The sequence below is a fragment of the Muscardinus avellanarius genome, assembly GCF_963383645.1.
Source record: "Muscardinus avellanarius genome assembly, chromosome: 6".
Taxonomy (NCBI): domain Eukaryota; kingdom Metazoa; phylum Chordata; class Mammalia; order Rodentia; family Gliridae; genus Muscardinus; species Muscardinus avellanarius.
Window position 1 is genome coordinate 42,573,561 of NC_137791.1, and position 60,948 is coordinate 42,634,508.

General features: G+C 42.8%; 2 protein-coding genes across 2 annotated transcripts in view; both read left to right on the top strand.

Annotated features, from left to right (window-relative positions):
- The window catches only part of CFI (complement factor I), a gene marked incomplete at both ends in the record, with an annotated part of 39,592 nt that extends 16,397 nt beyond the window's left edge, over nucleotides 1–23,195 (top strand). Inside the window, 9 exons of the mRNA XM_080696989.1 lie at nucleotides 1,716–1,897; nucleotides 4,428–4,541; nucleotides 4,952–5,062; nucleotides 12,583–12,618; nucleotides 14,733–14,836; nucleotides 14,997–15,100; nucleotides 18,330–18,607; nucleotides 20,815–20,919; nucleotides 22,978–23,195. Coding sequence (XP_080553115.1) covers nucleotides 1,716–1,897; nucleotides 4,428–4,541; nucleotides 4,952–5,062; nucleotides 12,583–12,618; nucleotides 14,733–14,836; nucleotides 14,997–15,100; nucleotides 18,330–18,607; nucleotides 20,815–20,919; nucleotides 22,978–23,195 — 1,252 coding nt within the window. The remainder of the gene's footprint in view (nucleotides 1–1,715; nucleotides 1,898–4,427; nucleotides 4,542–4,951; nucleotides 5,063–12,582; nucleotides 12,619–14,732; nucleotides 14,837–14,996; nucleotides 15,101–18,329; nucleotides 18,608–20,814; nucleotides 20,920–22,977) is intronic.
- Nucleotides 23,196–30,846: 7,651 nt separating this feature from the next.
- PLA2G12A (phospholipase A2 group XIIA) lies at nucleotides 30,847–52,248 on the top strand. The gene is made up of 4 exons (XM_080697445.1): nucleotides 30,847–31,089; nucleotides 45,581–45,657; nucleotides 47,466–47,631; nucleotides 52,102–52,248. The coding sequence occupies exons 1-4, from the start codon at nucleotides 30,891–30,893 to the stop codon at nucleotides 52,218–52,220; spliced, it is 561 nt and encodes a 186-aa protein (XP_080553571.1). The 5' UTR covers nucleotides 30,847–30,890; the 3' UTR covers nucleotides 52,221–52,248.
- The last annotated feature ends 8,700 nt before the right edge of the window (nucleotides 52,249–60,948 follow it).

Below are 60,948 nucleotides of genomic sequence, written 5' to 3' on the forward strand. Positions count from 1 at the left end.
ATACCCCAGAAGTTAGTCACCATCATTGTATACTAGGCAGTTATTATTGCTGTTGCTTAGTTCATGCTCATTCAGATGTACCATGTTTACCAACTTCTGAGTTTGTTTATACTTGCGCCTCACTCCTTCGTTCTGTTCTCGTCTTCCAAAACTGCGTCTGCTAATAGTTCATTACTGAGAGACTCTTATTGTAAATTGAGCGATAGGATATTTTGGATTTTCAACAGTTTGTGACTTACAATCTATGGTTCAACGCAATGATAAACTCTCTTGGGCTTTGATTTCACAGTAATTTGCTCTTATAATATTTTGCATAAGTTTATGGACAGACATCTCTGATTTTCACCAACAGGAGTTTCCATACTTTCATACTCCTTTAAGAGCGCGTCAAAGGCCTTTATTTTTATATTTTACATAGTATTTTTAGATAATTTTAGGTTGTGAGATTTTCCAGATTATTTTCCTTTCAAATTGCTTCATACAGCTCTTGTTCCCACGAAACAACTTCATGACTACTATCTATCTTCATTAGGGATATAAAGTAATTGATAATACCTTCCTTGTTCTCTTTCTGTCTTTCATTCTAATTAGTCTGGTGTTCATATTGTCATTATTGGTTTTATTTTATTACATTTGTGTGATTCATATATGCTCATATTTTTTAATCTACTTTCTTCATTGAATCTGCTGAAACACTAGTTAGTTTCTTGTAAATCATTATCTCTAAGATGTTGGGTAACTTTTCTAAGAAAACTTCTCTGCACAAAATCTGAACAAATTAAGACATCCAACACTGGTATACAGAAGACAAAATATCACTGTAATATTGTCAAGGCTGAATTAATGGTGCAGCTTAGTATAAAAGCAAAACTGACCTGCTAGGATTAAACCAACTTAATTTCCCAAGTCTTAAGCAACAGTGGGACCAACCAAATGAGCCTAACAGCATTGGGCAGGCAGAGAGATTTCCAAAAGGAACAGAAGAAAAACTGAGCAGACCTTGCCTGGTTCTATTTTTTAAATCCTCTGGTCAAAGTAATCCACTCCCTCTTCTGTGGAGAAAATCAAGCGAAGGGTAGAGGCAGGAGTAACACCTCTAGGTTGGAAGGAACATCACATCGAGAGTGGTTCCCTCCTCAATAAGAAATGGGAGAGGGAGCTAGTGTTTGCTGAGTAGCTTGGCATGTTTTGAACCAGGGCTGGTTAGTTTAAATTGATCACATTAGTTAATATTTACAAAACCCATGGAGGTTGTTATACTCCCTTTTATTTGGGGGGTGGATACTGGGAATTATAGACATGTGTCACTATACCCCCTGTTCTATTCCCTTTTACAGACAAAGATATTGAAGCTCAGAGAATTTAAATATCTTCCCCATTGTGTAAATCATATACAAGAAAATGAGAGGAAATTCTTCTAAGCCTTTATCTCCAATAATACTATATAAAAATGTACTAATATTGCCGGGCATGGTGGTGCACACCTGTAATCCCAGTTCTTGGGAGGCCGAGACAGGAGGATCGCATAGGTTCAAAGCCAGCCTCAGCTTCTTAGTGAGGCTTTCAGTAACTTAGTGAGACCCTATTTCCAAATAAAGTATAAAATAGGTCTGGGAGTGTAGCCCAGAGGTAGAAAAGCCCCTGGGTTCCACCCCCAGGACCAGAAAAAAATGTACTAACATTATACCATCATGTTTTATTTATTCTATTTTCAGAGGTGCTTTTGCTACTCAGGGAAGGTTTAATTTTCCTGAAGATCTCCAAATAAACTCTACAGAATGTCTCCATGTGCATTGTCGGGGATTTGAAACCAGCTTGGCTGAATGTACTTTTACCAAGAGAAGAACTAAAATGTACCAGGGCTTAGCCAGTGTGGTGTGCTACAGACAGGGTACAGGTTGGTGGAGAACTGCCTGATCTTTTCCCTTCCTTCGCGATTGTTTATTTTATACCATGCTGTGTTAGTCAGCTTTTCATCACTGTAACCAAAACACCTGACAAGAACAACTTAGAGGAGGAACGTTTTATTTTGGCTCCTGATTTCAGACCACAAAAGGCTGGCTCCATGGCTCTGGGCCTGAGGTGGGGCAGAACATTGAAGCAGAGGACGGATGCTCAGCTCCTGGCATCTGGGAAGCAGAAAAGGAGAGGGGGGGAGCTTAGGGGCTGGGTGAGGCGCACCCCAGCACACCCTCCAGGCACACCCCCAGGCACCCATGTCCTCCAGCTGGCCCCACCTCCCAGTCATCCCTGAGCCCACTCCTGAGCTCAGAGCCCTTGTGGTCCAGTCTTTGCCTAAAGCCTCACCTCTGGACTTTGCTGCACTGGAACCACGTTTTCAATGCATGAGCTTTGGGAGGGCACGCTGGACCCAAACCATAACAATATCAATTCTATCTACATTTCCATATGGGAAACAAAGTTATCTGTCTCCCTTTGCTTCCTTGAAGACCTAAAGTTACTATAGCAAACACAAGTGAGAAAAGCATGAGAAGAAACCGCAGCTTCTCCTTCGAGGTTCCCAGCCTGAGAATACTCTCTTAAGACACTTAAGTGACCACATCAGGACCTCAGTTTCCAGGTTAAATCTGCCACTTGGCTCCTCCACCCTGACAGTGGAAGATATGGACCATATGTATGGTATTAATGACCAAAGTTATACACCTTTTTGATACTGAAAAACGTACCAATAAAATAGAAATGGCAGCCAGGCTTGGTGGCACACTCTTGTAATCCCATTACTTGGGAGCCTGAGACAGAAGGATCACAGGTTTGCAGCCAGCTTTAGCTACTTAATGAGGCCCTCTATAACTTAGTGAGACCCTGTTTCAAAATAAAAAATAAAAAAATTGCCGGATGTAGTGGTGCACGTTTGTAATCCCAGAGCTTGGGAGGCTGAGACAGGAGGATCGCACAGGTTTGAACTTACCCTCAGCTACTTAATAAGGCTCTTTGGCAACTTAGTGAGACCCTGTTTCCAAATAAAGTATAAAAAAGGTCTGGGAGTATAGCCCAGAGGTAGAAAAGCCCCTGGGTTCCTAAAAAAAAAAAAATAGGGCTGGGAGGCTGGGGGTATAGTCCAGAGGTAGAGTGGCTCTGGGTTCAGTAACACACACACACACACACACACACACACACACACACACACACACACACACAATGTAAATGGCAGCCTGGCATGGTGGTGCACACTTGTAATCTCAGTATTTGGCAGGCTGAGACAGAGGGTCATAAATTTGAGACCAGCCTCAGCAATTTACCCAGACCCTCAGCAACTTAGTGAGATCTTGTTTCAAAATAAAAAGAGCTGGGGACCGGCATGGTGGTGCACGCTTGTAATCCCAGCATTTGGGAGGCTGAGATAGGAAGATCACAGTTCTCAGCCAGCTTCAGCTACTTAGTGAGGCCCTTTGCAACTCAGTGAAACTCTGTTTCAAAATAAAGAATAAAAAATAGAGCTGGGGGTGTAGCTCAGAGGTAGAATCCCCCTGGGTTCCACCCCTAGTACAGAAAAAAAAAAAAAAAAAAAAAGGTGTGGGGTGGGAGTGCTGGGGGAGAATGCCCTTGGGTTCAATCTCCAATACCGAAAAGAAAACAGCACTGGGCTTGTGTCCTGGGAGTGAGTGGGTTTTTGTAGTAGCAGGAGAGGGCTGGGTGAGCACCAGGGTCTGCCCATATCTGCTAATGCTCCTGCTTCCTGAATCCCCTGTCTCCTCAGTAATTACAGACTCCTACAATTGACACTGGTTTGCAGAAATAACAAAATGGGTCTGGCATGCTAGCGCACACCTAAGCTTCCAGTAATTGAAAAGCTGAGATGGGATGACCACAGGTTCAAGGCCAGCTCCAACAACTTAGTAAGACCCTGCTTCAAAAATAAAAAATGTATTTTTTTAAATTTTGTTTTTGCAGGTCTGGGGATGGAATCCAGGGGAATTCAACCTCTGAGCTACGCCCCCTGCCCTATTTTTTACTCTTTATTTTGAAACAGGGTCTCACTGAGTTGCAGAGGGCCTCACTAAGTAGCTGAGTCTGTCCATGAACCGCAATCCTCCGGTCTCAGCCTCCCAAATGCTGGGATTACAAGCGTGCACCACCATGCCTGGCAAAAATAAAAAATTTAAAGAGCTGGGATGTAGCACAGAGGTAGAGTGCCCCTGGGTTTAATCCCCAGTACAAAGAAAAGGAAGTATGGACAGACAGACGGAAGGAAGGAAGGGAGGAAGGAAGGAAGGAGCCACCTTATGCCAACATTGCCATTTATTTTCTTCGTTAGTCATATATCCTATGCTAATATTACCAATACATTTTACATCATTTTATAAGTCTGATTTTATCTTGAATGAATCCATTTTCCCAAAATATGATACATGTGTGATGCCACAAGTCCATAATTAAATTTCACAAAGATAGTTCCTGCTTTACAGATGCTCCAACAAATAAGTCATTTCAGTGTGTGAATGGAAAAAACATTTCTCAGAAGAAAGCCTGCGATGGTGTCGATGACTGCGGTGACCAAAGCGACGAGCTGTGCTGTAAAGGTACACAGATCTCGGCGTTAAGTCCCAAACCCGCCCTGAGACAGGAGGATCGCAGGTTCGAAGCCAGCCTCAGCTACTTAGTGAGCCTCTCAGCGACTTAGTGACACCCTGTTTCCAAATAAAATATAAAATAGATCTGGGAGTCTAGCCTGGAGGTAGAAAAGCTCCTGGGTTCCACCCTCAGTACCAAAAAAAAAAAAAAAAAAAAATTGGCTAGAAAAGCGAACCTGATTTTATTGTTAAATTGAAGGCTGCACCTCATTCAAAAATTTTAAATGATGCACTTTATTGTTAACCTATGTATTTTGTGGTCCCTAAGTTTCGTGGAGCCTGTTTTTTTAATCACCAGCAACTCTGCGCCTCATTCGGTTTTAAGAAGTGAAGAGACTTCTCTGCTTGTGTCGGTACAGGGTGCCGCAGGAAGGGTTTCCTTTGCAAGTCGGGTGTTTGCATTCCAAGACAGCACAGATGCAATGGGGAAGTGGACTGCATCACAGGAGAAGACGAAGTGAAGTGCGAAGGTGAGTCCGAGTTCTGCGGTGACCTCTTCTTATTCTGAGAGTCCAGGGATTCTGAAACATTTTAGGTAAACTATAAACTTAAATTACTGTGGGTGAGAGTGGCAGGCAGAACGAGCCGTCCAGCGTTCGGCTGCCAGTGTTTTGGCCTGAGAATCAAAAGATGTTGCTGCTGTCAACAGAGCTGCTGAAAGAGAAGGGCAATACAGCTGCCCATTTATGCAACTCATCCAGAGGTGTGCTGGTGAATGTTTAACAAGCGGCTTTAGAGAAGGAGAGAAAAACCCTGACTTGTAGCTTTTGCCAGCTTCTGTCGTGTAGGTACCCACTCTGGGTAATTTCAAGCTGTTAACCTGCTGTCGTGGAAGGCGAGCTGGGGAGTCACCGGCAGAAAGAGCCTTAGAGAACCGGCACCACGCAGCACCAGTACACTGCTTTTCACTGTTTATTGTAGCTTTTCTGTACTCTTTTTGGGGTACTGGGGATTGATCTATTCTCCCTCTGAGCCACACTCTTAGCCCTTTTTACTTTTTATTTTGAAATGGTCTTGCTAGGTTGCTGAGGCCGGCCTTGAACCTGCAATCATCCTGTCTCAGCCTCCCAAGTACATGCCATCACACCTTCTTTTATTAATATGTTAAAATAGTTATAAATTTTATATAATAGTACTAAGTTTGGTGTTGAATATTTGTTCAAATAACATCTAAAAAACTAATCTCACACATCTGTAGTCTCATAATTTGGGAGCCTGAGGTAGGAAGATTGCAGGTTCAAGGCCAGCCTTACCAATTTAGGGAGACCCTTGGCAACTTAAAAGATTCTATTTCAAAACAAAAATTAAAAAGGGATAGGGGTGTAGCTCAGAGGTAGAATGCCCCTGGGTTCAGCCACCAGTACCTAAAAAAAACTAATTTCTTTTTAAATTTAAAATGATTTTCTTATTTGGGTAAAATTAGTGTGTTTAAATGCAAGATGAAAATTCTGTTATGCAGTATTAAAATTCAAACTAAAATAACATACTCCTTTTTTTTGGGGGGAGGGCTACTGGGGATTTAACCCAGGGCATTCTATCTCTGAACTCTACCCCTAGCCCTATATTTTTCTTAATTTTGAAACAGGGTCTAACTAAGTTGCAGAGGGCCTCACTAAGTAGCTGAGGCCAGCCACAAACCTGCAATTCTCCTGTCTCAGCCTCCCAAGTATTGGGATTACAAGCTTGCGCCACCATGCCTGACTTGGTCTTTTTAAGTCTATTTGTAACTATGATTTTTTTTTTTCAGTATTGGGGATGGAACCCAGGGGCATTCTACCTCCAAGCTATACCTCCATCCCTATTTTTATTCTTTATTTTGAAACAGGGCCTCACTGAGTAGTAGCTGAGGCTGTCATCAAACTGTGATCCTCCTGTCTCAGCTTCCCAAATGCTGGGATTACAAGCGTGCACCACCACGCCCAGCTATCTGTAACTATGAATTTTAATTTGTTACACTGCTTCTGAAATGATAATTGCATATATTTTATCCAAATGAAAATTATCTCTTTGGTATAGTAAGATTCTTATTTTGTTTTTAGGAGTTGGACATCCTGCAGTTCAAGGTAAAACTATTTTTATAATAGAAAATTTATGTTACAGATGAAATGTAAAGCACTCTAGCTTTTGTAAAATATGCATAGTAATACAGTATGGGATTAGAATTATCCTTTGCTGAGATAAATTTTGTTTCATTTTGCTTTTTTTTCAGGCCTTGCACCTGGGACTCAAGGTAATAAATTTGACTAAAACCTTGAGGTATTGAAAATTTGAAACCAAAGTAAGAATTTATTGCCTTCCCATTTTATTTATTTATTTATTTATTTATTTATTTATTTATTTGAAGTACTTGGGATTGAACTCAGGGGAATTCTATCTCCAAGCTATACCCCAGCTTCTTTTTTAAAAATTTTTATTTATTTATTTATTTATTTATTTATTTATTTATTTATTATGGGTCTTAGGGTGGAACCCAGGGGCATTCGACCTCTGAGCTACACCCCTTGCCCTATTTTTTAAAATTCTTGCCGGGCGTGGTGGCGCACGCTTGTAATCCCCGCGCTTGGGAGGCAGAGACAGGAGGATCGCGCAGGTTCGAAGCCAGTTGCGCGCGCTGGCTTAGGAGACCCTGTTTCCAAATAAAAATGTAAAAATAGGTCTGGGAGTGTAGCCCGGAGGTAGAAGGGCTTCCAGGAACCCCAGTACCACCAAAAAAAAAAAAATTTAAAATTCTTTATTTTGAAACCGGGTCTCACTGAGTTGCAGAGGGTCTCAGTAAGTAGCTGAGGCTGTCCACGAACCATGATCCTCCAGTCTCAGCCTCCCAAATGCTGGGATTACAAGTGTGTGCCACCATGCCCAGCCTTTAGTCTTTATTTTGAAACAGAGTCTCACTAAGTTTCAGAGGGCCTAAGTAGCTGAGGCTGATTGAGAAGCTGTGATTCTCCTGTCTCAGCCTCCCAAGTACTGGGATTACAAACATGTGCCACCATGCCCGACTGTCTTCCCATATATTAAGGTAACTTTTCTTTTTTGTATTGGAATTGAATTCAGGTGCATTTTTTTGAAGATTTAAAGAAGTTTATTAGAAAGATAGAAATACAGAAAATAGAAATATAGCCCCATGCCAAAATGGCTTGGGGGGTGACTCGAAATGAATACACCCGAACTCAGGTGCATTCTACCTCTGAAACTATACCCCAGAACCTTTTTTATATTTTATTTTGAAACAGTGTCTTGCTAGTTGCTGAGGATCTGGCTAAATTGCTGAGGCTGGCCTCAAACCTGTGTCCTCCTGCCTCACCCTCCCAAGTACTGGAATTACAGACATGAGCCAACATGCCTGGCTTTAAGGTAACCATTAGCTGAGCATGGTATTGACCACGTGTTAAACTGCCCCACTTGAGCGTTAGGTTAGGCAGGGCCATTGCTCAGTGTGATAAACTTTCCAACCTGTGCTCCTCCTCCACAGCCTGTTGACCAGAACACCACCCAAAGTGGACCCTTCTGCACACTTCACCTTGGACAAACACCTTTCTCCTCTTTCATTTTTTTTCCCTGAAAGCTAAGGCAGTCCCTCAAGAAACTGCCATCAAAGGAAATAGAATATGTTTTTACATTTTCCTGTTTACTTCCATAAACCAGATGCCCTAAATTCTCCAGCTTTTTGAGGCCACCCTCTTCTTAGTTATTCATATAAAATGACTCCAGGCCCCAGTCGTGATGCCAAAGGCTCACGGTCCTCCTCAGGATAGCTTAGGATTCCCAGAGTACAAGTAGTTCAAGCTCACCCCTTGTCCTAAATGTCTGTTCTCAAGTAATTCCTTCTATTACTTCATACTCATCATTTTGTCCCGTGGAAGCTACTGTTCCTTTTTTCCATCCTAATTTATTCTTTTCCTTCTCCCCTCCCTCGCTCCTTCTCTTCTCTCTACATCCCTGGAGTTGGACGTCAGGGCAGAGGGATGAGTTGGTGAGATTCCTCAGGTCATTGTGTGTGATCTTGACTGGTTCAGGCCAAGCTTGACTTATCTCTCCCCCTTATCCCTATACCTTCCATTCCCTCTCCACTAGTCAACCATTTAATGTGACTTAATGTGTACTGTACCAGTTTGAGATGTCACTGTGGGTTCTTGTTTTTAGCTAGTTTAGAAAAAAAAAATAGCCAGAACTGCACTGCTGCAAGCTTAAGCAAAGTTTTATTATTACAAAGGTAGGAAGAAGGGACAGAACAGTAAAAGCACCACATCAGAGGGATGCAGTGGAGTGCCTTGAAAGAAAGACACTGAAGTCTCTGAACACATAACTTTTTAAAATAAGAATTCATTATCCTCTTCCTCCCATCCTGCTTAGCCAGTAGTCTTCTTTTCCCACCCAAAGCAGGTACAGACCCCCCAGTTATCTCTGCTATGTGAGCCTTTTCTGTTAGCCTCTTTGATCATCCTCACAGAGATAGACAGGTCTAACATCACTGATCAAAATGTGCTACTTGGTTAGCAAGGTCAGGGGCCGCATGGTGGAAGCTTGCTTTGTCTTTGGTTTTATTTTTACTCTTAAGGTTAAACCATGTATTGTCCACCTGTGTCTTTGGTGAGTTCTCAGCTTCTCCTTATCTTTATGTGCTATAAGTTACTTATTATGTTGAAAACTTGTTTTATTTAAAATAGAAAAGAAGCCGGGCGTGGTGGCTCACGCTTGTAATCCCCGCATTGGGAGACGGAGACAGGAAGATCACGCAGGTGCGAAGCCAGCCTCGCTGGCTTAAGAGACCCTGATTCCAAATGAAATATAAAATAGGTCTGGGAGTGTAGCCCAGAGGTAGAAGGGTTCCATCCCCAGTACCACCAATAAATAAATAAATTAAATTAAATAAAAAAATAAAGACACAGGAACACAGTCTTTTATTTTTTTTATTTTTATTTTTTGGTGGTACTGGGGTTCCTGGAAGCCCTTCTACCTCCGGGCTACACTCCCAGACCTATTTTATATTTTTTTGAAACAGGGTCTCTTACGCCAGCACGGCTGGCTTCGAACCTGCGCGATCCTCCTGTCTCCGCCTCCCAAGCGCGGGGATTACAAGCGTGCGCCACCACGCCCGGCGAACACAGTCTTTTAAAGTATAGATGTTTGGGCTATAGCTGTATTATTAGTAATTAATATTGGGTTAATATAGCATGCTTTTTCATCTCTTAACTTTTTCTAAGTTGTAGGTGTTTGTGTTTTATTTTATTTTATTATTTTATTTATTTATTCTTGTGTGTGTGTGTGTGTGTGTGTGTGTGTGTGTGTGTGTGTTACCGGGGATGGAACCCAGGGGCTTTCTACCTCCGGGCTATATTCCCAGACCTGTTTTATATTTTATTTGGAAACAGGGTCTTTACTAAGTTGCTGAGAGCTTCACTAAGTAGCTGAGGCTGGCTTTGAACCTGTGCGATCCTCCTATCTCAGCTTCCCAAGCGCGGGGATTACAAGCGTGCACCACCACGCCCGGCTGTGTCTGTGTTTTAACATTCAGTGTTCAGCTGGGATAACAGCTAACTTTTAGCTGACCAAGGTCAACCCTGGCTGCAGCTCCTGGCTAACAGCTTAGAGACAGAGTAGATTTTATTGTTTTGCCTAAATATAAAAAATTGTTATTAGTAGCCTGGTGTGGCGGCACATGCTTGTAATCACAGCATTTGGGAGGCTGAGACAGGAGGATCACGATTCGAGGACAACCTCAGCTACTTAGCGAGGCTTTTTGCAACTCAGTGAGACCTTGTTTCAAAATAAAGAATAAAAATATAGGACTGGTGATGTAGATCAAAAAGTAAAATGCCCCTGGGTTCCATCCCCAGTACCACAAAAATATTTTAAAAATTGTTATTAGCAATTAATACAGGCTCAATCACATCATATATGTTGTTTGTATGAATTCTTTTTTTTTTTTTTTTTTTTGCAGTACTAGGGATGGAACCCAGGGGCATTCTACCTCTGAGCCACACCCCCCAACCCTAGTTTTTATTCTTTATTTTTGAAACAAGGTCACATTGAGTTGCAAAGGACCTCACTAAGTAGCTGAGGCTGTCTTCGAACCATGATCCTCCTGTCTTAGCCTCCCAAATGCTGGGATTACAAGGGTGTGCCACAGGGCCTGGCTCTTCCATTTATCTTTTAATTCTATCAATGGTGAGACTTGATGACTAGAAAGCCTTTCTTTTTATATAACCAAAGAGATCAATTGCTTTTCTTATGGCTGTGCTTTTTTTTTTTTTTTTTAGTGGTACTGGGGTTCCTGGAAGCCCTTCTATCTCTGGGCTACACTCCCAGACCTATTTTAGACTTTTTATTTGGAAACAGGGTTTCTTAAGCCAGCGCAGCTGACTTCGAACCTGAGCGATCCTCCTGTCTCTGCCTCCCAAGCGCGGGGATTACAAGCGTGCGCCACCACGCCCGGTTTATGGCTGTGCTTTTGAAGGTGTGTGCTGCTCTTAGCCAGCACACCTCAGCCACGCTGGGCTTTCCTTGCTGTCTTTCGTAATTTCCTCTAATTCATGAGGGCACCGTTGTGAATGCTCCCCAGCAGAATTGTCTCTGGCCCCAGAAAAAAAGACTTAAGTATATAGCATTACAGACACATGTGTGCCTGTCCCAAAGAAAGCTCAGGAAAACCAGGAATAAGAACCTGGGATTGCTGCAGCAACCTGACACTGCCTTCTGGGCTAAACCATGTCCAGCTTATCCGTATCCAAAGCAGAGTAGTACGGTAGTGGGAATCTGCCTTCTAATCCCCAGGCCAAAGAAATCTTGATCCTGTCCACTGAAATGTTCTAGAACATCAGAGTGAAGATAGAAATGCCCTGAGTGACCTCAAGGAAACATGTAATGAAGAAAATAAATATTTTACCCACATGTTGGCACATGCCTGTAATCCCAATACTTGGGAGGCTGAGACTGGAGATTTGCAAGTTCAAGGCTAGTGCCCAGTAACTTAGTGAGACCCTGTCTCAAAATAAAATATGAATTAGGTCTCAAGGGGTAGCTCAGGGTAGAATACCCCCTGGATTCAGTATCAATTTTTTTTTTTTTTTTTTTTTTTTTTTTGGTGGTACTGGGGTTCCTGGAAGCCCTTCTACCTCCGGGCTACACTCCCAGACCTATTTTTACATTTTTATTTGGAAACAGGGTCTCCTAAGCCAGCGCGCGGGGCTGGCTTCAAACCTGCGCGATCCTCCTGTCTCTGCCTCCCAAGCGCGGGGATTACAAGCGTGCGCCACCACGCCCGGCCAGTATCAATTTTTAAAAAATATATTTTTTCCTTTTAAAAAAAATTTCTGTATCCCAGATACCTAATTCTAGCCATACCCAAGTACTGAAAACACTGAGATATCTTTGTGTGCATGAGCCCCTAATAGGTGCCTTAAGTGCAGAACAAGAAGAATCTTCTTATACAGTCCTTTTTAAAGGGAGGACAAAGCTGGGCGTAGCAGCGCACGCTTGTAATCCCAGTACCTGGGAGGCTGAGACAGTGGGATCAAAGGTTCCTGGCTAGCCTCAGCTACTTAGTGAGGCCCTCCACAACTTAGTGAGACCCTGTTTCAAAATAAAGAATAAAATAAGGCTGAGGGTATAACTTAGAAGTAGAATGCCCTTGGGTTCCATCCCCAGTATGGGCAAAAAAAAAAAAAAAAAAAAAAAAAGGAAGATGAAAGCCAATCTTAATGGCGCACTTGTATTTGGGAGGCTGAGACAGAAGGATTGCTGGCTCAAGGACAGTCTCAGCAATCTAGGGAGGCTCTCTCAGTAACCCAGTGAGACCCTCTTTCCAAATAAATAAAATCAGTCTGGGTTAGAATGCCTCTGGGTTCAATTCCTAGTACCATAAAAATAAATAAATAAAATAAAAAGGAGAACAAACTAGAATAAAATTATTATCAAAGTTTAAAGGATTTTAATGATTTAATTTTCTCTATAAACACAACTTTAAACATTAATATTTTTCATTTTATCATAGAAGAAACAGAAATTTTGACCACAGATATGGATGCAGGTAAGTAAACTTTACAGTTTTTCCTGGTGGCTCGCTGGTTTAAACTTGCATTTTAATATCTGTTATTTATTAGCTATGGACTCTTAGGGAAAAACTGAACCTCAAAAAAATTGGGAATAAAATAACTCCCTGTTCTAGGAAAATTTTAAAGTGAAATTCATGTAAGCTGGGCACGAGGACCCCAGCTTCAGCAACTTAGCGAGGCCATCTGTGACTTAGTGAGACCCTGTTTCAAAATAAAAAATAACATAGGGCTGGGGTGTGACTCAGAGGTAGAATGCCCCTGGGTTCAATCCTCAAGACCCCCGAAAAACAAAATTCATGTAAGACTCATAATAATCTCCAAAGTTAATTAACATTTTAAAAAATCAACCAATGAGTGAAAGATTTCAATCTCAAAGCTACACATTCCAGGGAGGAGGGATTTTCAACAAATGCCCTTTATCTTCTGTTCAAAATAAGATTATTTTTCAGATACCACCCAGCTCGTTTCATAGTCCTCAGTGGATGAAGTCTCTCTTCTTTTAAAGGTCCAAGCAAAAACCTAGGACTTGAGCCGGGCGTGGTGGCGCACGCTTGTAATCCCCGCGCTTGGGAGGCTGAGACGGGAGGATCGCACGGGTTCGAAGCCAGCCTCAGCTACTTAGTGAGGCTCTCAGCAACTTATTGAGACCCTGTTTCCAAATAAAATATAAAATGGGTCTGGGAGTATAGCCCAGAAGTAGAAAGCCTCTGGGTTCCACCCCCAGTACCACCAAAAAAAAAAAAAAAAAAACTAGGACTTACCATCACACTCTTTCCCAACCAGGTTTTTAGGATAGGTAAGAAAAAAAATAAAGAAATAAATATATCTAGCCATATTTATTCACAATTCCTCTCCCAAATAATTAACCATAATCATTAAGTGTCCTTTCTCATTTGGGGCAAACAAGTTTACAGAAATTTTCATGACATGGTAAGGAAAGAGAAGGAAGAGAGCGTCTTCTACCTCCTTCCTTTGTCATGACTTCTCTTGCGTTCATGTGGTAAGCCTTGCTCTACCACGTTTTCTCAGCAACAGACTACGTCTACATGGTCACAGAGGAGGGGGAAGTCCAGTGTCAGATGTGGCCTGCGGATCCAGTTGTCCAGGGTTCCCTGCCATATTACCTCTCAGGATGAACACAGTGATTAAGTGAGAAAAACTGTATACAAAGTGCTCATTGTGGAGCCTGGCACATCCAAAGTACTGAAGAGTAATATACTTGTGTTAACATTACTACCATTGAAAAGAGTTCAGAGAAAGCCGCTAGGAAGTAAAAGCCAAGAAAGCGAAAAGATGTGATTCTCTGTGTTGTCAGCGTATTCTGATTATTTCAGAACATGACCCCTCCTGAGTGATCACTGTAGTAATACCTGGGCACGGGCTATCTCTCCTGTGTTAGCACATGTTTAACCCCTTGGCCAACTTTTTTTCTGCCTCACCTTTAAGCAGAATTTCAGAGAACCAAGCCAATTTTAATATTAAGCCAGAAGTTTTTGTTTTAATTTTGTATTGAGCATTGAACCCAAGGACATTCTAGCTCCAAGCTACCCTGAGCCCTTTTTATTTTTATTTTGAAATAGCATCTCACTAGCCAGGTGTGATAAGACCCTGTTTCAAAATAAAGAATAAAAAATAGGGCTGGGAGTATAGCTCAGAGGTAGAATATCCCTAGGTTCATTCCTAGTACAAATAATGGAAAAAAAAAGAAAGAAAGGAAGGGAGGGAGGGAGGGAGAGAGGGAGGAAGGAAGGAAGGAAGGAAGGAAGGAAGGAAGGAAGGAAGGAAGGAAGGAAGGAAGGGGCGAGCATCTCACTAAGTTGCCGAGAGTCTCGCTAAATTGTTGAGGCTGGCCTAGAACCTGCCATCCTCAGCCTCACATACTGAGATTACAGGTATGCAACACCACACCTGGCTAAGCCAGAATTTTTAAACAAGTACAGTTTAATATCTAAAGTATTTGCTAATTAATCTGGCCTATTTTGTCTTAGCTGTGATTCTGTTGTTTTTGTGGCAACGATAATCAAGAAGCGTCTGTTCACAAGCTAATGAGTTCAAAATAATGATGATATGACCTCTTCCTTTTTTGAAGAAAGAAAAAGAATAAGGACATTGTTACCTAAGTTATCCTGTGGAGTCAAAAGAAATGTGCATGCTCGAAGGAAACGAGTGGTTGGAGGCAAGCTGGCACGAATAGTAAGGCTGCGTGGGAAGCCGATTCCCAGAAAGATCTATGCTGGGGAGGGAAGAAAGTGATTCCAGGAAGACCGCGAACCTTCCAATGGGAAGACCTTCGGGCCTGCGGTCTGCCTCACTCTCTGGCAGAATGACGGTGACCGCACAGTGTCTTTTGCAGGGTGACTTCCCATGGCAGGTGGCCATTAGGGACGACGGTAAAATCACCTGCGGAGGGATTTATATTGGTGGCTGTTGGATTCTGACTGCTGCGCATTGTGTCAGGTAAAAAATGTCTTCAGTCCATTTTAGATGTCCTGAAAACATGAAAATGAGTTGTAGAGACTGTGGTAGATGATAAATAAAAAACATATCGAGACGTCATGAAGTTCTGCACCCTTAAGTGCTAAGTACCTTCTGGTATTCATGATTAGGACCCCAGAGGCCAATCCCCCAGAACCTCCTGAGATCTCTAGACCAAATTGATGAAGCCACTGGCAAGGTAAGAACAGACACACAGACAGCAGTAGCTTGTGACTGAGAGCTGATGAAGGGGTGATACTCATCCAGCCTTCTCTCTGGTCTCACCTCAATGAAGATGTTGTTTAGAGAACTGACTTGACTCCAAAAAATACACAAAATCATTTTTTATTCATGTACCCTATTTAAAAAACAAATAAAGACGGGCGTGGTGGCGCATGCCTGCAATCCCAGCATTCAGGAGGCTGAGGCAGAAGGATCATAGTTCACGGACAGCCTCAGCTACTTAGTGAGGCCCTCTGCAACTTAGTGAAACCCTGTTTCAAAATAAAGAATAAAAAATAGGGCAAGGAGCCGGGCGTGGTGGCGCACGCTTGTAATCCCTGCGCTTGGGAGGCTGAGACTGGAGGATCGCGCAGTTTCGAAGCCAGCCTCAGCTACATAGTGAGGCTCTCAACAACTTAGTGAGACCCCGTTTCAAAATAAAATATAAAATAGGTCTGGGAGTATAGCCTGGAAGTAGAAAGCCTCTGAGTTTCACCCCCAGTACCACCAAAATAATAATAATAATAATAATAATAATAAGAAGAAGAAGAAGAAGAAGAAGAAGAAGAAGAAGAAGAAGAAGAAGAAGGAGGCAGGGTGTGTAGCTCGGAGGTCAAATGCCCCTGGGTTCCATCCCCAGACTGGCAATAAAAAAAAAAAAAAATAGGGTTGGGGGTGTAGCTCAAAGGTATAATGTCCCTTGTTTCATTCCCCAGTACCACTCACACAAAAAGGCTATAATACTTTGTTAATGCATTCTATACACTTCCCTGAGAAAATAATGGTAGATGACGATTTGCTTCACCCATGACTTGAAATCTAGTATGAAAATAAAGTGAGGCTTAAGAACAATAATTAGCAATAGTTCATTCTCTGTTTTAACAGGAATTTAAAACAGCTACCATGATCCAGGTACAACAGCGGCATCAGGGCTGCCTAGACCAGTTAAACCCCACCTATGATTTCAAGCAGTACAGTGTAGTGGTTAGAAAGGTGCGTGAGCAGAACAATACAATGCGCTATTAGGATGAGGTCAGTCTGAAGGGCCAGGGTGGGAACTGCTGGGGCGGCCCCTCCCCGAGAGCCTCTGGGGCAGAGCCATGAGAGTGTGTGGTCTGTGTCTCTCGTGTCTACCTCAGCCACATTTCTGACCAGATGCTCTCTGGTCTTTGTTGAGACACCTGTGTGATGGGCTACCTGCTCCAATAGCAGCAGCTGGTATCCTTTCTGGGCATCTTTACTGTTAGTGAGCTCATTTTTTCCTGTTGCTGAACAGTTAGAATATTCCTCTTTTTATCATTGCCCTAATTGTGCTCTAAGCAAATTTTGCAAATATGCTTTTATTGGTCCGCTGTCATTATACTTCATGATGAGGTCCAGAGTGATAGGGACTTACATGCACACGGCAGTTGGTGTGCTTCTCTCCACACCAACTCACACCATCCCACCTCAGCCTCCCCGTACATGTTACTGAGATTAGTGTCAATACCATTCACAATAGCCTCAAAAATATAAACTACTTAGAAATAACTCTAACCAATGGGGCAAAAGACCTGTATAATGAACACTATAAATAAAACACTAAAAGAAATTGAAGAAGAAATTAGAAGGTGGAAAGATTTCCTATGCTCTTGGATAAGCAGAATAAATATTGTCAAAATGGCCATTCTACCAAAAGCAATCTACAGATTCAATATAATCCTTATTAAAATACCAATGTCGCCAGGCGTGGTGGCACATGTTTATAATCCCCGTGCTTGGGAGGCGGAGACAGGAGGATTGCACGGGTTCGAAGCCAGCCTCAGCTACTTAGTGAGGCTCTCAGCAACTTAGTGAGACCCTGTTTCCAAATAAAATATAAAATAGGTCTGGGAGTATAGCCCAGAGGTAGAAAGCCTCTGGGTTCCACCCCAGTACCATAAATAAATAAATAAATAAATACCAATGTCATCCTTCACAGTTAAAAAAAAGTCCTAAAATTCATATAGAAAAACAAAAGGCCAGACATGGTGATGTACACTTGTTATCCCAGCATTTGGGAGGCTGAGACAGGAGGATCGCGGTTTGAAGACAGCCTCAGCTACTTAGTGAGGCACTCTGCAATTCAGTGAGATGCTGTTTCAAAATAAAGAATAAAAAATAAGGCTGGGAGTATAGCTTGGAGGTAGAATGCCCCTGGGTTCCACCCAAGTACCACACACACACACACACACACACACACACACACACACACACAAAACAGAATAGCCAAAGCAATTCTTAATAATAAGAATCACACTGGAGGCATCACAATACCTGATTTCATATTATACTACAAAGCTACAGTAATAAAACCAGCATGACATCGCGCATGGTAGCACACACTTGTAATCCCAGTACTTGAAAGACTGAGATAAATTCTTGGCCAGTCTCAGCTACTAAGCCAATGTGGTGGCGCACACTTGTAATCCCCGCGCTTGGGAGGCGGAGACAGGAGGATCGTGCAGGTTCAAAGCCAGCTGTGCTGGCTTAAGAGACCCTGTTTCCACATTAAAAAAAAAAAAAAAGTATAAAATAGGTCTGGGAGTGTAGCCTGAAGGTAGAAGGGCTTCCAGGAACCCCAGTACCACAAAAATAAATAAGGAAAGAAAGAAAGAATAAAAAAATCAGACTAGGGGTATAGCTTGGAGGTAGAATGGCCCTGGGTTCAATCCCCAGCACCACAAAACAAACAAACAAACAAACAAACAAACCACACAGCATGGTATTGGCACAAAACAGACACATAGACCTATAGCACAGAAGATACAGAAACTAATACACTTAGAGTCAGCTGATGTTTGACAAAAGTGCCTTATGTAAATTTAATTTTACTGCTTCATGACAAAAAGGATAAAAAAAATCTAGGAAAAAGAACAGTCCTTTGAAAGGAAAATTATAACGACAAGGTGTCAGAATTCTGTAGTTACACATTTTTCTCAGTTTGTTTCCCTTTTTCTTTCTGTTACAGAGCCACCAGAATTCGTCATTACCAAATATGGACTTCATTACTAGACTGGATAACACCTAACTCTGAGATTATGGTAGAAAAAGTGGATAAAGTTATTGTCCATGAAAACTACAACGGAGCCACCTACCAGAATGACATAGCTTTGGTTAAAGTGAAAAACCACGATTCGCAAAAAGAATGCGAGCTCTCTAATTCCATCCCTGCCTGTATTCCCTGGTCTCCGTATCTATTCCAACCAAATGACAGATGCATCATTTCTGGCTGGGGCCGAGAAAAAGGTAAATGTTTTATAACTTGTCAATCAGCATCCGGGGCATGGGAATGAATGGGATTAGAAATGCACAGGAGCTACTCTCCTAGTACTCAGAGAAAGCAGCGTCACATCCGAAAAGGGAGGAGCATCTGGCCAGAGTCGGTGCGTGGGCTTGCAACCTGCACAATCACTCGGCACCCGGGATCAGAAGGGCCGAGCGCTTGACTGACTTCCTACTCAGACGTCACTGTCGTGAAACCTTGACCTTATCTTTATTTATTTGCTTTGGTACTGGGGATTGAACTCAGGGGCATTTTACCTCTGAGCTAGATACTCCGAGCTTTTTTCTTTTGAAACAGTCTTGCTAAGTTGCTGAGATTGACCTCAAACCTATGATCCTCCTGTCCCAGCCTCCCAAGTACTGGGACTACCGGTGTGCACCACCAGGCCTGGCTACAGCGTGAAATTCTTAATAATTTGGAAGGGTCTCAGGAGGCGGAGGCAGGAAGATCACAAGTTTGTGGTCAGCCTCAACAACTTAGCAAGACCCTGTCTCAAATTAGAATTTTGATTTTTAAAGAGGCTGGGTATATAGCTTGGTGGTAGAGTGCTTACTAAGTATGCGCAAGGCCCTGGGTGTAATCCCCACTGTGGTGATAATAATAGTAATAGCCAGGCATGATGGTGCATGCTTCTTTTTTTTTTTTTTTTTTTTTTTTTTTTTGGTGGTACTGGGGTTCCTGGAAGCCCTTCTACCTCCGGGCTACACTCCCAGACCTATTTTTACATTTTTTTTTTTTTTAATTTGGAAACAGGGTCTCCTAAGCCAGCGCGCGGGGCTGGCTTCGAATATGCGCGATCCTCCTGTCTCCGCCTCCCAAGCGCGGGGATTACAAGCGTGCCACGCCCAGCGATGGTGCATGCTTCTAATCCCAGTATTTGGGAGGCTGAGACAGGAGGATTGCATGTTTGCAGGAAGCCTCAGCTACTTATTGAGGCCCTCTACAGTTCAGTGAGACCTTGTTTCAAAATAAAAAATAAAAAATAGGGCTAGGGCGCCAGGCGTGGTGGCACACGCTTGTAATCCCACGCTTGGGAGGCAGAGACAGGAGGATCACGCAGGTTTGAAGCCAGCTGCGCTGGCTTAAGAGACCCTGTTTCCAAATAAAAAAGTAGGGCTGTGGGTTGTTAGGTTTTGTGTGGAGAGGTGGTGTAAAGACACAGAGGAGTTCAGAATGTGTGGTAACAGCTTTTAATGGGACTCTCCTCCTGGGGATGGGGGGCTGGTCAGCAAAGGGGTTGGTCCCAGTTGACAGGAGGGACCATCTGAGGCCGAGTGGAAAACAAGGGAGAGGTCTTGGGGGTGGGCCTAAGCGTGGGAACTCCACTCCTCTGCCATACTGCCTGCAGATCAGACTTTCCTCCTCCTCCTGGGTTCCGCATCCTGTGGGGAAGGGGGGAGGGACCTGACTTGTCAGGGGTATAGCTCAGAGGTTGAATGCCCTGTGTTTAATCCTCAGTACCACTTAAAAGAAAAAAAAAAAAGACAACACTATCAGTAGTTGAGCACTGGGGATTGAACCCAGGGTATTTTACCTCTAAGCTATACTTTATTATTTATTTGAATACTACTTTATTATTTATTTGAATACTACTCCCAATACTTTATTATTTATTTGAAAACAGGGTCTGGCTAAGTTGCTGAGGTTGGCCTCGAACCTGTGATCCTCCAGTTTCAGCCTGTCCTAAGTACTAGTATTAGAGATGTGCACCACTGACCCTGGCTCCTACTCTAACTTCTTAGAAAGTTATTTTCACTCTAATATGTAATTTCAAGGAAATATAGGAATTAGGAAAAGATAGGAGGTACCTATGTGAGAAGACCCAATCACTAATTCTTTTCCAACTCCTCTGCTAAACTCAGCAACCAAAAAGGAATGCTTTTATCTCATTCATCTCTGGCTACCAGCTTTTTAGTAAATGAGCAGGACCCAGACTTTATGTTCAGTAATCTACCTTGACTATCCATCAAAGTTTAGAAAGACAGTTATAGCAACTAGGGATATGAGAAGAGTATAATTAAATATGCTAATGAATTATCCTCAAAAGTTTATATGTATTAAGGAACACATGTAATCATTTGTATTCCAATGGTTTAAGTTGCTTAAGGGTTTATTTAGATTCTTCATTTGTTTCTTCTAACAATCTAATTTTTTTTCTCACTTTGTTTAGATAACCAAAGAGTCTATTCACTTAGGTGGGGTGAAGTTTACCTAATAGGCAACTGCTCTAAGTTTTACCCAAATCGCTACTATGAAAAAGAAATGGAATGTGCAGGTAAGTGTCAATGGCTTGTCTGAGAAGGGTACTGTCTTAGTCTGCTTTTTGATACTTTAGTGAAATGCCTGAGTCTCTGCACTTATAAAGAAAAGAGGTTTATACACTTGTGGTTTTGCAACCTTGAGGAAATGGCATTGGCCACACTGAGCTCTGGTGAGGACTTCTGTGGAGGCTCCACAATGGTGAAAGCATGTTGGGAAGTCAGAGAGCACATCAAAGGACAGAGACACAGGGCACAGGCCTGTGACCCAGGACTTGGGGGGCTGAGACAGGGTTGTGGCTGTTGCATGGTAACTTAGTGAGACCCTATTTCAAAATAAAAGTAGGCCAGGAATGGTGGCACACACTCGTAATCCTAGTACCTGGGAGGCTGAGGCAGGCAGATCTCAGGTTTGGGACCAGCCTCAGCTACTTAGTGAGATCCTCCACAATTTAGTGAGACCCTGTTTCAAAATAAAAAATAGGGCTGGGGGTGTAGCTTGGAGGTAGAATGCCCCTGGGTTCAATCCCCAGTGCCATCAAAAAAAAAAAAAAAAAAGGCAGGGAATGGTGGCACATACTTGGTAGACTGAAACAGGAGGATTACAGGTTTAAAGCCAGCCTCAGCAACTTAGTGAGACCCTGTTTTACAAATAAAAATTAAAATTGGTCTGGGAATCTAGCTTGGAGGTAGAATGTCCCTAGATTCAATCCCTAGCACCAAAAATAAATAAATAAATAAATAAATAAATAAATAAATAAATAAATAATTAAATAAATAATTAAAAGGGGTGGAGGTGTAGCTGGAAGGTTGAGTGCCCTTGGGTTCAATCCCCAGTACTAATAACAAGACAGAAAGCTGAAGACAGAGTGAGCTGTGGCTTGCTCTTTTTTTTTTTTTTTTTTTTTTTTGGTGGTACTGGGGTTCCTGGAAACCCTTCTACCTCTGGGCTACACTCCCAGACCTATTTTTTATATATTTTTTTAAATTTGGAAATAGGGTCTGTTAAGCCAGAGCGGCTGGCTTCGAACCTGCGCGATCCTCCTGTCTCCGCCTCCCAAGCACGGGGATTACAAGTGTGCGCCACCACACCCGGCTTGCTCTTTTTATAACAACCCTCATTGGATACCTCTTAGCACTGAGGACCAGGCTCCCAGCATATGAATCTTCTGAGGAGAGAGGACAAACTCAAACCACTGATTTTAAAATGTTAGAAAGTTATATAAGTAAGAAGAAATTGTCCCTTTTTTGTTGTTGTTTTAATACTAGAAATTGAACCCAGGAGCATTGTACCTCTGAGCTATATTCTCAGCCCTATTTTATTTTGAAACAGTGTCTTAATAAGTTGCTAAGGCTGGCCAGGTGGAACCTGTAATCCTCCTGTTTTAGCCTCTCAAGATATTAGGTGGGTACCATTATGCCTGGCTGCGCTCCTCGATTGAAATGGAGTTCATAATTACAGTAGACAAATGAGGAATAACAAAAACTGCCAGTCAACAAACAAGGGATGAGTAGGTTACAGGACTGAAAGATGAAGGCCAGTTCTCAGGAGCTTGTCCTACTGACGAGCCATCGGGCAGATGTCACGGTTAAAAAGCCCTACAGTCTGGCTGCCGAGGCTCACATCCAGGCTCTGCTACTTACGAACCAAGGGAACCTAGACAAGTTAGCGACCTCTGGATGTCACATTGGTCTCAGCTGTAAACTGGGGAAAATAATGATATTGCCTCCTGGAATCATGGTGGGAATTAATGTAATGAATGGCATGCCTACGAAGCACTCAGTGAGCACTAGGTATTCCTATTATTTTCCCACCCAGTGTCTGATGCTACTTTCAGGTTGTAATTTTATCCCAGCACACAGCTGCACAGAGAACAGAGACAAGAAGAACATGCTAACTTAGGAAAAAGAACAGATTTATAAAGTATTTCCCAGTCTGCATCTTTCCCACTCTGCAAACCGAGCAGAGTAGGGAAAGGCCCTGTCATTTCTCATCAGGAAAGTATAAGAAAGCGGAAGTCTTTAATGGTGGCATGGACAAGCAAAGCAGATATGCTGTGATTTCTCTCTCTCAGGTACAAATGACGGCTCCATTGATGCCTGTAAAGGGGACTCCGGAGGCCCCTTAGTCTGTGAGGATGTCAACAACGTGACTTACATTTGGGGTATTGTGAGTTGGGGGGAAAACTGTGGAAAACCAGAATTCCCGGGTGTTTACACCAAAGTGGCCAATTATTTTGAATGGATTAGCTCTCATGTGGGAAGATCCTCTGTTTCTCAGTATAATATCTGAAATTGTGATCTCCTTCTTTCTACCCTTATTCTCTCCGGAGTTCCATTTTATTTGAAATGAAACTGTATAATTGATATTTCTTTAGGGGGAAAATGAAACAAATCTTATTAGATAATTTTAAAGTTCTCTCCAAAGTATATGCCATATTGGAATTTCGCTGTAGAGTTCTCAATAAATATTTTGGTCAAACATGCAAAGGTTTTGTTGGTTGGTTGGTCAGTTGGTGATTTGGGGGACTGAACCCAGAGCCTCATGCATCCTCAGTACCACTGAGCTGTACCCAAAGTCCACAAGTCTTATTTATCAGTGTTAGGTTGAAAATAGGGTGTCAGGAGGGAGGTAAAAACACCAACCGGGTTATCAGAGACCACTGTTCTATTCGGACCCAGCACCCTCTGGAGAGTCAGCCGGCTGTGGGGGAAGGGAGCAACGGGCCACGCCTCTGGAGAGTTGCACATAGTCCCGATCGGCCAGCTGAGTCACGTAGGGAATCGGAGGCACCGCTGTTTTACAGGCATGCAGATTCTCTCACGACATCAGTAGCATCACGATGTTTGGAGTCTTGAGGCACCTGGAGTCTCGCGATATCTCCACTTCTGGCTTCCGCTGCGAGATCACGTAGGGGGGGGGACCCAACTTATCACTCAGAAATTTTAATTAAATCATCTCTTCATGCAAGAATATGTTTACTACAAAGGGTTTAGCCAGCTAACTGATGTAAAATGTAAACCGGAGCTCAAACTCTATCTCCACCACCTAAGATTGACCAGAGAAAATTTCTTATTGTCTTTGTATCTCATTTTCCATCTATAACATGGAATTGTGTGGAAAGGAAACTAAATACATAAAAAGTTTGGCACTCAGTGATAACCTATCTCACAAATCTTGCCCCATTTCTCTACTTTATTAAAATTTTTCAAAAAATTTGTCTCCGCTCCTTCATTTCACAAGTTCTCCTTGGCTGTTTTGCCAAAGCTTTCCACGACCCACAGATACTCCAACACAGTCATCAACCTCCACAGCATCGATCTGATACTCTGTTCTGATCTGGTACTGCTCGGTGACCTAGCTGAATTTCTACCCACCCTAATCTTGCTTATCTTTGAGGAATGGGTGCCTGAAAGCCAGAAGTTTCTCCTCAGGTGGGCAGTCCAAAACTAGTTGTATCTAAGACGGCCATTAGAGAGGACCACAGGCCGGCTTGTACGCTCATTATAGTCCCATCTACATACTAAATGGCACCGCCATCAGTGTAGCAGCTGTTGACAACTGGCCGGCCTACCAGAAAGAACCATGAAAAGCATAAAAAGAGGTGGTACCTGAATTCTGTCCATTTCCAGACAGACACATGAATACCTTCCTCTTTATTAGCCTATCCCTTCCCCTCATTTCCTTTACTCTACACTTTCTATATAACCTGCCCATCCCCAAGAGGGGCAGTTGGTTTGTAAATTTATCTCCTACTTCTCCTATTCTTGGCTAACAATTAAAGTCCCCTTCCCTGCTCAATTGATACTTCATCTTGTTATTGGTTCCACAGGTTTTTTTTTTTGGGGGGGGGGGAGTCCACAATTCTGAGATGAAAAATGGACACAGCCTTTGGGGTAAAAATTGGCAACAAAACCTCACAGTCACACCAGGTATGATGGTGCACGCTTGTAATTCCAGTGCTTGGGAGGCTGAGACAGAAGGATCACTCAGGTTCGAAGCCAGCCTCAGCAACTTAGTGAGGCTCTCAGCAACTTACTGGGACCCTGTTTCCAAATAAAATATAAAAGAAGTCTGGGAGTGTAGCCTGGAGGTAGAAAAGCCCCTGGGCAGGAGAAAACTCCCCATACAGTCTTGTCCCAAGTACATATAAGACACATCAGAGAGGCCTTCTCTCTCTCTTCCTTCTGGCTATGCCCCTAGCACACGGTGCTCAGAGGGTGCTCAAAGAATAAGTATCTGCTAGTTTTATTACTTGATTTTAAAGCACAGCTATCATCATCCCATAGGAAGAGGTGTTCAATATTATGTAAATATTACCTTTAATATAGCATTGTGGCAGGCGTGGTGGTGCATGCTTGTAATCCCAGTACTTGGGAGGAGTGGTATCATTGCCCCTCAAAGGACCAAGTCCATTTGCACACAGTGACCTGGAACTGGAGGCTTCAAAGCAGAGTAGACCAGGGTCAGACCCTGAGAGGCAGAGGCAGCTCTCCAACGTGGCTTCATTAGGCAGAGACCAGAGAGATGAAACAGCAGGAGAGAAACAACCTAACTCTAGGGAAATTTCCAGGTTAGAGGTCTGTCTCGGGACAGATGTAGAATCTAGCACCAATGAATGAATGAATGGTCTGGGGTGTAGATCAGAGGTAGAGCACCCCTGGGTTGAATCTCCAGTACCATGCACACACAAAGTGCAGGCTGAAGGCAGTGAGGAAGATGTATGGGGGAGGCAGGAATTGGAAATGAGGTAGGGAAGATGGGAAACTCCAAATGAAAAGTGATGGTATAGACTAGAGCTGAGTTAGAGAGAGGATGGCACCAGTTCTAGATGTTAACAATTGAAAAGATAGCACTGGGGGCAAAATAGATGACAGGTACCAGGGAGAGGGATTTGAGTCTGGGGTGATGACCAGATGTTCTCTCAGGTGCTGCGGTGACTGGTATTGCCACTGATTGCAGAAACAAAGAGAAGAAAGAAATTGAAGGTGTGGGCAGTGTGGGTCGTTTTGAATCCATGGTGTTGTGGAGCTCAGTGAGAATGTGTGGTGTGCGACAGGAGAGAAAAGGACTGCAGCTTCATCAGCCAGAGAAGCTGGCACTTGAGAATTTAATGGCCAAAAGAGGTGACAAGTGGAAGTCTAAAGTGGAGTCCTCAGAGCAGAGGCTATTAGGATATAAGAAATTGGGTTGCCAGGATCAACTGAAGAGAAAAAGAAAAAAGGAGAAGCTTTGGGTTTGACTGAGGGCTGGACCCAGTTGGCCTTAATACATTTTGTCCTTTCTTTTGAAGACTTATTTCAGAACCAGGAACTTCCCTGGAAAAACTGAAAGAACCAAACTTTAAGGATTCTGGTAGCAGAGCTGAAAACACCAATTTCCAGAAAGCTAGGGGGGGTGGTACTGAGAACTGAACCAAGGGGCAGTCTACCTCCAAGATACACCCCCAGTTTTTTTTATTTTTTGTTTTAAAACAGGGTTTCACTGGGTTGCTCAGAATTTCTCTATGATGCTGCGGCTATCCTTGAACCTGTGATCCTCCTGTCTTGGCCTCTCAAATACTAAAATTACTGGTGTGCACTGCCACACTGTCTCTTTGCTCGTTTTCTAAATGTGTTGAAAGGTGCTATCCAAAAGTTTAAAAATGGCCGGGAGTAATGGCGCACGCTTGTAATCCCCGCGCTTGGCAGGCAGAGACAGGAAGATCGCGCAGGTTCAAAGCCAGCCTCGCTGGCTTAAGAGACCTTGTTTCCAAATAAAAATATAAAATAGGTCTGAGAGTGTAGCCCGGAGGTAGAAAGGTTTCCAGGAACCCCAGTACCACCAAAAAAAAAAAAAAAAAAAAAAAAGTTTAAAAACAAATATTTGGCATCTGGGAAGGACTGACAGGGGCTTTCATTTGACTGGATAGTCACACAGTTATAACTTCATCTCCACTTCACTGTTTAAAAAAATAATTGCAGTCAAGCATGGTGACACACACTTGTAATCCCAGTAATTGGGAGGCTGAGATAAGAGGATTGCAGGTTCGAAGCCAGCCTCAGCTACTTAGAAAAGCTATCAGCAACCTAGTGAGACCCTGTTTCCAAATAAGAGACAAAATCAGGATAGGGGTATAACTTGGAGTTAGAATACCTTTGGATCCAATCCCCAAAAGCAAAAAAAAAAAAAAAAAAAAAAAAAAAAAAGAGCTGAGCAATTCCCTTCATCCATGTGGTGGCCTCCATCACATCTCAAGGCACCTGGCTGAGGATCCAAGTGGGACTACATTCCAGCTAATCTCCACTAATCCATCCTGGGTTTGGACTACACCCATCTTCTGGGAAGGACCTCTGTCTGTCTGTCTGTCTGTCTGTCTGTCTCTCTCTCTCTCTCTCTCTCTCTCTCTCTCTTTTTAAGTACTGGGGATGGAACACAGGGGCATTCTACCTCTGAGCTACACCCTCAGTCCTATTTTTTTATTCTTTATTTTGAAACAGAGTCTCACTGAGTTGCAAAGGGCCTAAGTAACTGAGGCTGGCCGCAAACCACAATCCTCCTGTTTTAGCCTCCCAAATGCTGGGATTACAAGCGTGCACCACCACGCCCAGCCCCTTTCTCTATTTCTAACTGGCTTGAAGGCTGTTAGAAACAAGGAAGCAGAGTGCTGAATGTGTAGCATCCTGTGAAATGCCAGGTGCAGAGAAGGCACTCAACAGAGTTCTCACAAAAGGAACATTGCACTTTTATGTATAAGTTCAGGAAACCTCTGACAAAACTGGAATTTTTTTTTTTCCGTCACTGGGGATTAAACCCAGGGACATTCTACCACTCAGCTACAACCCCAGCCCTGTTTTTTTAAATTTTGAAACAGGGTCTTGCTAAGTTGCTGAGAGTTTGCTGTTCTTGAGGCTGCTTTTGGAATCGGGCAATCCTCCTGTGTCCTCCACTTCCCAAGTACTGGTATTATTGGCGTGCGCTAGCACAGTGCCCAGTTTACTATGTAGTTTTTTATAGAAAGAATAATGTACATGATGTACATTCACAAACATATCACAGTCGACCACTAAGCTAAACATGAGGAGGGAGGAGGAGGGAATGGAGTAGGAAATGGGTAAGGGCTAATTGGGTGATGTGTGCATGTATGCCTCTACCATCCTTTATCCCATCAAGATGTATGACTACAATGCACCAATAAAAAATTTAAAAAGAAAGAAAGAATATTAAAAAAAAAAAGAAAGAAAGAGCACACCTGGGGCTGGGGGTAGAGCTTAATGTAAAATGGTTGCCTAACATGTGCAAGGCCATGAGTTCCATCCCAGCACTGCCAAAAAGAGGGAGGAGAGTGAGAGAGAAAAATGATGGGAATTGGGCCTGTATTAATTATTAATACGAACTGTATTAATTGCTAATAAGAAGCTTTCATACTTAGGTAGAATAATAAAATCCTTTTCTCTAAGCTGTCAGCCAAAATCTGCAGCTAGAACTGCCTTTGGGCAGCTAAAAGTTGGCTGTTAGCCCAGCTGAACAGAGAATGTTAAAACACAAACACCCACACTTGGGAAAAGAGCTATATAGAGTCTCACAATAGTTTGGACTAAAGTTAAAAGAATCTAATATTAATTACTAATTGCACAAAAGAGTTATAGCCCAAAGTCACCATACTTTAAAGGACTATATTCTTGTATCTTTCTTTTCATTATAAAACAAGTTTTCAACATAATAAATAACTTCCAGCAGTTACAGATAGAAAAGGCTGAAAACTCACCAAATGGGTGATAAACGCTTTAAAACTTCAAAGCAGGCATTTATCAGGTAACCCCTGACCCTGCTAACCAAATAACAAATCCTGATGATAAATCTAACAAGAAAGTCTTATACCCACAGAGCTAATTGCTGGGACTACACTTGCATTGGGGGGGGGGGGCTATTGGCTTAGCAGGATGAGGGAGGGGATATAATGAATTCTTATTTTTTTAAAAAAGTATGTATTCAGAGACTTCAGTGTCTTGTTTTCAAAGCACTCCACTGCATCCCACTTTCTAGTGCTTTGACTGTTCTGTCCCTTCTTTCTACCTTTGTAATAATAAAATTGGCTTAAGCTTGCAGCAGTGCAGTTCTTGCTATTTTTTCTAAACTAGCTAAGAACAAGAACCCACGGAGACATTTCAAAATGTTACAAAGATGAATACACTTTATCCCAACATTTGCAACATTACCCTGGATCCTACTATAAAGTTTGTGGAAACTGCTGAGATAGTAGGAAATCAGATATTTATAGCTCTGGTAAGAAGTACTGCAATTGTTATTTATGGATCCAGCACAGTGATGGGGGAGGGGGGAATACAGAGAAATGTTACTAGAACTATCAAGTTACAAATTACTTTGTTTAGGAAACCGGTGACTTATTTTTGGTGTTTCTTCTTCTTCTTCTTCTTCTTCTTCTTCTTCTTCTTCTTCTTCTTCTTCTTCTTCTTCTTCTTCTTCTTCTTTTTGGTGGTACTGGGGTTCTTGGAAGCCCTTCTACCTCCGGGCTACACTTCCAGACCTATTTTTACATTTTTATTTGGAAACAGGGTCTCCTAAGCCAGCGCGGGCAGCTAGCTTCGAACCTCCGCGATCCTCCTGTCTCTGCTTCCCAAGCGCAGGGATTACAAGCGTGCGCCACCACGCCTGGCATCCCACTTCTTTTTTGTTACTGCATTCAAATGTAGGTTTCTGATTTTTCCTACCAGGGAAAACTTGTGGTTTTTATTGTCAAACAATTTTCTCCTTCCCCAAAGTAGGGAACCAGCATCTAGCTAATTCTTTTTTTTTATTTATTTTTATTGGTGAATTGTAATCATATATCACATTGGAATACAAGACTTGAGAGGATATACAAGCACACATCATCCAATTAGCCCTCATCCAGCCCCCATCCCATTCCCTCCCCCTCCCTCCATCCCATGCTTGTTTGGTGATTAACTTTGATACTTTTGTTTATGTTAATTTTGGGCACCATTGTGGCCTTGTGTTGACTTCTCAGGATCCCGCTCTCCAGCTCTCCAACCCCAGCCCCAGCAGATCCCGAGGTCCAGCTGAAAACCACAAGAGACAAAACCAGCTTTTGGATGTGAGAGCTTGACTCTGTCAAGTCTGAGGGAATCGCTTTTGTTATTCTTGCTGCAGCTCCAGAATTCGAATCCAGGGTCTCTAGCATGCTACTGAGCCACACCCTCCAGACCTTTAAAACCAATTTATATCATTATTTTGAAACAGGATGCGGCTAAATTGCCCAGGCTGGTATCCAGTTTGCGATCTTTTTGCCTCAGCCTGTGGAGTAGCTAGGTTTACAGGCGCTCCCCACCACCACCACCACCACGTTTTCAGATGAAGCCGAGGGCGCATGCCTGTAACCCCAGTTTTTGTGAGGACTGCAGGTTCCAAGCAAGTCTCAGCAATTTAGCAAGACCCTGTTTCAAAAAAAAAAAAAAATAAGTGAATCTGGGGGTGTATCCCGGAGGTAAAGTGCTCCTGGGTTCAATTTCCAGCACAACAAGCTCCGGAAGCTGAGCTGGACCCGCGCAGCGCTGTCTGCAGGGCGCTGGAGCTCGTTTCCCTGAAGTTGTCCCTCTGCAGAAAAGCTCTTAGAAACGCGCAGCCCAGCGCGGGCAGGACGGGTTGGCTGGCAGGCGCGCGCGGCCGAGGACTGCGGGCTTCGGGAGCGCGCCGGCGCGGGCGCGAGGCGAGAACCGGAGGCGCGGGCGCGAGGCCGGGGAGGCGCGGGCGCGAGGCCGGGGAGGCGCGGGCGCGAGGCCGGGGAGGCGCGGGCGCGAGGCCCGGAGGCGCGGGCGCGAGGCCCGGAGGCGCGGGCGCGCCCTGCAGCGCCGTCCCGCGCAGGCGCAGAGCTCCGTGGGCGGCGCGGCCGCGCGGCTCCTCCCCGCTCCTCCGGGGCGGGCGGGCGCAGGCCGAGGGAGCGGGTCGCGGCCGAGGGCGCCGGGGCTCCGCGGACCCCGCCCGGAGCGAATGGCCCCGCCGCCCGCGCGCGTCCTCCTGCTCCTGCTGGCCGCGGCCGCGAGCTGCCAGGAGCAGGAGCAGACCACCGACTGGAGGGCCACGCTCAAGACCATCCGGAACGGCGTCCACAAGATAGACACGTACCTGAACGCCGCGCTGGACCTGCTGGGCGGCGAGGACGGGCTCTGCCAGTACAAGTGCCGCGACGGTGAGGCGGGCGGGCGGGCGCGCCTGCGCGGGCACACCTGGCGCGGGCGCACCTGCGCGGGCACACCTGGCCCCGAGAAATCAACCCCGCCAGTCTGCCCTCCCCGGGATCGAGCCAGCGGGCACAGGCTCTCACCTCTATTGTTAGAATGTGAGGTCGCTGGCGTGCGGACTGCGCACTCTGTTCTTTCATTGCTACTAAGTTACTTTATTTTGCTATTGCACAAAGTTGCCTCAGAACCTAGTGACACAGGAATCCTGGGAACGGAGTGCAGCTGACTGATTTCAGATTTATCTATTTTCTTTTGCGCTGTTATTTGACTCAGCTGAACATGCAAAGCCAACCGAGAACTTAAAAATCATGTATTAACTTTTGAGAATGGATATTAAATGTTTATTTTTCCTGTTTATTTCTCTATTTATAGAAAGCAAATCGCGACCTTTGTGCACTCAGTTTTTGAGTGCTAATAACTTTGCGAAATAGTCTATTAAAATTTGACGATTATCCACCAATTGGGTATCAGTGATCCTTCCTCTCCAGTGTTGGTCAATAGTAATATAATATTTACACTTCTTACATTTTTTCAAAAAACAAATTCTGCTTGAAACAACTTACTTTGTGACTGCGGATAATAATAAACTCAGTATTTCAGGCAGAGTTTTGGTTATTCTTTAGCACTTTTTGAATACTTAAATATTTTTATACTTCATGAAAGTACTTGGGCCTCAAAATTGAAATGTTAAGAGAACATAAGGAATGGGACTAATTAATTCTGGCAGTTGAAAGTAATAAGGAACTCCATGCCTTTAAATGGTGAACCTGATTGGATGTCTAGGTGACGTTAAAAGAAACCTATATTATATAAAACTTTGGTGCCATGTGCTGCACATAATTCTTTTATAAAGTGAGAGGCAGCTTGAATGCTTTAAAGTTCTGAACAGGCTGGGCGTAGTGGCGCACACTTGTAATCTCAATACTTGGGAGGCTGAGACAGGAGGATCACACAGGTTCAAAGCCAGCCTCAGCTACTTAGTGAGACACTCAACAACTTACACCCTGTTTCCAAATAAAGTATAAAACAGATCTGGGAATATAGCCCAGAGGTAGAAAAGCCCCTGGGTTCCACCACCAGTACCACAAAAAAAAAAAAAAAAAAAAAAATCTGAACAGGTTGCTGAGACAGGTTTCACTGCTGGTAAAATGTGTGCCTAAGTGTTACCACCAGTATGCATCTGGAAGGATTTTTTTCTCCTGGTACTGGGAACTGAGCTACACCACAGCCCTTTTTGTTTTTATTTTGAGACAGGATCTCACTAAGTTGCCTAGGTTGGTCTTGAACTTGTGAGGGTTGCAGGCATGTACCACCTCCCCAACATGTTTTTGTTCTTATAGAGCTAATTAGGAAAGAGAAATGAAGAATTTAAGGATTAAAGGGTAGTCTTTCCTGTGGCAAAAGTTATTTACTTCAGTAATTTCTATTCACTACATAAATCATTAGACTCTGACCAAGTGTCAGGTGTTCTACTAATCAGAGATTGAGCAGCGAACAAGACAGACAAGATCCCTGTCCAAGGAGCTCACGATCTGGTGGGGAGAGACCAGCAGTAAAGCAGCAAACAAGTGACTATCTGCAGGTCTGGAGTGTGCAGTGCTTTGAGAATATTAAGTCAGAGAAGAGAGCAGTGGCAGTGTGGTGACAGTAGATTACTTTGTGTGTGGAAGGGATTACTAGGGAGTGAACACAAGGGGTTTTTACCTCTGAGAGCTACAACCCAGCACTCTCTCTCTCTCTCTCTCTCTCTCTCTCTCTCTCTCTCTCTCTCTCTCTCTCTCTCTTTCTCTCTCTTTTAATTTAGGTCTTGCTGTGTTGCTGAGGGCCTTGCTAATTTACTGAAGCTAGCCATGAAACTGTGATCATCCTGTCTCAGGCTTCCAAGTACTAGGATGTGTGCCACTCTGAAGTAGGATGTTCAGGGAAGCCCTTACTTAATAAAAGTGGTAATAGTGACATTGTGAGAATCTGGAGAAAGAGCATTCCGGGCAAGTGTAAAGGATCTCACGGATGCTTTTGGTCTGAGCTAAAGGGAGCATGTAGTTACCATTTCCAGAGATAGAGAAGACTTGGAGAATTAAGTAGCCTTTTTGTGTGTGGAGGGGTACTGGGGTTGGGACCCAGGGGCTTTTCTACCTCTGGGCTATACTCCCAGACCTATTTTATACTTTATTTAGAAACAGGGTGTCACTAAGTTGCTGAGAGCCTCACTAAGTAGCTGAGGCTGGCTTAGAACCTGTGAGATCCTCCTGTCTCAGCCTCCCAAGCGTTGGGATTACAAGAGTGCCTCACCACACCCAGCTTTAAGTAGCCTTTATACACTTTAATTATGAGCCCAGAGTTGTGATTTATTTACATTTAAAGTAACTCTGAAATTGAATGAATACTATTTCTATTAAAAGATTGGCTTTAAGCGAGGCGTGGTAGCTCACGCTTGTAATCCCCATGCTTGGGAGGCTGAGACAGGAGGATCTCACAGGTTCGAAGCCAGCCTCAGCTACTTACTGAGGCTCTCGGCAACTTAGTGAGACCCTGTTTCCAAATAAAATATAAAATAGGTCTGGGAGTACAGCCCGGAGGTAGAAAGCCTCTGGGTTCCACTCCCAGTACCACACACACAAAAAAAAATTGACTTTGGTTGTTTGGTACCAGGGATTGAACCCAGGGGCATTCTACCTCCAAGCTACACCCCCAGTTCATTTTTTGTTGTTGTTGTTTTTTGGTTTGGTTTTAGTTTTTAAGTTTTTTTTTTAGTTTCATTACTTACTGAGACTTTCCTCAAATCTGTGATCCTCCTGTTGTCTCAGCCATCTATGTACTGAAATTATAGGCATCTGCCACCACACCCAATAAAAGATTACTTTTTTTCATCCTCCACAAGCCTCACAGAATTTTCAGTTTAAAGGGTGTGTGTGTGTGTGTGTGTGTGTGTGTGTGTGTGTGTGTTTTACTGGGGACTGAACCTAGGGACATTCTACTTCTGAGCTATCCCCTACCCATATTTTATTTAATTTTTTTATTTTGAAACAGGGTCTTACTAGGTCGATGAGAGTCTCACTACCTGCTGAGGCTGTCCTTGAACCTTCTATCCTCCTGTCTCCGACTCCCAGGTACTGGAATTACAGGCATGCGCCACTAAGCCAGGCTCAGTTTCAAGTTGTAGAGTAAGGTTTCCAGCATTAGAGTAAGATCTTTGGCATAAAAAGTACAAATGTTTTTGTGTGTTACTGGCTTTTCAGTGGACAAGTGGGTTAGATTCAACATGCTGATAATTCTGACTCAGTTAAAATTGTTTTATCAATTGTCATTACTTGAGAAGTCTTCCTGGAACAATAATTCAATCTTTTCTATGTTTGACAAATGATCAAATCAGAGCCGAACAAAACAAATCCCAAAGAGGAGCATAGGGATTAAGGAAAAATATTTTTAACTTGCAGCAGAGATCAAGGGGAGCTTCAAAATAAAGTTATTGAAGCCAGGTACGGTGGTACACGCTTGTAATCCTATATTTCAGGAAGCTGAGACAGGAATATCATAGTTTGCTCTCGTGGACAGCCTCAGCTACTTAGTGAGGCCCTCTGCAACTCAGCGAGACCCTGTTTCAAAATAAAGAATAAAAATAGGGTAGAGGGTGTAGCCTGGATGTCAAATGCCCCTGGGTTCTATCCCCAGACCCGCAATAAATAAATAAATAAATAAATAAATAAATAAAAATAAATAAATAAATAAAGTTATTGGTAAGAATAAAGTTAATGGTGGTCAGAATAAAGGACTTTCAGCAATGCTGACTTTACCCAAGGGCCTGGGGCATGATGGAGACTTGCTCACTTACTTTTGGCCACCTACCTTTGAGTAGGGAAAAAGGCTTTGTTAAGGAAAGGTATTGAGGGGAGAAAATTCAGTGGTTGCCATTTTTTTCTTTTTTCTCCCTGATATCAGAGAAGATTTGAAGAAGAAAACTTTTCAATTTCTTTAAAAGTAGAAAACAAAATTAGTTTATAAAATGTTTGTAAAATTACAAGTAAGTCATTTATGCATTCAGTTTTGACAGGATCCCTCTGGCTGCTGTACTGAGAATTACAAGGGTCAAAGGAGAAGCAGAGCCCAGATGGAGACAGAATGATGTGTGCAGGAGTCCAGACAAAAGTGATGGTGGCTTTAAGTTGCCAGCAGCAGAGGTGATGAAAAGTGGTTGGATTTTGGATATATTTTGAAGGAAGAACCTAAAAGATATGCTGATGACTTGGAAGTAGGGTGTGAGTAGGATAGAAAAATGATGCCACAGGTTTTGGCCTGATCAGTCAGGATGGAGCTGCCATTGACTGCAGTGGGGCATTTGGAAAGAGAGTGGATTTGTGTGATTTTGAGAGTGGCTGAGTAGAGAGTGGAAACGCTGCTGTTGTTTCTGAGTGAGAGGAGAGGTGTGGGTCCTACTACAAAAATACAGAGGTATCCACGAGCGGAAGGACATCCGGATAAGGACACAGGTGCCAGGTGGGAGATGTGCGAGTCCTCCTGTTGCCTCGGTAGTCTGAATGAAGTAGGAATCAAGATCATCACTGAGAGGGATGATGACAATGAGGATGTTAGAGGTTTGGAGAAAATAGCGAAGTGAATGGACTAGAGATATAAAGAAGCAGAAGAGCCCTGTGGAGTCTACTGATCATGGCTTTAAAGTCTCATGAGTTTGGTGATGCAGGTTGGGATCCTGCTGCTATGTGTCCTACAAAACACTGCTAATAGTGTGACCCCGCTGCCTTCCCATAGGCTTCATGGGTGGTGGTGGTGTTTTGGTGCTGGGGATTCAGTCCAGGGACATTCTACCTACAGGCCTATTTTTTTTTTTTTTTTTTTTTTACAGACCCAGCCCTTTTTATTTTTCTTTGTTTTGAAACAGAGTCTCCCTAAGTTACTAAGGCTGCTCTCAAACCTGTGATTCTTCTGTCTCAGCCTCCCAAGTATTGGGATTACAGGTGTATGCTATCATGTCTGGCTTATGTTTTATTTTTTTATTTGGAAACAGGATCTCACTAAATTGCTGAGGCTGGCTTTGAACCCATGTTCCTCCTGTCTTAGCCTCCCAAGTACTGGGATTACAGCTGTGCACCAAAACACCTGGCTCTATTTCATGTACTTTTAGGTGAAAAAGTTAGTCTTTTTGAGGGTATTTATATTAAATTTAGAAAAAAATGTAGAGCAATTAGAACTAATATTGTCTCAATACTTGTAAACATTTAGTTTTTATCTATCCATACAGAAAGAACAGGAACATCAAGAAAAGGATGCTTAAGTCAGAAGGTGAAATTAATGAGTAGTCTTTCTGTTCAGTTGTACCAATACATTTGGTTTTGGTTCTTTCACCTATCTTTTTCTTTCTCTTTCTTTCTTTCTTTCTTTCTTTCTTTCTTTCTTTATTTATTTATTTTATCTGCTTACAAAGGTTAGGGGAAGCTGGGTGTGGTGGTGCACGCTTGTAATCCCAGCATTTGGGAGGCTGAGACAGGAGGATCCTGATTAGAGGACAACCTCAGCAACTTAATGAGGCCTTTTGCAACTCAATGAGACCCTGTTTCAAAATAAAAGAATAAAAAAATAGGGCTGGGGGTGTAGTTCAGAGGTAGAATGCCCTTGGGTTCCATCCCCAGTACTGGAAAAAAAAAAAAAGAAGTTTAGGGACAGTAGCCCCAGAAGAGCGTGGTGATTTGATTCTTAATTTTGTTTCTTGTTACTGAGTTTTTGTTTGCTTTGTAAAAACTGGTAGCAGTAGAAATGCTAAATTCTAAAATTTCCAGCAGCTTCTCAAACCATTTAGAACAACATTTAAAATAAAAAATGTAATTTTGGTATCTGAATCGTGTGTGTGTGTGTGTGTGTGTGTGTGTGTGTGTGTGTGTGTGTGTGTGTTATGGTGATTGAACCCAGGGCTAGTCTACCTCTGAGCTACACCCCCAGCCTGATTTTTTTTTCTTTTTGTTCTTTATTTTGAAACAGGATCTCACCAAGTTGCAGAGGGCCTAAGTAGCTGAAGCTGGTGGAGAACCTGGATCCTCCTGTCTCAGCCTCCCAAGTACTGGGATTGCAAGTGTGAGCCACCACACCTGGCTTGAATCAGTTTAATCTTTAATAAAAAACGTTTTGAACAACCTGTTCAGAAATAATTGTTTCAAGTTGGACATTGTGGTGCTTGTGATCCCAGCATTTTGGAGGCTGAGACAGGATTGTAGTTTGTAGACAGCCTCAGTGACTTCGGCCCTTTGCAACTCAGTGAGACCCTGTTTCAAAATAAAGAATAAAAATTAGGGCTGGGGGTGTAGCTCAGAAGTAGAATGCCCCTGGGTTCCATCCCCTGTGCTGCAGAAAGGAAGGAAAGAAGGGAGGGAGGGTTGTTTCAATGTAAAAGTAACACTTTAAAATGCTTTAGGAAAACAGCAATTTTGTTTCTTGCTGTGGATATAGAATATTTTAAGGTTTATTTTCTTCCTGGGGATGGAACCCAGGGGCATTCTACCTCTGAACTACACCCCCAGACCTACTTTTAAAAATTCTTTATTTTGAAACAGGGTCTCACTGAGTTGTAAAGGACCTCACTGAGTAGCTGGGGCTGGCTGCAAACCTCTGGTCTCAGCCCCCCGGAATGCTGGGATTACAAGTGTGCCCCACCACGTCCAGCTCAGAATATTTTAATTTCACCAAAGAACATTTTCCTTTTTTTTTTCATCCAGTATTTTATGGTGTTCATTATGTGCCAGGCATCTTCTAGGCGAACAAGACAAAGTTCTCATCATAACTATTATATTTGGTCTAAAACAGGAAAGAAAAAGCCACCCGTGGTGTGTAAAGTGATATGATATGGAAGGCAGGGGGCGCTACTCTAGATTGGGTGAGCTTGGAAGACCTTTCTGAAGAAGAGACATTATTAGCAGGTTGTTTCTAAAGAAACTAAAAATCAAACACACGTTCCCTTTTTGCAGTTTATACCAGGGAGCCAGTTCTACCCGCATTTATTTCACAGTTTCATAGTATTATTTAATTAGATAATTGGATTTTCATTACCTAATTTTGCAACTTTACTCCTTAGGACAAATATAAGTGCTACCTTTCTTTGAGACTGCAGCCTCTTACACCTTAACCTGCTCTTTTGTTTTGTTTTGTTTTGTTTTGTTTTGTTTTAAATCCAGGGCACTGTACCACTGAACTGCATCCCTAGCCCCCTGACCCTATCCCACTCCCCCCCCACCCCCAGATAAAATCTCACTAAGTTGCCCAGGCTGCTTCAGTCTTGTGATCCTCCTGCCTCAGCCTCCCAAGTTGTTGTCACGTGCCCGGCTCCATTCTTGTTTTTGTCAGTTGAGCCTCTGTGCTATATCTGTTCCTCTTTATTTCTTTGGAGTGGGTGTGTTTGTTTGCTAATTTTTTCTACCTTCATTTGCTTCTGATCATTCTCCCATCAAAGGAAAGGTGAAAGTACTACTGTTGTAGGCACCATGAGGGAAATATGTTCCTGGTAAAAAAAAAAGAAAAAAGTGAGCATAATAAGAAGAGGACATTGGAAACCCTTATCCCTCAAAACTCTAAGCACATATCAGTTGTCTGAGAGTGGTACTCTGACCCTTCAGGAAAGGGGGAGAGATGTCAGAAAGCCATAGACTTGTAGATAGGGGAGTGTAGAAAGTGTCCAAAAAGTTGGGAACATACGAAAAACAGTAGTATTTTCATATAATAGGCCCAATATGTTTTCTTCAACCTCCAATTTTTTTCTGGGGGGTAGATTTACTGGGGATGGAACCCAGGGTCATTCTACCTCTAAGCTATACCCCCAGCCCTATTTTTTATTCTTTATTTTGAAACAAGGTCTCACTAAGTTGCAGAGTGCCTCACTAAGTGGCTGAGGCTGTCTGGGAACCTGCAGTTCTCCTGTCTCAGCCCCCCAAGTATTGGAATTACAGGTGTTCGCCACCAGTTCACTAATATATTTCTGGATTTTTTTTTTTTTTTTTTTTGTGGTGGTGGTACTGGGGATAGAACCCTTCTACCTCCAGGCTACATTCCCATACCTATTTTATAATTTATTTGGAAACAGGGTCTCTTAAACCAGCAAGGCTGGCTTTGAACCTGTGCGATCCTCCCGTCTCTGTCTCCCAAGTGTGGGGATTACAAGCGCGCGCCACCACACCTGGCTTATATTTCTGGATTTAAAGCATTACATCCAAGCTGGGTGTTGTGGCTTATGCCTATAATTCCAGTACTGGGAGGCTGAGGTAGGAGGCTTATAGATTCGAAGTCAGTCTTAGCAAGTAGTGAGACTTTTCAGCCTATTGAGACCCTGTTTCACCAAATAAAAATAAAATAGGGCAGGGGGTACAGCTTGGAGGTAGCACCAAATAAAAATAAAATAGGGCAGGGGGTACAGCTTGGAGGTAGAATGCCCCTGGGTTCAATCTCTTGTAACACACACACACACACACACACACACACACACACACACACCAGATGCCGCCACAGAGCAGCATTAGTTGTAAACCTGAAAAATGTATGTAGTAAGTACCCTATCATTGTACTTTTTTTTTCTTGAAGAAATAATTTTACCCATTTCTTAATATATATTTTAAGGAAAGTTTCTAAACTTTTTTTATGGTAATAGGGATTGAACCCAGGGGCATTCTACCTCCAGGCTACCCCTCCAGACTTTTTAAATTTTGTTTTATATTTAGCCGGGCGTGGTGACGCAGTTTGTAATCCCCGTGCTTGGGAGGCGGAGACAGGAGGATCGCGCAGGTTCGAAGCCAGCCGCGCTGGCGTAAGAGACCCTGTTTCAAAAATATAAAATAGGTCTGGGAGCGTAGCCCGGAGGTAGAAGGGCTTCCAGGAACCCCAGTACCACCAAAAAAAAAAAAAAAAAAAAAAAAATTTTTGTTTTATTTTGAAACAGGGTCTCAGTAATTTGCTGAGAGTCTTGCTCAGTTACTGAGGCTGGTCTTGAACCTGCAATCCTCCTGTCTCAACCTCTCAAGTACTAGGATTACAGGTTCCAGCATTTTGAAACATTTTTAATGTTTTCCAAAATTTGTAAACAGTTGATAGTTAAGAGCCCTGAAAAGAGAGGGCTTTCTGATACAGTTTGAAGAACTAGAATGATCTCCCAAGAATATAATGCTGATCTAGCCTCGGCTATGATTTGAATGTGGTTTGTCTCCTTCAAAACTCATGTTGAAATGTAATCCCTGTTAAGAGATACAGAATTAAGAGGTGGAACCATTAAGAGACTGTTAGGGTTCGACGTGTGGTGACACACACCTGTAATCCCAGTTCTTGGAAGGAGAGAGACAAAAATTATAGGTTTAAGGCCAGCCTTAGCCACTTAGACCTGTGTGTGTGTGTGTTACTGGGTTGGAACCCAGGGGCTTTTTTTTTTAACCTCCAGGCTATACTCCCAGACCTATTTTATATTTTATTTGGAAACAGGGTCTCACTAAGTTGCTGAGAGCCTCACTGAGTAGCTGAGGCTGGCTTCAAACCTGTGCGATCCTCCTGTCTCAGCTTCCAAAGAGCTGGGATTACAAGCGTGCGCCACCACGCCCGGCTTAGACCTCATTTCTAATTAAAAAAAAAAAAAATAGGACTAAAAGTGTAACTCAGAGGCAGAATACCCCTGGGTTCAATCCCTTGTACCAAAAAGAGAAAGACAGAGAGACTATTAAGGTTCTGCACATGTGAATGGATGAACCCATTTCTGCAGGTAATGAGTTAATAGGTAATCTTGAGAGTGAGTCTACTACAAAATCTGGTTTGGCTAAGTCTTTCACAGTCTGTCTCTCACCAAGTGATTCCCCACACCACCTCAGAACACTGCCAGCAAGAAGGCCCATGACCAGATGCAGCTCCTCTACTCTGGACCAGAACTGTGAGCCAAAATAAACCTCTTGGGGGTTCTTTGTGGTCCTGGGGATTGAACCCAGGGGCATTCTACCTCTGAGCTAGACCTCCAGCCCTATTTTTTTGTTCTTTATTTTGAAACAGGGTCTCACTAAGTAGCTGAGCCTGGCCGGGAACCTGTGATCCTCCTGACTCAGCCTCCCAAATACTGGAATTACAAGCATGTGCCACCATGCCCATCTTGGATACATTTTTATTTAGGTAAAGTCACACCTGTTTGGGTGATCTGCCCAAAGGGTTGGACTGATGACTTCATGACTGCCTATAGACAGGGCTCATCTATAGCAGGGTATTGCTGACTTCCGTCCTGTCTAATATCTGTGTCTCAAGTTTATGAACATAGGTAACACTGGGTAAATAGCTCTAGATTTAAAATCTGCTGACCTGTATTGATGATGAACTAGAGTTCACAGCCTAGAATTTTACAACCTTCTGTGTGGGCTGTGCATTGTAGAAGGGCTGAGCCTCTATCAGTAGATATTACAAGTTTATTTTAGAAAGAATTGATAGTTCTACTGCTGTCTGAAGTATGTCAGCCCTGAGGCACATCTGGAACATATGCTAACTCTTTTAGGTTGTGTTATTATAAGTATTTTATTAGCTCAGAAGGGTAATAGGCCCAATATACCTAAGAACATTCAGTTTGGGGTGTCATATTTGTGTGTTTGTATGGCACTAGAGATTGAACCCAGGGGCATTCTACCTCTAAGCTACACCTTCAGCCCTATTTTATTTTTATTTTGACAGGGTATTGTTAGGTTAATGAGACTCTCACTATTTGCTGAGGCTATCCTCACACGTGCAATCTTCCTCTCTCAGCCTCCCAATGGAGCACCATATTTTTTAGAGATATGATAAACATGATGTGGTCAGTCTTTGGAAGCCAATGAATGCTCAGCAAACTCAAAAGACACTGAAGAGTAAACAGCAGCATCTGTTCATTTATAGTTCGTTTTATAATTGCCATGGGGATCAGCTTTTCAAGTCTGCTCATATTTTTTCATGTATTCACTTGTCAACAAATATTTATTGAGTATCTAACCACAGGCCACGTGCTGTTTAGACACTGGTCATACAAAACAGGAAAAAGTCCTACCTTCAAAGAGTTTACATTTTAGTATGCAGAAACAAATGGTAGGTGAAATAAGTAGATATGGTATGTTAGAAATCATATGTGTTACAAATAGTATTGTCAGGAAAGGCCTTGCTGAAAGTGCAAATGTCTTAGTGTTTGGACTGCTTTGACAAAATGCATCAACTGGGTGGCTTATGAACCACAGAAATTTATCTCTCACAGTTTTAGACATTAGACAATACAAGACCACAGCGCTGGCAGATTCAGTGTCCTATAAAGGACTTCTTTCTGGTTTATAGAATAGAATCTTCTTGCTGTGCCCTCATGGGGGAAGGGGTAGAGCGGCTATGTTGGCCTTTTTTTATAAGGGGACCAGTTCCCTTCATAAATGTTCCGTCCTTATGACCTACTCACCTTCTGGTGGTTTTGTCTCCTAGTACCATCACATGGTGATTAGGCTTCAACATATATATGTACATTTGGCAAGGACACTGAGTCAGACTAGCAAGGAAGAAACAGCTATATAGATGTCAGGAAGCAGTGCAGACTTAAAGGCCCCAAGGCTCCTGCAGACATGAAGTGGGAAGAGAAAGAAAGGGAGACGGAAATGGTAGTCAAAGAGATATGGTCAGAGAAGTCTTGGGAAGGTCAGGTTTTAGGATCTTAAAGGTTTATAGACTTTGTCACTGGAGGGATTTGGAGTAAAAGACTTGATCCAGTGTATAATTTAGTGAGATGCTGAGACTGGATCTTGTTTGGCAGTGGTAAGGGTGGGGAAAACTAAGTAGGGAGAGCCTGACTGACTTATGGTGGCTTGGAGCAGGCTGGGAGTGAGGTGGAGAGAGGTAGTTAGGTCATGGATATTTTGAAAGTAGAGTCAACAGGATATACCATTGAATTGAATGTGGGGTATAAGAAAATAGTCAGGAATGGGTAAGGTTATTGCTGAGCCTCTGAAAGAATGGAGGTGCCACTGATTGAGAAGGGAGAACTGGGTGGAGGTGAGTGTCAGGAGGAACTCTCTAAGTGTAAGATGCCCATCAGAAGTCCAAGTGACGAGTGTGTCCCCTTCTATAGGCCTTGTACCTGGGCAGCCAAAACCTAAACAGTTTTCTTAGGCATGAAGGACTAAGCAGGAGATGAGTTGAAGGATCGCCAGAACTCCATCTGTGACAACCTGAGGCATTTGCCTTTATCTTCCAGTGTCCCAGAAACAAGCTTTCTTGGACTGTGCTCAAGAAATAAGACCTGGTTCTGTCATCAGCCTCCTTGCTTTGCTTTTTTGCTGGTGTGTGTGTGTGTGTGTGTGTGTGTGTGTGTGTGTGTGTGTGTGTGTGTTTGATTTACTGGGGATTTAACCCAGGGGCATTCTACCTCTGACCTACACTCCCACCCCTAATTTATTTATATTTTTCTTTTTGAAACAGGGTCTTGCTTACCAGGAGTAATGGCGCACTCTTGTAATCCCAATATTTGGGAGGCTGAGACAGGAAGATTACAGGTTCACAGCCAGCCTTGGCTACTTACTGAAGCCCTCTGCAAATTAGTGAGACCCTGTTTCAAAATAAAGAATAAAAAATAGGGATAGGAGTGTAACTTGGAGGTAGAATGCCCCTGGGTTCCATCCCCAGTACTGCAAAATAAATAAATAAATAAATAAATAAATAAAAGAAACAGTGTTTTGCTAGATTGATGAGAGTCTTGATACTTACTGAGGCTCTCTTCATACATGTGATCCTTCTGTCTCAGTCTCCTAAGTACTGGGATTACAGATGTGCGCCACCATACCCAGCTCACCTTCCCCTTTTCTAGACTTACCTGAACCAGCTTTGTCTCTTCATGAGTTTATACTCTCTTAAAGCTTCTTGGCCATCTCAAGTGAGCATGGACATTCTTAGGAGCTCACTTAAACCATCTATCTATCTTTCTTTTTTCTTTTTGTGGTACAGGAGTTTGAACCCAGGGGGCACTCTGCCACTGAGCTGTATCTCCAACTCTTTTTATATTTTATTTTGAAACAGAGCCATCTAGGTTGCTGAGGTTGGCCTCAAACCTAAGATCTTCCTTCCTCAGACTCCCAAGTCTCTGGGTTTACAGGCATGTGCCACTGTACCTGGCAACCACTTTTCAATCATTATTTAATGGCCAGTTACTGAGTTGCTTTTTTCCCCTCCTTATTTTTAGAGGGAAACTTTAAGTGTCCTAGCAATAAATGTTAAGTGCGTAAGTATTCAACTATGAATTTGAAATTGCCCTGTCTTATGTTTGAATTAACTGGATGTATTTCATTTTTAGAATAAATGAAAATGAACAAATGGTAGCCCCATCTGTCATGTAAAATAGGGAGTTGTTTTATTTTGTGTTTTCCTAATGGGAGGATTATTGCATAGGTAGCGTGGACCAGAAAGTAGAAGAAAGAGCATCTTAACGATTGTGCCATTCCACAGTGGAATAGATTCTTTTTTCTGAAGTATCCTCCACAATTCAAGATTGCTCTGATGATGTCATCTTGGTCCTCATTACTGAGCCATTGGTGCTGGCGGGGCATATGGTGTAGCTGAAGGAGCGCAGTTCCTCAAGTGCCCTCTTGACTTTTCTCATTACTGTGTTTGTGAAACAGTTGGCTGAAGTGGGATAGAATGTGTGGTCCTGTAATATCTTCTAATGGTGTTAAAGTCGCTAAGTGATCATTGAATAGCCTAGTCTTCCTTAGCTCTCAGCTTTGTGAATAAACCACTAAGTTGTTATTGAAGTTTATATGCAGTGGAGTATTTGCTGAAGGTTAGAAAGATAAGTTTGTGTCTTAAAAGGTCTTAACCTAGCTGGGCACGGTGGTGCATGCTTGTAATCTCAGTACTCGGGAGGCTGAGACAGGAGGGTTATAGGTTCGTGGCCATCCTCAGCAACTTAGTGAGGCCATCTGCAGCTTAGTGAGAGCCTGTTTCAAAGCAGAATAATAAAGTATAGCTGGAGGTGTAGCTCAGAGATAGACTGTCCCTGGATTCTATCCCCATTCCCCCCAACACACACGGCATATAAAGGTCTAAAACTAAAAAATTCAAATGTTACAGTGTTAGGAAAACAGGCTGGCTTTATCTTTCATACATATGGACCTAATCTGGCATGTACTTTTGAAATCTCCCAAAGTCCAGGATAAGATTTCATATGTTTTGTATAGCATAAGCTTATAAATAGTAATTAATTTTTTAACTGCTGTGCCTGTGTTGTACTTATATATGTACACATTTGTGTATGTTCCACATTCTTTACCACAGGAAAAATAAAAACAGAATAGTATTCTTAGTGCTCATTGGAATAAAGACATCATCACTTATGTCATCATCCAAGATTAAGCACATTTTGGACCTTTTTAAGTATGTATTTTATTTCTGTTATATTTTAACATTAATTATGTCATTTATATTATATAGGATCTAAGCCTTCTCCACGCTATGGTTACAAACCCTCCCCTCCAAATGGATGTGGTTCTCCAATGTTTGGGGTTTATGTAAGTATTTCAGTTGATAAGTTTTGTGAAGTAGGCTTTGTAATACCCTTTTTTTTTTTTTATGGTACTGGGGATAGAACCCAGGGGCATTCTACCTTCAAGCTATACCCCCAGCCCTAGTTTTTATTCTTTATTTTGAAACAGTCTCACTGAGTAGCAAAGGGCCTCACAAGTAGCTGACGCTGTCTTGAAGCCATGATCCTTTTGTCTCAGCCTTTTAATACTCTTTTTTTTTTTCCTTTTGTTTTTCTCTTGGTACTGGGAATGGAACTCAGGGGCCATTCTACCTCTGAGCTACCTTTTGAGTGAGACCCTGCCCTATTTTTTTTTTCTTTATTTGGAAACAGGGTCCCATTGAGTAGCAAAGGACCTCACTAAGTAGCTGAGGCTGTCCTCGAACCGTGATCCCCCTATCTGAACTCCCAAATGCTGGGATTACAAGCATGAGCCACCATACCTGGCTTTGTAGTACTCTTGATGATGCAAAACTTAGTGTGTTTTAAAGCTCACAAAAAATTTTTGCTTGTTATAATAGCGATTGGGTTTATTACATTCTTTTTGGCAAAAACATAATAACTCCTAATAAAGTGAAGAGTAAAATTAGTGTTTTATTTTTTAATCTTATTGACATTAATACCACCTAATATATTTCCTAATGTCGCAAACACAATTTTAAAATTTAAAGTACAAAAGTAATACTATATAAAGGGAAAAGTGTAGATAAGGGGTGTTTTCTATATTAAAGTAAGGCTAGTGGGGGAATTACAGAGCAGTTGTGGTCAGAGAGACTAGGCCTGAGCCAGTACTTGTAGAAAAATGTGATGAGAATGATTCCTAACATAAGAGTTTTATGAGATATTTAAAATAAGTAAAGCTAGGTGGTAGATTCAAAGTAATAGTGTCTTTGAGGAATGGATACATACTTAAAGCTTAAAAAAGCAAAAACTATTTGAGCTGTAGGTGCTTAAAATTTTTGTGATATTTCAGAAAAACATTTTAATTAGGGAGGAAGAAGGGTACAGAATAATATTACTTATGAGCCAGGTGTGGTCATGCATGTCTGTAATCTTTGTAGCTGGGAGACTGAGACAGGAGGACTGTAGGTTTGTGACCAGCCTCAGCTACTTAATGAGGCCCCATTTGAAAAAAACAAAAAAATTGGCTTAGGTTGTAGCTCAGGAAAGAATGCTCCTGGGTTTAATCCCTAACACACACACACACACACACAAAAAAAACTTGCCTAGCCTCTGGAGACATGTTTTTAATGCCTTTATTTAGCTTATCTTTTGTTTATAAAAATATGTTTTTTTGTTTAGTACAATGGAAGTTATGTTTGTTACTGGCAGGTGACCTTGAATATTCTAACACTGCAAAATATGGGTGACAGTGAGGCATGGTTGAAGCAGTCAGGAGAGCGGTAGGGAGGTTATAAATGGGAAATGTTTGTAGTCAGAAATGGAATTGGGCTGGGCGTGGTGGCGCACACTTGTAATCCAGCATTCGGGAGGCTGAGACTGGAGGATCACGGTTCGTGGACAGCCTCAGCTACTTAGTGAGGCCCTCAGCAACCCAGTGAGACCCGGTTTCAAAATAAAAGAATAAAGAAAAAAAATAGAGCAGGGGGTATAGCTCAGAGGTCGAATGCCCCTGGGTTCCATCCCCAGACCCGCCAAAAAAAAAAAAAAAGAAATGGAATTGGGTCTTTTCCGTAGAGTAGTCATTATCCTTGATTTCTCCTAAGTCTGTTTGAATGCAGCAGAGGAGTTTTGCATTTCATTACCAACAATCCACCCAAATGCCTCTTGCAGCTTAACATCGGCATTCCCTCCCTCACCAAGTGCTGCAACCATCATGACAGGTGCTATGAGACCTGCGGCAAGAGCAAGAACGACTGCGATGAGGAGTTCCAGTACTGCCTCTCCAAGATCTGCCGGGATGTGCAGAAAACACTGGGCCTGGCCCAGCACGTGCAGGGTAAGGACGGCCTGATGGGAGGGACGAGCGAGGTTCTCATTGAACACTTCATGTTTCAGTGTAGGATTTACCAATAGAACCCTTTTTTTTTTTTTTTTAAGGTACTGGGGATGGAACCCAGGGGCATTCTACTTCTGAGCTACACCCCCAGCCCTATTTTTTATTCTTTATTTTGAAACAGGGTCTCACTGAATTGCGAAGGGCCTCACTAAATAGTAGCTGAGGCTGTCCTCGAACCGCGATCCTCCTGTCTCAGCCTCCCAAATGCTGGGATTACAAGCATATGCCACTATGCCCAGCTTTCAATAGAACCTCTTCAATTTCCTAAGGTGAAGAACGGATTATTTTGTAATCTAAAATTACATATGGCTGGGTGTGGTGGCACACGCTTGTAATTCCCCACGCTTGGGAGGCGGAGACAGGAGGATCACACAGGTTCAAAGCCAGCCTCAGCCGGCATCGGAGCCTGCCTTGAGGCATGACCAGTGCTGGGGTCTCCGAGGCCGGGTTCGGAGCCTGCCGAGGGATTAGGCCGGTGCTGGGGCCAGCTAGGCCGGCATCGGAGCCTGCCTTGAGGCAAGGCCGGTACTGGGGCCTCTGAGGCCAGGATAAGAGCCTGCCAAGGGGTTAAGCCGGTGCTGGGGCCAGTGAGGCCGTCATCGGAGCCTGCTGTGAGACATTACCAGTGTTGGGGCCTCCAAGGTCGGGACCAAAGCCAGCTTAGGGGTTTGACCGGTTCAGGGGCCAGCGAGACCAGAACTGGGTCCTCACATGAGGCAAGGCCGCTGCTTGAGCCAGCGAGGTCTGGATCAGTCCACTGAGTAGCCAGGCCACTACTGGGACCATCAAGAGTGGGATTGGTACTTGCAACGTAGCATGCACAGAGAAATATCGCAGAAAATATAAATCAGACGCTTCTCTTAATCAGCAATAACTAGGAGGAAAAGGGCAACAGGAAGAGGTTGAGCTATAGAAAGGGCCCTATAGTGAAGCAACTAATGTGACCAATCAGAGGGTATGTAATACTGGAGGACGGAGCCTCTTTAAAACGCAGGAGGTACATAAACAAATGTATCAAAGTAAATCACCAAAGAAGTGTGGGATGGAGGGAGGGGGAGGGAATGGGACGGGGGCTGGAGGAGGGCTAATTGGATGATGTGTGCTTGTATATCCTCTCAAGTCTTGTACTCCAATGTGATTGATATATGACTACAATGCACCAATTTAAAAAATAAATTAATTAAAAAAAAAAAAACAAAAAAAAACAAAGCCAGCCTCAGCTACTTAGTGAGGCTCTCAGCAACTTAGTGAGGCCCTGTTTTCAAATAGAGTATAAAATATGGCTGGGAGTATATCCCAGAGGTAGAAAGCCTCTGGGTTCCACTCCAGTACCACAAAATAAATAAATAAATAAATAAATAAATAAATAAATAAATAAATAAATAAATATTATATATGGTCACATAAGCAAAAAGTGTTAGGAAAACATGAAAGAGGGCATATGAGGCAGAAAGAGAGAGAAACTTCTTGTGTGCTGGACTAAAGCTCTAATCATTCAGAGCATAAAGATTGAAACCCTAATTCCATTTGTCTTAGTTCTTTTGGGCTGCTATACCCAACTCCAGTAGACAGCATAGCTTACAGACAATAAAAATTCATTTCTCACAGTTTTGGAGGCTGAGAAGTAAGAGTTTGAGGCACCAGCAGATTCCCTGTGTATGAGGGCCCCCTGTCTGTTTCCTAGACAGCACCTCTCAGCTGTGTCGTCACAGTGGAAGGCACTCGGCGGCTCTCTGGGGCCTCTTTTTAAAGGAAACTTATCTCCATGGGGTGTGGTGGTGTACACCCGTAATCTTAGTACTTGGGAGGCCGAGGCAGGGAGATTGTGGGTTTTCAGTCAGCCTCAGCAATTTAGTGAGGCCCTCTACAACTTAGTCAGAGACCAGTTTTCAAAATAAATAAAATAGAGTTAGGGGTATAGCTCAGAGGAAGAATGTCCTTTGCTTCAATCCCCAGTATCAAAAAAAAAGAGAGACAGACAGACAGACAGACAGACAGACAGACAGACACTGACTTATCCCACTCATGAGGACTTAACCCTCATGACCTACCTAATCACCTCCCAGAGGCCTCACCAACTAATTTCATCATCTTAGAGATTAGGGTTTCAACATAAAAAAACTTTACGGGACTCAAATATTCAGACCATAGCACTAATGAATTTAAGAATATAGCACACTGGGCTGGACGTGGTGGTGCACTTCTGTAATCCCCGTAATGGGTGGTTGAGACAGGAGGATTGCAGATTCGAGACCAGCTTCATCGATTTAGCAAGACCCTCAGCAATTTAACAAAAACCCCTTTCAAAATAAAAAGCACACTGGATTTGGAGTAGGATATTCTAGGAGATTTGAGTCTTGTCTCATTTCTCCCTATGAATCTGTGTTTTTAGAGTCTTCAACTCCACCCCTAGGGGTCAGCGACTTGCTGGGGGGACTCACCACTATGATTTATTATGGTGAAGGGATACAAACTGCAATCAGCCCAGGGGAGAGGTGCTGGGTGTCTTTGTTTCTGAAATGGGGAGAAGATAAAACACCCATCTCAGACTTGTCACTGGATGACCAGAAATATTTGTGGGAATGTAAATCACTATTCATACACTGGTATTTTCTCTACTGTTGAGCCAAAGAATGCACTAAAAAGTGAAATCAGAAGAGATCGGGCAGTATGAAGGGGCAGGAAAGGAACCTGGGTTTTCTGGTGGGGGTGAGTACTGAGCACTGAACCCAGAGCCATCCTACCTCTGAGCTACACCCCCAGCCCTATATTATTTAATTTTATTTATTTTTGGAGCAAGGTCTCACTAAGTGATCCTCCTGTCTCAGCCTCTCAAGTACTGGGATTATAAGAGTGCTTCACTACCAGCTAAAAGTAACATTTTTAACTGCTTACTCAAGATATTGTTCTGGATGCTTTATTCATGGTCTCATTTGATACAGAAATCCAGAGGGAGGTGGTATTATCCCCATGTTTCAATGAGGACAACTGAAGTTCAAAAAGAAGTACCGTGTCCCAAGTTGGCCTATAGACTGAGTCTAAAACTGTTCTGTCGGAAGAGTGTTCCCCAAATATTTGATCTCTTTGCTTAGATTCTGTAATCCTAACATTAACTGTCCAGAAAGAAATCTCTGCCCCAAGTGAAGTTTGAATTTACCACCTCTATCCCTTTACCTGTTTTTGGCTAAAGGCAACTCATGGTTGGGCGTGGTGGCGCACGCTTGTAATCCTCCCACTTGGGAGGCTGAGACAGGAGGATCGCACAGGTTCGAAGCCCACCTCAGCTACTTAGTGAGGCTCTCAGCAACTTAGTGAGACCCTGTTTCTGTATAACCAAAGTATAGACAAAGATATTTTCTGTTTTCTGATCCAAGAAGGACAAAGTAACACAGCTAAATGACAAACCAATTTTTTTTTTTGCAATATCCTTTTTATTAGTTGAGCTTTTATATTTTTTTGGATGTCTGTGCTCTTCTCCAATCTTTTGGAGATTTTAGAAAATGTTAAAATTTTTAATAGAAAATTATAACATAAATATTTGAAACAAAGTATTGGACAACCAAAGCCATTTTGTGCTATATCTGTATAAATGTAACATATTGAGATAGTTTCACCTGGATACCTTAGGTTTCTTAGAATAAGAAAAGTAAATTGATTATCATTTTTATAGTCTTAAAAAATTAAAAAAAAAAACGTACCACAGCAAAACCACTTTGATTCCATGTCTACCCACTCCAAAGCCAATTTTGAATATTGGTCAAAGAAAAACTGGGTTTTATTTACTTTAAGCTTGCACACGTGCCTGCTTATTGAGTTGTAGAATGTAAGCAAGGGCAAGGCCCTAAGCTTAATCTCAGACCAAAATTTTTTTAAAAAATCATTCCTCAATGTGCAAATTTGAGTTATCAAACATCTCTATTAATGATTATTTTTCTCAGATAAAGGGAAAGTTAAAGCCGGGCATGGTGGCATATACCTGTAATCTCAGTACTTGGGAGGCTAAAACAAGGGAATTACAGGTTCCAGGCCAGCCTCGGCAACTTAGACCTTCAATAACTTGATGACACCTTGTTTCAAAATAAAAAAAGCCTGAGGGTCTAGTTCAGAGGTAAAATGCCCCTGGGTTCCGTCTCCTGCACCAAAAAAAAGGGAGGAGGAGTTAATACTGATTAACTGATCAGTGTTTTTATAAAGACTGTTATTTGCCAAGTACAAAAAAATTGAACAATTGAATGCAAACAAGAAAGACAGGAAGGACACTAAAGCTGCCAAGCTGCCGGATGCTGCCGTGTGAGGGTGGGTCCTGCGCTCGGCTCACTGGGGATGCGCGGCCGGTGCCAGGGTAATGAGCGTGGCAGAGAGCGGAGCTCTGCCGGTGCCCAGCAGTAATCCTGTGCTTTTACTTTGCAGCGTGTGAAACAACTGTGGAGCTCTTGTTTGACAGTGTGATCCATTTAGGCTGTAAACCATACCTGGACAGCCAGCGAGCTGCCTGTTGGTGTCGTTATGAAGAAAAAACCGACCTTTAGAGACGACTCTTCCAGCCGGTGACAAGGATAGAAGAATGTGACCTTTGCCAAAAAGAAAAGTGTGTCTTCAGTGCATAAAGCTGCCTTAACAAGACTCTGTTTTGACCTTGAAACCTCAAAGTGGAAAACAGCGGGTGGGGGCTGGAGGAGGGGAGGCTGCGTTCTCAGGGATCTTCCTGCCGCCTTCGTGGACAAGTCATCCTGACCCGTCTCAAAGCCAGGTGTGCGTGAAGGGAAGAAACGCTGAGGAGTATGCAACACAGCTTTAACAACAAAAAATTACATCAAGTGTAAAATTCAGTATAAGGTCTGTTCAAGCTGGGTGCACAGGTGCAGGCCTGTGATCCCAGTACTGGGGACACCGAGACAGGAGGATCACAGCTTGGAGACCCGTCACAGCAACTGAGCGAGACTCTTTCTAAATAAAAAATGAAAAGGGCTGGAAGTGTAGTTCAGAGGTCGAATGCCCCCGAGTTCAATCCCCAGTACTCCTCCCCCCAGGAAATCTATACTTGTTTACTATGAAATTTTAAATACGCATTTGTGCCTGGAAGAAAAGAACTGACGGCTTCTTCCTCTATTTTAATTACACACAGCACGCTGTTTCACTGCAGCGCGCTAAGCGTGTGAACAAGTCACCAGCTACAAGGACAAGCGTCCCATGCGTGTTTCTCTCGTAAAATCGGAACCATCTTCTGGTAACCTCTGAGGGAGCAAACCAAGGACACGTGAGCATTCTGTAAAGATTAGAAGGTGAAGTGGTCGAGCTCGGAAGCACATCCACTTCCTCTTAATGAACCACACACGGCAGTGTCCTCTTCTGCCTCTGAAGTTGGAGAAAAGACGGATGCAGTGGAGCGAATGTGGAGTCGACGTAACACATTAAAGAACTACACGCTGTGACGTGTGATGTGTGTTTCCTCATACTTTCTCATAGTAGATTCTGGAATTTTTTTTGAACGACTAACCTTTTGCTAATTATGGCCTTAATAAAACGTATTCTTGATACTGGTTTTTTCTTTATGTCTTCATTTGTGACGTCAAAGGGATGGAAAAGACAAGATATAAAGAATCGCCTTTTATAGATTTATTTACATTAAAAAATTTTTTTTGGTGCTAGGATATGAGCCCAGGGGTACACTACCACTGAGCTAGACCCTAGCTTTTTTATTTTGAAACAGGGTCTCACTTAGTAGCCGAGGCTGGCCTTGAAAATGGGATCCTCCTGCCTCAGCCTCCTGAGTCGCTGGGATTGTAGGCGTGCACGACTGGGTCATGTCATACACTTAAGAGATGTTAAAGAGCAAATTCCAAAAACCTCATGACTGCCTATGAAAATGTTTGTAAATGTTGAAAACTTTTCAATCCCTTGGAATACTTAGCCGTGTTCCTGTACTGGTCTTGCTTCCCACTGACCGTTCTCCCTAGTCCATACCCAAGGCATGTTCTTTGGAAACCTATGGCCAAAGCCACTAAGATTAAAAGCTGAGACTGTAAGAAAAGAACAGCACAAAAAGAGGTGGTCCTTACAGAAGTCAATTCAGACAGAACTGGGCGGGAGGAAAAGTATGTTCTGGAAAAAGGGTCACACTCCTGACTTTGACCATGCATGTATCACTGCTGAGAACCTATATTGTTCCAAATGTAAGAGAATGTCAGCCATTTTGCTAAGAAACGCGCTCCCTAGCTGTGTGTGGTGGCTGCACATGCCTGAAATTCCAGTACTTGAGAAGGTGAGACAGGAGAATCCCAGGTTCAAGGCCAGCCTCAGTAACTTAGACCCTCCTCAGCTTACACCCTATTTCAAAATAAAAAATAAAGCCAGGCGTGGTGGCGCACGCTTGTAATCCCCGTGCTTGGGAGGTGGAGACAGGAGGAGCGCGCAGGTTCAAAGCCAGCCTCTCTGGCTTAAGAGTCCCTGTTTCCAAATAAAAATATAAAATAGGTCTGGGAGTGTAGCCCGGAGATAGAAGGGTTCCATACCCAGTACCACCAAAAAATAATTAATTAATTAATTAATTAATTAAAAAATAGGGCTGGGGTGTAGCTCAGAGGTAGAATGCCCCTGAGTTCAATCTTCAGTACCAAAAATAAGTAAAAAAGGAAATGTGTTTCCTTTTATACAAGGCAAGCATATGCCTTGAAGCTAAGTCAGCTGACGGCTTCACTTTGAATGTTTGGAACTCTTAATTGGTTATTTGAAAGTTTTGTGAAGGTACCGTTTTTTGCAAGCCATTGTCACTTTTTAATATCGCAGCTCGCACTCTTGAACGTGTGCACACGGTCTCTCTCTTCTCTCCCTCCCTCCCCCATTTTCCAGTATTGGGAATTGCACACGACTATATTTTGAGCCAGGGCCACACTGAGTTGCCCAGGCTGGCCTGGAACTTTAGGTCCTCCAGCCTTAGTGTCCCCAGTAGCTGGGATCACAGGCATTCGTGCAGCACTACACCAGGCTTTTACTTTTTAATCTTTATTGCCGGGGTCCAGCCCTAGCAGGAGTCGGGGTTTGTGTGGTTGGTGAGAGAAGTGTTGAGGTCGCAAGAGAAAACACTGACACACGAGACCAGATGCAAGCTTTTTAAATTTTATTTAGGACTTGTTAAGAGTTTTTATGCTTCTTTTTTTGGCAGAATATACAAAACCACAATCATGCAAGCAGAGAACTTCAAGGACAGAAAAAAATCTTTAACAACCTTTAGGACAGGGCGCCAGACATTTAATGAATCACAGAAAGTATGTTTTGTCTCATAAAGTCAGCCTGAACTTAATCTTATATGTTGGCCCAGACTTTGTCCTTGGGAAAAAGATCCTTGATGACTGAGTCTTAGTTATAAGGTTTGTTTATAAAATTCTAATTATAGCCAGGTGTGGTGGCGCACGCTTGTAATCCCCGCACTTGGGAGGCGGAGACAGGAGAATCACGCAGGTTCGAAGCCAGCCGCGCGCGCTGGCTTAGGAGACCCTGTTTCCAAATAAAAAATATAAAATAGGTCTGGGAGTGTAACCCGGAGGTAGAAGGGTTTCCAGGAGCCCCAGTACCACACACACAAAAAAAATTCTAATTACATATTTTAATCTAAATAATTTTTTTTTTTTTTTTGCAGGTCTGGGGATGGAACCCAGGGGCATTCGACCTCCGAGCTACACCTCCTGCCTTATATTTTATTCTTTATTTTGAAACCGGGTCTCACTGAGTTGCAGAGGGCCTCACTAAGTAGCTGAGGCTGTCCACAAACCGTGATCCTCCCGGTCTCAGCCTCCCAAATGCTGGGATTACAAGCGTGCGCCACCACGCCCAGTTTTAATCTAAATAATTTTAATATAATTTTTTGAAGTGGGAGAGGCTAGTCTTTTGCGGGGTACTCAAGCCTTTGCGAGTCCCCTGGCCGAGCCTTTGCTTGAGGCTTGCACGAGCTGCTGTAGTACTTTATCTTTTTTTTACTATTAAGGTATTGACAAGCTGGGAGTGGCAGCACATACCTTGGCCTGGTACTTAGAAGGCCAAGATGAGGATCCCCAGTTTTTTGTTTGTTTTTTGTTTTTGTTTTGAGGGTTTCTGGATGGAACCCAGGGGCATTCTACCTCTGAGCTACAACCCCAAACCCTATTTTTTATTCTTTATTTTGAAACTGGGTCTCACTGAGTTGCAGAGGGCCTCACTAAGTAGTAGCTGAGGCTGTCCACAAACCATGATCCTCTGGCCTCAGCCTCCCGAATGCTGGGATTGCAAGAGAGTGCCACCTTGCCCAGCAGGATACCCGGTTTGAGGACAGCTTAGCAATTTAGACTCTCATCAACTGAGAAAGATTCTGTTTAAAAATAAAAGTAAAACCGGGTCAGGTGTATAGCCCAGAGGTAGAATGCCCCTGGGTTCCATCCCCAGTACCACATACACAAAAAAAGGTACTTGACTAAGTAATTTTTTAACTTAATTTTCCTTGCAGCATTAACTTTCTCAAGAGGGCAAGCTCAGAATATCTATAAAATATTTAATTCGTGGTTTTAAAATACATAAAAATGAATAAAAACTGTTTTTGTATGTTGAGGATTTGTGTGTGTGTGTGCGCACGCCACTGGAGTTTGATACCGGGGCATTCTACCTCTGAGCTACACCTGCAGCCCTATTTAATTCTTATTTGGAAACAAGGTCTCACTGAGTTGCTAAAGCTGGCCTCAAACCTATCATCTCAGTTTCCCGAGTACTGGGATCACAAAGTGTGCACCACCATTCCTGGCCGTATGTTGAGATTAAAAAAAAAAAAAAAATAACTTTATCTTGAACCAGGTATGGTGGTGTGTCGCGTCCCTCGACCAGTGATTAAGACGCAACACGAAGCTCTTCTTACAAGCCGTTTATTCAGGATACAAGTCGAAGAAAATGGCGAAGATCTGCCTCGCGCAGGGCATTATAAACATTAACTCTCCCAATCACTTCTTGCCACATCTCACTCACTCACTGGCTCACGCTCATCAGGTCACCACCACGTCATGTATTATGTAACCCTAGCCTCCAAATATGGAGTTGCTTCCTACACAGCCATGTGCCAATCAAGCTCAGAGGCAGGAAGCCGGCGCCATCTTTTAATGGCGGCTCACCACAGTGGTGCATGTTTGTAATCCCAGCATTTGGGGAGTTAAGACAGCAGGATCGCGGTTTGCAGACAGCCTCAGCTACTTTGCAATTCAGTGAGACCCTATTCCTTTATTTTATTTTATTTTTTTGGTGGTACTGGGGATGGAACCCAGAGGCCTTCTACCTCTGGGCTACAACCCCAGACCTATTTTTTATATTTTATTTGGTTACAGGGTCTCTTAAGCCAGTGAGGCTGGCTTCAAACCTGCGCAGTCCTCCTGTCTCATCTCCCAAGCACGGGGATTACAAGCATGCACCACCACGCCCAGCAATGAGACCCAATTTCAAAATAAATAATTTTTTAAAAAGTAGGAAGTTGGATGTGGTGGTGCACGCTTCTAATCCCAACATTTGGGAGGCTGAGACAGAAGGATCGTGATTCACAGCCTCGGCTACTTAATGAGGCCCTTTGCAACTCAGTGAGACTCTGTTTCAAAATAAAGAATAAAAAATAGGGCTGGGATCGTACTTTGGAGGTAGAATGCCCCTGGGTTCCATCCCCAGTACTGCCAAAAAAGAAGGAAAGAAAGAAAAAGAAAGAAAGAAAGAAAGAGAAAGAAAGAGAGGAAGAAAGAAAATAGGGCTGGAGGTGTAGCTCAAAGGTAGGGTTCCATTTCCAGTACCCCCAAAAATAAATAAATAAAAAGCTTATCTTGAAATAATGTTAGATCTAAAGAAAAACTATAAGGATAATAGAGTTCCTATATTCTTTTTACCCATACATAATCAAACATTTGCCTAAAGCTAATAAACCAGTATTGATAATTTCTACCAGTTAAACTCAATTCTGTTCTTCAGATTGTCCTGGTTTTTCCATTGATGTCATTCTTTCCCAGGTCCAGTCTAGAATACCACATTGCATGAATCATTTTGCCTAATTAGCCTCCGGTCTGTGATGGTTCCTCGGTCTTCGCTGGTTTTTCACAACCTTGACAGTTTTAAGAAATGCTGGTCATGTAGAATGCCCCTCAATTTGGGTAGATCTGATGTTCTTTGTATAATTAAACTGGGGTTATGGACTTTTAGGAAGAATACTGCAGAGGTGGCAGGACCTTCACATTGCATCCGCTAAGGAGTTATGTATCAACTTGCTATGTTATCTTTGGACACTTGGGTAAGATAGTATCTGTTGGATTTCTTCATTTAAATTACTATTTTCTCCTTTTGATATTTTTATCTTGAGAGCCAGTCATCAAATTTCAGTCTGAAGGCAAGTCTATTAGTAGGTGGGCAAGATTATGTTCATCCTCCTACCAGAGGGATCTTGGAATCCTACTTGGAATCCTGCAACACTTCTCTCGTCCTCTACAGTTCATTTATTTGCTCAACTATGGACATCAGCATAGGTTCTAGTGTATTTTGTTCCTCAGATTGTCCCATAGTGGCTGTTGGGAGCTGTGTTAGGCTGGCTGATGTGTCTTTTGTCGTGTGTATCCTTTTGCTTTTTGAGCACTGCCTTACCTTCTGACACTACAAGATGCTTCTAGTCATCTTGCATAGTCCCTTCCCAGCCCTAGAATCAGCCCCTCTCTAAGGAGCCCTGGTTCCTTTTGTTGGAGAATGGTCTTTAGAAACCAAGACCTGAAACCAGGTGTGGTGGTGCACGCTTGTAATCCCAGCATTTGGAAGCTGAGACACGAGGATCCAGGTTCAAGGCCAGCCTCAGCTACTTAGTGAGGCCCTTTGCAACTCGGTGAGACCCTGTTTCAAACTAAAGAATGAAAAAATAGGGTAGAATGGAGGTAGAATGCTCCTGGGTTCAGTCCCTAGTACCACAAAAGAAAATAATTTAAAAAAAGAAAGAAACCAAGACCTGAGCACTGTATGTGCTTGTCACTACTGGAGTATCCCTGCTTCTTGACCTCCCAGTAGACAAAGCTAGAAAAGACAAATTAACCCATGTATATGTACATATCTATCCCTATTTCTCTGTGTGGATATGGTAAGCTAAACATGAATTTGTACTTGTTTTAGTCTGTTTCTCCATTGCTGTGATCAAGATACCTTATGAGTACAACTTAAAGAACAGGTTTAAAGGTTTAGCTTTAAAGGTTTTATCCATGGTCAGCCAGCTCCAAGGCAGAAATCATAACAGCAGGGTGCATGGCAGCTGAAAACAGAGCAAGAGGACCAGAGAGGGACCTATATAGTCCCCAAAGCCATGCTGCCAGAAAGCCACCTCCTCCCCCAAGCTCCACCTTCCTGCATTGGCGACCATGCTCCCAACACATAAGCCTTTGGGGTACATTCCGCAGGGTTGGGGGACGTTGTAGAGGTATGCTGGGGATTGAACCTAGGGCCATTCTACTTCTGAGCTATACCCCCAGCCCTGTTTAATTTTGAAACAGGTCTCACTAAATTATTGCATGCTGGCCTCAACCCTATGATTCTTCTGTCTCAGCTTTCCAAGTTCTGGGAATACAGGCCTGCACCACCACACTTGGCTTTTGGGGGGCAATCTACATCCAAACCATAACGGTAGTGATATCTTCAGCTTGAATCCTGTACCAGAGGGTAAATTTTTAGAGTTTGGGTTGTTTTTACCTATTCACACAATAAATTAACCAAGAGACAAGAAAAAACAACCCAAAACTAACTTTCAGCAACTCTAGGAGAAATATAATATTGATATTATTTATTTATTTATTTATTTTATTTTTGTGGGTCTGGGGATGGAACCCAGGGGCATTCTACCTCTGAGCTACACCTCTTGCCCTAATTTTTATTCTTTATTTTGAAACCGGGTCTCACTGAGTTGCAGAGGGCCTCACTAAGTAGTTGAGGCTGTCCGCAAACCACAATCCTCCAGTCTCAGCCTCCTGAATGCTGGGATTACAAGCGTGCGCCACCACGCCTGGCTTAATATTGATATTTTTTAAATAATAAAGCCAAGCCAGGTGTGATGGTGCACAACTGTAATACCAGTACTTGGGAGGCTGAGAAAAGAGAATCACAAGTTCAAAGACGGCCTCAGCAACTTAGTGAACTCCTCAGAAACTTAATGAGACCCTATTTCAAAGTAAAAAAATAAAATAGGGCTGGGGGTATAGCTCAGAGGTAGAATGCCTCTGGATCTATCCCCAAGTAACATATATACTACTGCTGATAATAATAATAAATATATTGCCTCAAATTAATGCCTATCTCTTTATTTCAGCACACTTCTCCAGGGAACAGACACGCTGTATTCATTTCACACATGGAGAAAAGAGCACAAGAATCTGTAGTGAAGACAGAATTGAGATAAATATAAATAAAGAGCAAAAGCAAATTAAACACCCTCAAGCAGGCAACTTTCAGTGTTTTCTTTTTTGAGAGGGAAAAGAGAGCTTGGTAAGATTCCAGTCTAAGTGGTTCTCAAGCGTGTCCATCAGAATCACTGAAGGGCTTGTTGAAACTCATTGCTGGGCCTCGCCTCCAGTTTCCCAGTTTCTGATTCTGTATTTCTGGACTAGACCCAAGAAAGTGCATATCTAACAAATTCCCAGATAATAACACTGCTGGTTCAGAAACCATGATTTGAGAAGTGGTCTAGGAAGTCTTTTTTTCCTGGGGAAAAAAAAAACCAAAACATTTTCATTTGTGTGTGTGTGTGTGTGTGTGTGTGTGTGTGTGTGTGTGTGTGTTACTGGGGTTCCTAGAAACCCCGTCTACCTCCGGGCTACACTCCCAGACATTATATATATATATACAGGGTCTCTTAAACCAGTGAGGCTGGCTTCGAACCTGAGCGATCCTCCAGTCTCCACCTCCCAAGCGCAGGGATTACAAGCGTGCACCACCATGCCTGGCTTAAACATTTTAATTTTTAAGACAACTGCAAGCACCTCAAACAATGGATTATTGTTATAACACTTGTTAGCTTTTCACAATCTAGTTATTGCAAAGGCATATGGATAAATGTTAATGGACAAAGTCAATAAAAATGATGCACCTTGATGAATGTAAAATCTAAAATAAAAAGATATTCAATCCACTGACATCTACAAGAGGGTCAATATACTTCTATATATTACATTCTAAAATTGTATTGCCTACTATGGTTTGTGTCCTGGATTCTACAGTTAATTTTAAGGAAATGCATAACATAAA

Excerpts from the sequence above, each read along its gene's own strand:
- PLA2G12A (XM_080697445.1), top strand. The coding sequence starts at position 30,891 with ATGGCCCCGCCGCCCGCGCGCGTCCTCCTGCTCCTGCTGGCCGCGGCC. Across the intron at positions 45,658-47,465 it reads CTCCAATGTTTGGGGTTTAT|CTTAACATCGGCATTCCCTC; the intron begins GTAAGTATTTCA and ends TGCCTCTTGCAG. Across the intron at positions 47,632-52,101 it reads CCTGGCCCAGCACGTGCAGG|CGTGTGAAACAACTGTGGAG; the intron begins GTAAGGACGGCC and ends TTTACTTTGCAG.